Source organism: Lontra canadensis, unplaced genomic scaffold, assembly GCF_010015895.1.
Source record: "Lontra canadensis isolate GAN:19392208 unplaced genomic scaffold, GSC_riverotter_1.0 scaffold6, whole genome shotgun sequence".
NCBI classification, from domain to species: Eukaryota; Metazoa; Chordata; class Mammalia; order Carnivora; family Mustelidae; genus Lontra; species Lontra canadensis.
In genome coordinates, this window is record NW_022631000.1 from 21692156 (window position 1) to 21757679 (window position 65524).

Here is a 65524-nt window from a genome sequence, read left to right on the forward strand (position 1 = left end):
TGGCCATGTTAAAATCTCCGATTCTCATCATTTTGGTGTCTTGGCCTTTTAATTCCTTATCATTCAACTATTTGGTGATTGTTGGAAGATGATTTTTTTTTTAAGATTTTATTTATTTATTTGACAGACAGAGATCACAAGTAGGCAGAGAGGCAGACAGAGGGAGAGGAAGCAGGCTCCCTGCTGAGCAGAGAGCCTGATGCGGGGCTCGATCCCAGGACTCTGGGATCATGACCTGAGCCGAAGGCAGAGGCTTTAACCCACTGAGCCACCCAGGCACCCCTGGAAGATGATTTTTATATGTCATTCTTTTTTTTTTTTTAGTTATGGTCAAAGGAAGAGTCTTTCTAAAACATTTACTCCACTGAGTTAAAAAATAAAAGTCATAATATTTTTCCTTTTAAAATGTCAATTAAAGGGGCGCCTGGATTGCTCAGTGGGTTAAAGCCTCTGCTTTCGGCTCAGGTAATGATCCCAGGGTCCTGGGATCAAGCCCTACATCGGGCTCTCTGTTCGGCAGGGAGCCTGCTTCCCCCCACCCCTCTGCCTGCCTCTCTGTCTACTTGTGAGCTCTCTCTGTCAAATAAATAAATAAATAAAATCTTTAAAAAAATAGTCAATTAAAAAAAAAGTCAATAAAGGAGGCGTCTGGGTGACTCAAGTCAGTTAAGTGTCTGCCTTTGGCTCAGGTCATTGATCCTGGGATCCTGGAATTGAGCCCTACATTGGGCTCCCTGCTCAGCAGGAAGCCTGCTTCTCCCTCTCTTGCTCCTCCTGCTTGTGCTCTCTTGTTCCCTCTATCAAATAAGTAAATAAAATCTTTTAAAAAAATTGTCAATAAAGGGACGCCTGGGTGGCTCAGTCAGTTAACTGTTCGACTCTTGATTTCGGCTCAGGTCATGATCTCAGGGTCCTGGGATCAAGCCTTCTATTGGGCTCCTTGCTCAGCAGGGAGTGCACTTGTCTCCCTCTTCTTCTGCCCCTCCCCCTGCTCATGCACTCTCTCTCTCTCTCTATATATATATATCTTAAATAAATAAATCTTTAAAAAAATGTCAGTAAGTAGCATGTTACAGGTACTATAATGTGACTTTCTTAAATGTTAAATGTAGTGTTACTTTAAATCTTTAAAATTATTACAAAATTAAATACAACATTAAAGAAATTATGACAACTAAAAATATCTCCAGATCTTACCAAAATGTCCTCTGGGGAGCAAAATTACTCCTCGTTGAGGGTCACTTTTTTTTTTTTTAAGATTTTATGTATCTATGTATCTGAGACAGAATGTGTTCAATGTGGGGGGAAGGGACAGAGGGAGAGTGAGAGAGAGAATCCCAAGTAGGTTCCATACCCAGCACGGAGCCCAATGAGGAACTCGATCCCAAGACCCTGAGATCATGACCTGAGTCAAAACCAAGAGTGAGATGCTTCACCAACTGAGCCACCTGGGTTGGCTGAGAGCCACTTTTCTATTGACTTACTGAGTCCAATGACTTAGGTTTCTTTGTTTCTGTTTCCTCATGTGAAGGATTCCAATAGAATCAATAATTTCATAAGGAATTGCATTAGAAACAATTTGCATACAGAAAAGAGAAATACACTGATAGATGAAATACATCAAATCTTAGAAAGTCCATGACGAGAGAAATCCAGGGGAAAAGTGATTTGTCCCCTTTTGAACCAACTCTTCACTTTGAAAGTCGATAACTAAAGAGAAATGATTAAGCATTTAAATTGCCCTTCAGGTAGCATCTATATTGCAGACACCAAATGGCTCTAGTTAAGAAGAGACAGCTCTACTCTATGCAAGAATCATTTTTAGCCACTAATGAAATTATTGGTTCAAGCAAAGCTTATCAGTTGATGCTAAAACCTCTATGAATGGAGTAGTGGTTCTTCATATGATACCAAAGTAATGGCACTTGAGTTACTTGCTGGCCATAAGAGATAAAAGTATAACTATATAATGGAGGGAGAGGCTGTTCCCGTTTAATCTAGTGATCATCTATCTCATCACCCTTGCTAATGGTGAGATCAACAGCTATTATGTGTCTTCTACTGTGATGCGGTGTGAAGCATACAACATCACATATATTGCATTCTAGCCAAAATGTGTAACTTGGATCTAACCAAAGGTTTATATCTAACTTATTTACATGAATTATAGGGGATAGAGGAATAAGCTGAACAACATTATAGGGAAGCAAACAAGCTAAAAAGGTGGTACATTCTTTAGGACAACTGGCCTGGGCTCTTCAACAAATGGATGTAATAAAAAAAGCAACTGTTCTAGGTTAAAAGGTAGATTAAAAGCATAACAATTAAATAGAACGTATGGTTCTGGATTGGTTTGTGGTTTGTACAAGCCAACTAGAAAGGACATTTTGGGGCCGAATGAGGAAGTTTAAATATGTAGTAAGTATCAGATGATATTAAGAAATCATCACTAATTGCTTTAAATATGAAAATTCAATTTTTATCTCTATAGGAAGATGCTGTTACTCTTTAGACATGCATCGTGAAGTATTTAAGGCTGTTTCAAGAGTTTAGAATAAACAAAGATTCATTTCTAACTATAACTGCCACTACATCAGTGCCCCAGGTCAGCTGCCACTCTGTGTCATCTTCAGCCTGGTGTGCAGGCTGAAAGAGCAGGCCTGTCTTAGCACATTGTTTCAGAAGTAAAAAGATGATGAATCAGATCATGACTCAAAATGTCGGTTTCACTTCCACTCATATTTATCAGCTAGCGCAAGTCAAGTGGCTGAGTCTAGCATCAATGGTGTGGGGTTTAACTCTCCCACAGGGTGGGGCAGTAGAATTATTAAGAAACCGATGACAGTGAGAACAAAGTATCTAAAACTCTAAATCATAACAAAATTGTTTCTCAGGGAGCAAATTATGATGTTAAATCCAGATGTTAGAAAGCAGGAGATACTGAAAATAAATGAACTTAACTTTCAGTTGTAGAAACTAGAAAAGAAATAACATGTAAACCAAAGAAGGGAGAAGGAAGGAATTAATAAAGATAAGAAAGATAACATGAAATAGAAAACCATAAACAATAGACTTAAATTCTATGCTTTGACAAGATCAAAACAAAGAAAGCCTTTGGCAAGTATTATCTAGTAAAGAAAGAAAGAAAAAAGACACAAGAGCATTAGAAATGAAAACAGGATGCAGAGATTTTTAAAAAAAAAATTTTCAGATCAAAAAATTTTTACATGCTATCTACAACTTTATTCCCATGACTTTAAAAATCCAGACTATGAAGAGTAACTTTCTAGAAAAATGCAAATTCCAAAAACAACTCAAGAAATGAATTTACCAATAATAGCATAAAAAATAGGTAGCCAAAGATCTATCTTCAAAAAAAGAAGTCCACACAGCTCAGCAGGTTGAGTACTACCAAGACTTTAAAAGGCAGATAAACTTCATAGAATATGCAATGTCTCATGGCTTAGTAAAGGTAGAAAACTTACCAAGAGCAGATTAATCACTTTTTGACTAAAGATACTGTATGACAAAGTTCTGGTCAATGAGATGGCAGAAGAGGGAGAGAGGGGTGCTTTTGGGAAAGGTTTTCTTCACCAACAATAAGAAAGGGATATCTGTGAGGAGATCCTGCTCCTTGCTCCCTGCTTGGGGACATGTCCCTATGGACCTGCTGGGACCCTGAAGAAACACAAGGCTGACCCACTGAGAATGAGATGGGACATCTTGGATTCTCTATGATGCTGCTGAGTGTTGAACCAAGTCTGGCACCTCCTACATGGGAAAAATATATTCTTCTCGTATAAACCACTTTTTAAAAAATTGGTTTTTGTTATAGGCAGCTGAAAATGCCCTTACTAAAAAATATGGGCTCTATCAAACTGTAACAGCATAAATACCATAAATGCTATCAATGGTTTCAGAGCCCAGAAAAAGTGTGAGAGCTTTACAGTTCATTTTGCATGTATTGGTCATATATGATGCTTATACAACAACTAAATATTTTCATATACCATTTCTAAAGGGAATTCTTTTCTTTTTAAATCCTATGCTGCCATTGGGTTATTGGGCCTTTTCAGTGATAAAATAGAGACAAAAACTCCTGTCTTTAAGAAAAGATTCCCCAAACAAATTCTTACTTATGAAGTTGAAGCACATTTTTTTCTGCCAACATAACTTAGAGACAAAAATAGAATATATCAATTTCTATGTCAGTTTTTCCCTCCTGTTTTAAACAACAAGATGATTATGGCAATCGTTATGGCTATGATTCTTAATTCTTAAACTTTTCATGTCTTGTAAAATCTAAAATGGGATTCTTGACCAAATGGTTATTATGGTAGGTTCACATTTTATTGACATGTTCATCCATATTTTTATTGATCTTTCAGCTTCTTTCTGCTTATATTATGAGGTGTTAGGTGATTGCTTAGTTTATGGGGCCCATCTTGTTCCTGTCAGCTGATAACAATTCAGTGTAAAGCAAGTTAATGAGTTGTTTTCAGTGAGACTCAGCGCATTCAATAAGTTTAATAGCTCAAGTGCAAAATTTTCTGTTTGTTAAAAATAAAAGATATATGCCTTACATGAAAATACTAACGCTCTCATATCTGTGTTAGGTAAGTGATTGCATGCCAAGGAAAGTGAGATGACTCAAGCAGAGTTTAGGACTCGGGGTCCTCCAGTCCCTGGAGGAAATAGAGGGTAATGATCTCACTGAGCAACTGGGAGGGAAATGCAATCACTAAGGACTCAGGAACAGCACAAGGGTCAGCCACGAAGAAGAAAGTAGGCAGATAACTTGGTTACTAGAAACCCGGAAACCAAGGTCAAAGCAGTGGCAGGAAAGAGCAAGACCAACCATATCCTGAGCCAGTGAGTTTACCACCACGGCTCTGGAGACCTCCTCCCCATAAGCATTGTTCCTAGAGCTGGAGGCAGTGCTGGGTCTGCGGGTGGGAGGTGGAAGTAGTCAGGAGCCAAGCAAAGCTCTAAGCCAAGTTCCTCACACCAGACAAATGAACAACTTCTTCAGAATATCAAGTGCAGTCAGAAACGGCTGACAAACTACTGCTAGGAGAAGACCCACTTAAGTTTACAAGGAGCCGAATCTGGAAGAAATTATGAAGACAAGTCTTATGTTTAATGTGCGTAAAACCCCTCTTCTGACTCCCAAGTTAATTGCAGTAATCAAAGCGCATTCATCCGAGAAGGCTGGCTCATCTGAGAAGTCCAAAGTGCTTGAAAGATATCACCTAATTAAGCCCTTCTTAGGAAGACTGGCAGATGAACACCTTGTCCTTACTTCCAGAAGAACTATTTGAGGATCAGCTCTATTTGTAAATCTGGACAACACAAAAGGAAGTTAATCTCTGCTGGTACTAGCCTGTTTGAGAGACTCCGTCCCGAAAGGCCACAGGTAACAGGTAGCAGTGTCAGCTGAAAAGCCACACTCTTGGGAATGTCCTGCGAAGGAAGAGCCTAGAAACAAGATGGGGACTAAAGCTTGGATTTCACTTTCCTCCTGGCCAATGTGCGTCGTCTTAGAGATAAGAGCCCACCTTTCTATTGCACTGTCATTGTCTCCCTCAACAACACCTAAAGGACTTTCACTAAAATATTTACTGTGGGCATGAGGTCAAACCTTGGTAAAAATTAAGGTACATCTTTTTTCCTACCATTTTGCCAAGCTGGGTCAAAGGGCTGCTGCTTGCCTTTCTCTACTTTTCCATTTGTCTTCTTTTCCCTTTCCTCTCCTACCTTCCAAGTTTATGTTCATTGTGCCTACTGTCAAGCAAGGGCACTGGAACAAGTCCCATAGTTTATACTAGTAGGATTAGAGCATCCATGTTAAATGCCAAAGCATTTATTCTCCCCAGAAAAAGAAACAGAAAGGATCCTCAAGGTCCACAGATCTAGTGAGTTTAGTTAAAAAAAAAAAAAAAAAAAAAAAAAAAGGAGCAGCTGTGCTTAACATATTATAAATGCCAAAATCCCCATCCTCATGATATCCTAGATATGTAGCAACTTCATTTGGTTATTTCAGAATGTTTTGTAAACAGGGCAGGCAAAATCAAGGAATGGTTAAAAACATTTCGGTTCTATTTGTCTCTCATTTTCTGCATGTGTTTTCCCAAAGGCTTCTTTCTCAAAGGGAGCCTGGAGAGGGGCCTTAATCATCTGTTATCTCTCTTGCTGCTTCCTGCTCAGTCAGTGGGAACATTGAAATACATGAACACTCCCTATCTTTCCTATTTTGTATAACCCATGTGCTCAAGAGAGTAATTTTTCTGATCTAACTCCACCCAAGACTTGGGTGGCATTTGGGAACCCAAGCCCTACCACTATATGCTGTAACTACCTCTCTCCTCAACTTAGATAAAAGGTGATCTCTTCTAAGAAGTAGAATGTGCTTGGGGCATCTGGGTGGCTCAGTGGGTTAAACCTTTGCCTTCAGCTCAGTTCATGGTCTCAGGGTCCTGGGATTGAGCCCCACATTGGGCTCTCTGCTCAGCAGACATAATATATAAATTAAAAAAAAAAAAAAAGAGGGATGAAGAACTAGAATGTGCTTTTCTTTGGCCATTCAGAAAAGCAAGACTCTGTTTCAAATGTCACTGTCAAAACATACTAGCATTGTAGATCTTGTATACTGAAGAGGACCACCTGTACATCTTCGTGATCACATTAGACTGAGGATTCTTAATCCAGGCCTGTGAGTGGGCTTTAATGAGTCTGTTAACCTCCAAATTGTGAATGGTACAACTGGAAGACATGGGATGCTGTTTCTTTTTCTTCCCCAGAAAGCTGAAAATGTAAGGAATGAGTCCTAAAAATATGGATGTTGTGGGAAACCAGTTTTCCTAATCTCTCTCATAATTCTGCCCCCACTCTGGGGTCCATATCTTGGACTTTGCTCTTGTTCTTAAGGGGGAACCTGGAAATGGAGTGAAAAAGAATGGAGTCAAGACCTCACATATAGTGAGCCCTGAAAAAATGTTAGTTGAATTAATCAGTGAATATAAGAATGACTTAGGTTGAGATGTAGTTTTTGAAGGCATTTAAATAGAAGGTTGTAAGATTTATCTCCCCTTCCCTCTCCCTAACACTATTTGAAATTTCTGAATCATGTGTTTGAGAGGAATTGACCCCACACCCAGGTCAAAAGTGGACTCTCCTGGGCTTGACCCCATCAGCATATCCCATCTCTCTGGCCTTCAGAGTTGGTTTAGGACAAACACAGTCATAAGTCAGGGCAGTAGGGGGCTGATGAGACTACAATGGGGAGTTTTATTCAAGCTACTGAGGATGCTGACTCTCTTTTCTGCTGGATCTGAACCTGGAAATATGTAGGCCCAGAAGCTTCTGGAAACTAACCCTATGGTAATGGAACCAATAAGTGGAAAGCAAGAATCCAAGGTTTATTTACTTCTTTTGGGCCCGGGGCAAACCTTTCCTAAGGTCAGTAAACCTCTGGACTTCAAGCTATATTCACTTGCAAATTCTCCTTATAGTTTAAGTCAGTCTGAGTTTGTTTTCTCTGTCTTGATATGGAAAGATCATTAACTAACATAAACTTTTGTACTTCTCAGGAAGTTGAAACACAATATGCATTTATGGGGATTTCCGAACTCCCAAACCATCGTTTAACCAAAAGACCATTTTCCTCATAATATTGCCAGTAGGGCAGTTATATACTTGTACACAAGTGCACTAGAGATAATGAATTTGTGTAAAAGTAATTAAGTTATGGTAATAGAGTGAGACGGTTGCAACATAGTAATTAGAATCAAAGAATTTGAATTCCCACGGCCCTGGAGACATTATCAAGTCTCTTAGGAAATAATGTTGAGATATTGCCTAACATGACATTTAAATTTTCCCTCATGTTCCTCTTAGTCAGATTGTGACAGATAGTTCCTTCTTAAAAGAACACAGTCACTCCTCTGACACAATTATTTTCCACTAAAAACAAAACATCAAACTGAAAGGAAAAGAGATTGTTGAAATAATAAGTCAGTTATTTATTAATACTATCAGATAACACAATCCTGGAACTAGAAAATTGGATTCAAGTTCTGAATTGCTCCAACTTTGCCCTAGGAGTTGTCTGGCAACCACACCAGAAACCCACAGCTTATTTGAATAGAGGGAAATGAGTCTTGATCATGATTTGGAAGATACCTTTGTTCAAATAAAGATGGAATATGGATAGATAGAACCTACTATTTTTTTCAGCCCACATTTCCTTATTCATAGAAGGATGCCCTAGACTTCAGGATATGGAAAGAATTTTGTTTACCATCATTATTCCTGACCTCTGAGGGGCAACATTTTTTTATTTATAGAATTTCTGGAGAATCATGATTTCCAGGTTTACTAAAGCCCATGTTAAACGAGTTTCTTGTTTCGTAAACACTGATATTTTTGGTGATGAGTGTCTGAGCTGAGGATCAACACATTGTAACAGAAAGAAGATCTCACCAGGAGCTGAATGCTCTCTGGTCCCTTTATCTACCTCATGAACTTCCTGTGTCAAATATTTCTGTCTCTGAGACTCAGTTTTCTCCTCTATTAACAGTGGAGCTTAGACCAGCTGATCTCAAGGATCTCTCCCCCGAGAGATGTAGGAGTCTATGAGCAATCTGATGATCCCACTAGAATGTCAAGAACTGTCTTCTGAAACTACACATCTTCTATAGCGTTTAGTCCTCCATGGTAACAATCAGAAATAAACTGTCACATGTAGAATGACAATGCTCATAAAAGATTTTTGATTAAGGAATCGAATACCTCAAATTTGGCAGGAACATTTGAGTTTTATAAACAACAACAACAACAAAGCGGGGGCGCCTGGGTGGCTCAGTTGGTTGAGCGACTAACTCCAGCTCAGGTCATGATCCTGGAGTCCCGGGATGGTTTCGTGGTTTGGCAAAGTATCGGCTTCCACCACCATAGGGGCCAGAGCTGCTTCCTCCAAAATTTTCCCCTTTCATGGGTCCAAAATTGAAGATTGATTGTTGTAATTGTCAAAATCCTTACAGCTTCTACCACCTGCAAAGTTGCTTTCATCATTACTAAATCCATTATAGCCATCCCCACTGCCCCCATAGCCACCGTCACCTTGACCGCCACCAAAGTTACCTCCGTGACCAACCAAACCACCTCCACCCAAACCACCTCCACAACCACCCCCAGAGTTTCCAGAACCACTCTGACATCTTTGGCTGGGATGAAGTACTAACCATCTCTTATTTAGATAGGGCTTTCCTTACTTCACAGTCGTGGCCATTCACAGGATGGGATTTTTTTTTTCAAGATTATTTATTTATTTATTTGACAGAGAGAGATCACAAGTAGGCAGAGAGGCAGGCAGAGAGAGAGAGAGGGAAGCAGGCTCCCTACCAAGCCAAGAGCCTGATGTGGGGTTCGATCCCAGGACCCTGAGACCATGACCTGAGCCAAAGGCAGAGGCTTAACCCACTGAACCACCCAGGCATCTGGCAGGATGGGATTTTTGAAGGACAATCTTGTCCACAGAGCCATGGTCATCAGATGTTGCAAAAGCAAAGCCTCTCTTCTTGCCACTGCCTCAGTCAGTCATGATCTCAACCACTTCAGTTTTCCCATATTGTTCAAAATAATCTCTTAGATGAGGTTCTTCACTGTCTTCTTTAATGCCACCAACAAACATTTTTTTCACAGTTAAGTGGGCACCAGGTCTTTGAGAATCTTCTCTTGAGACAGCCCTCTTTGGTTCCACAACAATTCCATCTACCTTGTGAGGCCTTGCATTCCTGGCTGCCTCCACCTCCTCTACAGTGGCATAGGTGACAAACCCAAAGCCTCTAGAAGGCTTGGTGTTTGGATCTCTCATTACCACATGGTCCGTAAGTGTTCCTCCTTGCTCAAAATTGCTCCTCAGACACTCATTGGTTGTTTCAGAACTCAACCCCCCAATGAAGAGCTTCTGCAGCTGTTCAGGCTCTTTGGGAGTCTCTGACTTAGATATGACAGCGGTGGGAGGGGGGACTTTAATGATGCTTGTTCAGTGGTGTCCAGGGGCAGAAAGCACCTCTTGACAGCTCTTACCTTATTTATTATGTAAGAGAACGAGCACATCTAAATTTCCCTTCAACTCTCTCTCCTCCATGGACCTCTTGATTTCACTACTTCACCACTCCAGCACTACTTTTATTATTTTTTTTTTAGATTTTATTTATTTATTTATTTATTTGAGTGAGAGACAGTGAGAGAGAGAGCATGAGAGGGGAGAGGGTCAGAGGGAGAAGCTGACTCCCCATGGAGCAGGGACCCTGATGCGGGCCTTGACCCCAGGACTCTGGGATCCATGACCTGAGCCGAAGGCAGTTGCTCAACCAACCGAGCCACTTTTATATTGTTAGAATTTATAACATTCACATTTTGTTCTGTGAATGGGCATTCAGTTGACACTAAACATTGAAAGCCAATAAAGTGTAATTATACTATTTTGCTTATGTAAATAGTATTCACTATAGAGGAAAATGCATCAGAATAGAAAAGGCAAATCTGAATCACTGGCCTATAGCACTGGGAGAGATGCTTCAAACATCAGGATTATATAATTACATTTTCAAATACTCCATTAGAAGCACCAAATAATAACACATTTTAGTTTGCTTTATATTTGGGATGCAGTTTTCCTTGCTTTTCATTTTTCCTCTTAGCAAAGGAAGCACATGCCTTCACTATATGACTAAATTTGCCCCGGATCTTGATCCCAGTCTCTGTGGCATGGAGTCCACTCTCTGCCTGAGGACATTCTTCTCCAGTTCAGTATCAGTTGGTCTGCTGTACAGCTATCATTCTAGGCCTTCCTTTCATTGGGTTAGGGTTCAGTGTTTCTTGGATTTCAGGCTTTTCTGATTCTTGGATTCCTTTTTCTTTTTATTGTTTCATCCTTAATCGATTTTTTCAGAAAGAATTTTTGAGAGGTGAGCTTTCTGAGTTCTTACATGTCTGAACATGCCTTCATTTTACCCTTATAGCTGAGTGATAGCCTAGCCAGTTACGATACTCAGCTCCTCAGAACTCTGAAAGCAGTGCTCTACTGTTTTCTGGCACTGAGTGCTGTTGATGAGAAGACTAATGCCAATTAAATTTTTGTTCTGTTGTAGTTGACCTGTTGCTCATTCTCTGGAAGCTTTTAGAATCTTCTCTTAGTACTTAATGTACAATAAAATCACAAGTTTATGGTGACATAGGGGTTTATTTTCTTTCATTTTGTGTGGCACTTGGTAAGCCCTTTTACTCTGAAGACTCCTATCCTATCTCTAAGAAATGTTCTATTATTCCTCTCATATTTTTTCTCCTGAGTTTTCTTGTCTCCTTCTAGAACTATTAGTTGACTGTTATCCTCCCTGGATTGACCTGATACAGCTTTTTGACTTTTAAAAATATTTCTTCCCCTTTGTCTTTTTGCTTTACACTTTGGGAGATTCTCCTGACTTTTTCTTTCAGCCTGTTTACTTTTTTTTTTTTTTAACATTTTATTTATTTACTTGTGAGAGTTGTGGGGGTGGGGAGAGGCAGAGGGAAGGAGACAAGCAGACTCCTTGTAGGACCCTGGGATCACAACCCGACCTGAAGGCACGTACTTAACCACTGAGTCACCCAGCCGCCCCTGAGATTTTTTAATTAGTGCAATTAATTATATTTTAAATTTCAAAAAAATTCTTTTTTTGGTCTCTGATTGCTCTATATATCTATATGTAAATATGCAGATATATGTAAACTTGTTTTATGGATACATGGGCTTCTCAAATTTTCCTGAGTTTACTAGAATAGTTTCTCTGAGGTCAGCTTCTTTTTAAATAGTTCTTTTGAAAATTATTAAAACTATACCTTCTCTTGGTTATTTTCCAACAAGGTGAACCAGAAAAATTGCCTAACCTTTGCCCCATTAAAAAAAAACAAGTTCTATTATGAAAAATTTCAAAATATTATGAACTCCATGGACTCACCCAGCTTCAATAAATATCAACTTTCTGCCATTCTTGTTTCACCTATACCTTCACTTCTCCTGTAAATTTTTTTTAAGATTTTATTTATTTATTTGACAAAGAAAGACATAGCAAGAGAGGAAACACAAGCAGGGCAGTGGGAGAGGGAGAAGCAGGCTTCCTGCTAAGCAGGGAGCCTGATGCTGGGCTCCATCCCAGGACCCTGGGATCATGACCTAAGCCGAAGGCAGATGCTTAAGGTCTGAGCCACCCAGGTGCCCCTCCTTTTAATTTTTATAACCAAATTATTAAGTAGTTCACATTGAGTTGGTCATTTGAATTTATTTTTCATTTAGTAAATTATCCCATTAGATCATATCATACACTTTTTCAAAGTCACCTAATCTAATGAATGACAGTATTAAAAATTACAACAAAAAATCCTGACCATTTAACAGAGCACTTTCTATGGCTTATACTATGTCACACTTTACAAAAACACTGGTTCATTTAAGATGATTAATAATGCAGGTGTCTACCTTTTAATCTGCAAAGGGTGTAGAGATGTTGTTTGTTAAAGGATTAGTAAAAGCATTCAATATGAAAACTAATGTGTGGACAAGGACATTTTCTATAAAGAGAAATATGTGTTCATGACTATGTTTCTTGGATACAATAATGCCAACACAGTTGTAGCTGCTGTAATAAGAAAGGACTATTTCTAAGGAAATCTTAGTATCCTCCTAGGGACAAATAATGGCCTTTCAGTGATTTAGTATCAAAGTCACGTCAGTTATAACACCAAATTATAAATAAGATGCTGCTATAAGAACTGAAATATTTTTTCTGTACACATGATTCTAAGATTCACGAATAAACAATTTTAGCAAATTAGGAGCCAAAAGATCTTGTTTATGCCCATAGAAGGCAGAAAATGGATTCTGCTGACTGGAGAGAATTCTCAACCAAGTGCCCCACAACCATTTCCTCTCATTTTGATCTCATTCCACCTCATTCAGCTTTGTGAAGTTTCCCCAGAGCTCTGCTATCATTCACTGGGGAACCAGTACTGAGTAGTTGGAGGAAAGATGGAGATTTGAATCAATGTACTGTTGTTTGATAGCTTTTTGACCATGGGGAAGTTACTTAATTTCTCTAAACCTCAATTTCCTCATTTACAAAATTAGGGAAACAGTATCTCCCTCGTAGGGTACTTGTGAAGATTAACAAATACATCACACTAAGCAAGTAGTATAGGGCCTAGGACTTAACTATGTATAAATGATCAGTATTATTCCTGTGGGATTCACAGGTATCCTCTACAGGTAGGGTGGCAAGATTTAGCAAATAAAAATACAGGATATCCAGGTAAATTTGAATTTCAGGTCGATAATAATTTTTAGTCTAAATATATCCCAAATATTGCAAGGAATATACTTATATTAAAACATTTTCCAGGGACTCCTGGGTGGCTCAGTGGGTTAAGCCTCTGCCTTTGGCTCAGGTCATGATCCCAGGGTGCTGGGATCGAGCCCTGCAGCGGGCTCTCTGCTCAGTGGGAAGCCTGCTTCTCCCTCTCTCTCTGCTGGCCTCTGCCTACTTGTGATCTCTGTCAAATAAATAAATAAAATATTTTTAAAAAATTATCATTGTCTATCTGAAATTAAAATTTTAGCAGGAATCCTGGCAAAATAACTTTTCTTTTAAAAGAAAAATGAGGTGGGACGCCTGGGTGGCTCAGTTGGTTAGGCAGCTGCCTTCGGCTCAGGTCATGATCCCAGCATCCTGGGATCGAGTCTCGCATCCGGCTCCTTGCTTGGCAGGGAGCCTGCTTCTCCTTCTGCCTCTGTCTGCCTGTGCTTGCTTTTGCTCCTCTCTGACAAATAAATAAATAAAATCTTAAAAAGAAAAATGAGGTATAGTAAAAGTTGTGATGAAATTTGATATTATAGGGGCACCTGGGTGGCTCAGTTGGTTGAACGACTACCTTCAGCTCAGGTCATGATCCTGGAGTTGTGGAATCGAGCCCCGCATCCGGCTCCCTGGTCAGCAAGGGGTCTGCTTCTCCCTCTGCCCTTACCCCTCTCATGCTCGCTCTCTTTCTCTCTCTCTCTTTCATTCTCTCTCAAATAAATAACATCTTTTAAAAAGTTGATATTGTATCTGCTCAAACATGGAGGTCTCCTATTCCCCGGTACACTCAGTATTTTCTCTTCTGGGTAATACTCAAGTATCATCTATCAGAGAAATAAATAGTGTTTGTATTTTGGAGTGGAATATCAACTTTTCCCCAAACTGAAATCTATTGGATCAGTTACTATTCTAAACTAGGCATGGGTTTTCAAACTACTTACTGAATTATATTTGTATTTAAATATTTATTTGGAAAACCACAAAGCAGTACATATGAAAATCATATTGAGGACCACCAAAAATATGCAAACTACAAATCTGACAGCACTCAATCTTTGAAACACTATTTGCAAAATGTTCTTGTTAACCATGTTTTCTTTGTGTGTACCAGGTAGTTATTTTCCAAAATGTGCTTGTTATGAGCATGCACAGAGACACACAAGATAAATAAAGCAGATGGGTTTTATATTTTATTTCAATCAGACTGTACTTCTTCACCTCTTACCTAAATGAAAAAGCCTGTTATCAACCCTGCTAATTTGTAGTTAAATTTTTAATGAGATAAAAATAGCTTTGCTAAAGGCAAGGTGGCTGGGAATTATGTTACAGTAATATAGTCTTCTTCTTTTCCATTGGTGAGAGACGTACTCCGTGATTCCTTGCTTCAATAAGCAAAGTGAGGAAACAAGAGATGCCAGAATCTCTTTACCCATTACTCCTTTAAAGCATTTGCAGGCTGTGTTTAAACTTCCAGATGGATTATAATGCAATTATTCCAAAATATAATATGCGTGCTACATTTCCTCGTTCATAATTTTTTATTTGCCAATAAAATAGGATTGGTGCTCCATTTATTTTTCCTTAAAAAACGCCCCTTCTGCCCTAACTCTTCTATTTCTTTCCATTCTGTCACCCCGGTCGCCGTGCCCTGTACTCTTCAGCTCCATCTCGTGTAGAAGAACGTCGGCTGCACCCTCAGCTCCCACCACCGGGAGCATCCACCGCAGTGGGAAAGATGAAAAGCCGGGAACTTTCTGTAGGAATCAACGCTAAACGAATAATTGATTTCCTGTAGACCCTGTCTCGGCAAAAGCAGGTCTTACAGCTGACAGGAAACGCGGGAAAGCCTACATACTAATTTCCTTGATACATTCAACTGAATCTGGAGAAAATTCGACTGTTCAATTACTACTTAGCTATACTTGGGATGGAATTTCCATTGGCCCGCGATTCCCGGTGAACCCCTTCAGAAGAGCCAGGCAAGGACGTTCTCTGAGCAGTAGGATGCCCTACACGAGCTGCCTCACGGGACCCTGCGGCTGACTGAGTCACGTCACAGAGCCCAAAAGAGAACGCCGGAAATGGTGTGCGAGGCCGTTCTGGGAGAGGGTGGGGAAGTCCCCCCCTCGGTGCAGACTACCCCGGCTGACAGGAGCCGTTTCGGTGTTCTCCGGTCCCGCGTCACCTCAGGCAAGAAGTTGATGCCCGGTTGTCCCCAGCATCTCCCCAGACTCCTCCTGCGAAACCTGCGGGTCAGGAGCGCACACCTTTGGCTCGTTATTATAAATTTGCTTATGAAGCCCTCCTGACTTTTAAAGTTGCTTAGTGTGGTTTCTGCTCCTCTGACCAGGGGTAAGGGAGGCCCCAGCGTCCCACGACGGGGCGGGGAGGCGCTCTGCTGCGGGGGGGAGGGGAGGAAAGCGGGGGGCGGGGCCGCGCGGGGCGGGGCCGCGGCCCGGGGCGGGGCGTCCTTGCCGAAACGAGTTGCGCCGGGCGGCCGGCGGGAGGCAGTGGCGGCGGCGGCGGCGGCGGCGCGGGCCGAGCGGCTCGCGGATTGGTTGCGGCGGGCGGAGACGTCAGGCTCCCGCGGCCCGAGCGGCCGCCGGGCTCGCGCGGCGCAGTAAGCTCGAGTGCGCACCGCAGCGAGGTGGTGTCTTCGGCCGTCCTGCTGTCCGCTGCCGCCGGGCTGTGCCGCTTGAGCCGGGACGCGCCTCCGCGCTCCTTGCCGCCTCCATCCCCGCGGCCGCCGCTCCCCTCGCCGTCTGCACACACACCATGACGAAGAAAGAGAAGAAGTCCTTCAACCAGAGCCTAGCCGAGTGGAAGCTCTTCATCTACAACCCGACCACCGGAGAGTTTCTGGGGCGCACCGCCAAGAGCTGGGGTGAGCGGGCGGCGGTTGGGCGCCGGGGCCGGCCGCGGTCCGGGGGACGCTGGGCGGGGTCGGGTGGGAAAGGAAAGGCGGGAGATGGCTCCCCGCGCGGGGCCCTTAGAGCGGCCGCAGAGTCCGCCGCCCACAGCGCTTTTCGGCCGGGGCTGCCAGACTCTCGTAAGGGCGGCGACGGAGGAGGGGCCCCGCGGCCCCATTCATTTCTAGTGTGGCGGGCGGGCCGCCGCTGGTTCCCGAGGCGGCAGGGCCCGCAGGCAGCCCCCGCCGGGCGCCGAGCGCACGTGCTGCTCCGGCCTCCCGCCCCCGAGCGGCGCTGGAGGCCAGGGACCCCTGCCCGAAGCCGAGCCCCGAGCGTGCGGGGGCCGAGCGCCCGGGCCTCCCTTTGTACCGAGCGCGCCGTCCGGGAGAGGCCCTGGCAGAGGCTGCCGGTGGCGCCCAGCGGTTCGGGGAAGCCAGACCCTGCCCCACGCCCGGGGAGAGGAAATTTCCATTCTCGCCGCTATCTTGTGACTCGTCCACGCTGCCACCCCGGTCGGAAGAGTGCGAGTGAGTGTTAAGTGGGTGGGTGGCACGAATGTGCCACGGTGAGTTCATTACCCAAGTACTTGGTACACGCAAATGCTCGATTTTGGACAGTGAAAAGACCGTAAAAAGGTTGATTCCTGCCTGATTCCTTTTTAATTACAGACGTTTTCTTCCTAGCAAATAGGCTTCTTTTGGGGAACGTAAATCCCAGGTGGCACAGTTTTTTGTGCCTTCAAAGCGTGTGATGGTTGTCTATGTTTTTTTGTGTATGAGTTCTTTGTTTTAAAACAATATTTAAACCATCCACCAATGTAGTACTGCTTCAGGGTGTCTCTCTCTTTTTTTTCTTCTGAATAAGGACTAGTGCTTTTTTCTTTTTTTATTTTTTTCCTGCCTTCTGAAAAACGTTTTAGTGGGTCTTGACCTCTTTTTTTCTGGGTGAGAATAAATTTCTAGAGTGGGAGAACTATTCGGGCACGACATCTTTAAGAGAAGCATGAAGAAAGTAAATTAGCTATGACTCAGAAAATAAACCGTTGCTACTGACTGAAGTCGGCTCCTCCGGACTGGAAAGTCGGCTTAAAGTCCTATCACAAGCTGAAAGGGGCCTTGGAGGTTTTTTAGCCCAATTCCCAGTTTAGAGATGACAAAAATGAGATCTAAAGAGGTTGTGATTTTGCTTTGTGTGAAATTACATATTCCACAGAGCCAAGAAAAGAACCCAGTTGTCCTTTAGTCCTAGTCCAGCGGTTTTATTATTTTACAGATGCCTTGCCTAACTAACACTTCATGATTTTTATTTAGATAGCTGTCTTTTGGGACCCCACTAATGTGAAGAGGAAATATATCTTGCATCCGGAGTTAAAAGTGGGGGGGGGGGAATGGTGAAGTTATTATTGCTTCTAGAATGTGCTACCTTTTTGCTAAAGGAATTTTTGAGTGGTGGAGAGCCATTAATGTTTGTAGACTATCTTCCTCAGTGCCTTCTCATTTCCAGTAATAAGTACCTTCATTTTTTGTTAGAATGACATTTCTTACTGCAGAGTGCTTCTTGTCTAACCTTTGTATTTATATGATGTTGAGGTTGAGATTTTATTGGGTATATGCCCTTACATAAATAATGTGCACAGTGGTCAAAGGTAGTCAGTCATTATATAAGGGCAGCCACAGTACTACAAGTTGCGATTTATTTTAGAAGGATTAAGGCAAGACCTTTTTTCAAAATTGAAAATAAATGTTAACTCTTAACAAATAGTACATTTCTGAGTTTATTGGAATAGTAGTAAACCAGTGCAAAATGTCATAAATTATCTGCAATCTTATCTCAACATAAGGGCATTTCTCCAATGATATACGTGGGTGTGGTTTGAAGAGGCTGAAGTCCATACTACATTCTCCAAGGCTGTGTGTCCTCATGCGTGGGGAGTCTGCTTGGAAATAGGGGTATCTTGCTCTAATTTTCAGAAAGGCACTGTACAGGCTAGCTGCCTGATCTCATCACTACAAAGATGTCCGCTATTAATATTTTGGTATACATCTGGGCAAGCTTCAAAGGGTGTTATGTTATTTTTTTTTAAAGAAAAGAAATCATTCAATAAGTGTTGCTTTATAATTTTTTTTTTAAACTTATTTTAGAGAGAGAGCTGGGGGGAGGGGCAGAGGGAGAGAATCTTTCAAGCAGACACCCCTCCCCCCACCCAATAAAGAAGGAGCCTGTACCTGGGGCTCGACCCAAGACCCTTGGGATTTTGACCTGAGCCAAAACCAAGAGACGGTGGCCCAATTGACTGAGCCACCCAGGGACCCCTTATTATTTTGAGTATATTGTGGGCATCTTACCATTTTTAAAAAAATTATTTTTTTATTTGACAGAGATCACAAGTGGGCAGGGAGGCAGGCAGGGAGGCAGGCAGCGGGAGAGGTTGAGAAGTAGGCTCCCTGCTGAGCAGAGAGCCCAATGCGGGGCTCGATCCCAGGACCTGAGTTGAAGGCAGAGGCTTTAACCCACTGAGCCACCCAGGCGCCCACATATATCATTGGAGAAATGCCCTTATGTTGAGATAAGATTGCAGATAATTTATGACATTTTGCACTGGTTTACTACTATTCCAATAAACTCAGAAATGTAGTACTATTTGTTAAGAGTTAACATTTATTTTCAATTTTGAAAAAAGGTCTTGTTTTAATCTTACCATTTTAATAAAGATCTATATCATCATTTTAATGGCTAATGTTTTATTATATGGTTCCATGTACTACGTGATTTTTAAAAACAAACATGTTTATTAATATTTGTAGTTTATGTATTCGTGGGAGATATCCAGGGAAAGATGAGTATCTCCTGATTTTTTTGTTTACCAGTAATTTATTGTATATACTGGTCTCTCCTCCCAGTCTCTTCAGTCTTGAGCATACATTATTACAAATTTATTTCTTGAGATAGGTTTCTACTAGTGGAATTTCAAGGTTGTATATGGTATGTGTAACCTTTACATTTGGAAATGTGTTTTTTGTTTGTTTTTAGAAACTGATTTGCAATTTTTTTCCTAGTTGCTTTTAAATTTAAATGTGGGGGTGGGGGGATTACCTTTTTTTTTTTTGTTTTTTGACCTTGGTAAAATTGCTGTATCTGCTGGTGTGTAGAAAAAAGCCTTCTCTACCCTAAGGATTTTATAAAGGATATAAAAGACTTTATAAGGATATATTAAAAGCATATATTTTTTATGGGGGAGAGGGGCAGAGGGAGCGAGAAAATCTAAGCAAGCTTCATGCCCAGTGCAGAGCCTGATACAGGGCTCGATCCCACCACCCTGAGATCATGACCAGAGCCAAAATCAACAGTTGGACGTTTAACTGACAGTCACCCAGAGGCCCTTAAAACCACACATTTAAGAAGTAGTTTTGGCATTTACACTTGGGATAAATTAAAATACTGCAGGTTACACCACATTGCCTTATTTGCAATGGCTATGTAAAATATTTGAATTTTTAAGATTTTATTTTTTTAAGCAATCTCTATACCCAGCTGGACACTCAAACCCACGACCCTGGAATCATGAGTTACATGCATGCTGTACTTACCAAGCTGGCTGGGCATCCCTGTGTAAAAGATTTTGAGTAGCTTCTTGAATGTTGGGCAGTTTCAAAATCATTACATACATATCACCTCATTTGATCTTCACAACAACCTTCTAAAATAAAGCACACTGTGGGTGATCAAAGTGTACCTAGAGTTGGTTTCTTAGGCTGAACAGTAAGGATACATCAGGAGTAAGTAATTGTCATGTATGAAAACACAGGACAAAGAAAATTTAGCATCTTGTGATTTATGTTGCAAATATTAAACCTAAATGCATTATATATAATTATACCTAAATGCATTATATATAATTAGAGTGAAAGATAGCTTAGAGATCCTCTACTGTTACTTATACTGTAATGGACCATGTGTTGCAGTTAACATTTTTAAGAATAATAGAGTAGTAAAAATACCATTTTATCCTACCTAATAAGTTTATTCTAAGGAAACATATTCTGTGAAGCTTTTCTGTATTTTGTATATACAGATAACCCTGGTGTAAAATGTGTTTCTTATTGTGGCTCACAGTCAAAAACTTGAAAGCCACTAATCTAGCCCTGTGCCCTCATTTCATAGGTGAGAAAATTGAACTCATAGGTCTGATTTGTCAAAGTTTACTCCGGAGTAGATCCTTGGCCTTTAGACTACCTCCAAGGCCAGACCATTTTTGGTTTTTTTGTTTGTTTGTTTTTGTTTTTAAGATTTTATTTATTTATTTATTTGACAGAGAGATTCCAAGTAGGCAGAGAGAGGGGGAAGCAGACTCCCTGTTGAGCAGAGAGCCCTATGTGGGCCTCAGTCCCAGGACCCTGAGATCATGACCTGAGCTGAAGGCAGAAGCTTAACCACTGAGCCACCCAGGCACCCCTGTTTTGTTTTTTTTAACTGCTACAACTTAATGTCATTTAATGACGTCTGTTGTGGGCTTCTTCGGAGTTCATTATCTTAAGGCTATCTGTCAGTAGATGCTTTATGTTCATACTAACTTAAAACTTGAGTTGCTGATCTCTAAGCATAGTCAGGATTCTGGACCAAATTAATTAACGCCTACATTTTGTTCATATGCCTTTTCTTTTATAGATCCATGAAGTGCCATTTTCTCAGTCACCTGCTCCCATTCTGGGTCATGCCTCAGTAAATGCTCTGCCTTGGAGATCACACTCCATCCCATCTTGGGTGTTTGACTGTAGGGGAGAAGGCAAGTGTGTTTATTTTCCCAGTATCACATAGTTTTGTAAGATGTTGTTCTTTGTCCTGTGGAGTGTGACATATTAAAAAGAAACTTTACAAAAATGTGCGCTGTTGGGAAAGTAACAGGACTTGCCTTACCCTGTGTGCAGGCTAAAAATGAAGGTCAGTGGTGGGTGTGGCAGCGGCAGCAGCAGAGGCATACTGAGCCATCACCCAGCAGGAGACAGCACTTCCTGGACTGGTAGTAGAAGGGAGGGGACGGGGTAAGTTTGTGTGTTATATTCTAGATGTTGTAATTACGGTAGTTTGTGTTTTACTGTTGTTAAGTAGCAACCTTTCTCTGCCCCCAAATTAATTAGATTTTTTTTAATTGACTTTCCAGTTCATATCTATAGAATTAAATTAGTTGTAGTAAAAGAAGTTTAAAAACCCGCCTGTCTTTAGTAGTAATATTTCCATGTAGTTGTCATGTTTGATTAAAGACTAGTCATTTAACACTGATTGTATAATGGAAGGGAGAAAAACTAACCCTAAAAAATAAGTCATCGGTAATCTTTAACCACTTAAATAACCCATATTAACATTTTAATAGTTTATTTCCTTTTTGTAAATAGATTTTTTAAATGTATAAATAAAAATTTAAAATACAGAGTTAGATACCTAGTTTTACCACTTAACATTTAGGGGGAATAGTTTTTATTCCTTTGCCACCTCAGAGGTTGATGATGTGTTGGGAGTAACCTTGGTGCCCTCTCCATCACATCTGTGGGTACCGTCCACGTACCCTGCTAGAATTATTATCTCTATGTTGAGATTCCCAAATCTACATCTGTAGTTGGTCTGGCTTTTTTATGTTAATACAACCAATCACCTGACAGAGAGCTTCAATTAAATGTTTTCATAGGACTGTGAAGTGCTTCAACACCTCTTCATGTAAATCTCTATTACCCTCAGGGGCTCCTTAGCATGGCACACACACACTTCATAATCTCACTGACTTGTTTCTCTCTTGCCATCTCTTTCTACCATTCTCTGGCCCTTCTGGTCCTCTTTCTTAGCTTTTGAGTGTTCTCTTTCCTTCTCCTTGGCCTGGGTACTCAGGCTTTGGTAGCCTGATCTCTGGTAAACGTCTTTGAGCCCCTCTTTGCTTTAAGACTGTGTCAAGTGCTCCTGTGTATCCCATAATAGTTTTTTTTCTGTTACAGCATTTATGATTTTTTTTGTAGTAGTGTTTTTGTCCATTTACTAGAATATAAGTTTCTTATTCACTCAATTTTGATTCCCTAACACTGAACCTGTTGCTTGGCACTTAGTAGGAAGGTAATAAGAATAGGTTGAATGAATGAGCGCTGTTATGAAATATTCCCATGTAGTTAGTCTTTTTGCAGTCTTTTTTTTTTTTTTTTTTTAATTTTATTTATTTATTTGACAGCATAAGCAGTGGGGAGCGGCAGGCAGAGGGAGAGGGAGAGAGAAGCAGGCTCCCTGCTAAGCAAGGAGCCCAGTGTGGAACTCGCTCTCAGGACCCTGGTATCATGACCTGGGCTGAAGGTAGACACTTAACTGAATGAACCACCCAGGCACCCCATTTTTGCAACTTTTAAAAAAATGTTCTTTGGTGGTATTGATATAGTATATAGTTCCCCAGTGTTTGGGCATCCTACCCCCCTTTTTTAATACCACAGTGAGTTTTCATAGAAGTTCAGGGTTGAGATGAAGCTTCCACTTAACTTTGTCTTTGGAGATTCAGCTGAGTTTGTGGCATGCCTGAGTGGTGCATCTGATTAAGGTAACAGGAATGTGGTTATTATCGAGGTCTGCTTTCTGCCTTATTGCTCTCTTCAGCTTCTTATACTGCTGTTATGAGACCTGCATGAAGGTTGTTTTTTGTTTGTTTGTTTGTTTTTAAGTTCTCTCAGATTTAGTGGGCATTTATGTAACCATGTTCTCTGCCCTGCAAGGTGCTTTACTAATTATTTCTGAAAAAAATTATTTAACTTAGCAGCCTCTCACATATCTGTTTTAACTTAGTAACTGAGTTGTTTATAGACTGCCTCTTATTTGTGACTTCTGCTTAGTATTATGTTAATGCCTTAGTAAGGTATGACTTTGGGACTGACCCATGTCCAAGGCATAAGGTACTTTTCTTTGGCAGGTTCTGACCTGTAATTAGTGGCCTTTTATGTACCCTTAACACCATCACTCCCCACCCAGTACCTCTCTAATCATTTCTGATTCCTTCCTGTCTGTTTTTCCTTGTCTCATTTCCTAAATGTATATTTCCCAGCTGCTGTCTTTCCTTGTTTTCTCCTCATCTTCTTCCCTGGCAATCTCATAAAACAATTGCAAAGATCACTCACACATTTTACTTGGTTAACATGTCTCTGATTTAGTTGCTTCCTGTATATCTCAGAAACCTGAGAGGGAGAGCCTTAGATATTTTGACTATCTCTTTTACTATACTACCTTCTATATCATCTGGCAAATAGCTTTTTTCCCCTTCCTCTACTGAAGTTCTTGTGAGTTGCTCCTATATTTACAGTTTTTGAAAATAGGAATCACTGTGTTTTTCTTCATTTGGGCTCTAAACCTGGCCAGATCATGCCAGTTCTACATCTGTAATGTCTCTTAAATCTGATCTACACCCTCATTGTCACTACTAAGATTAATCAGGAATTAACTTCCTCTGCCCTACTCCTGCCCCCCCCCACCATATCTTATGAAAACCCACATTCAGAGGGAAATCAGGGTGTTCACTTTTCATAGCTTCATAATACTAACCACCTGTTTGAAATTTCATGGTTCTTAACACTCCCTCTCAACCCTGGCCCCACTGTGTCAGGATCTGGTAGTGCCTTTCCTCATAAATTCTCTGATTAAAAACTTAAAGCACCAGATGAGCTTTTGTGACTTTTCCATGGTTGTTCCAATTTCAGATAGACAGTTGCTTTCCAATTTTTATCTGCTATTAAAAAAAAAGTTGTAGTGTTGTTGACTTTGGGGAAGGTGAGCTCTTAAATCCTGAGGTATCCCCCAGAAAGATCCAAGGAGTCCATTGGAGTCATTGTGACTTAAACCAGTGTAACTTCATTGCTATCAGGTTATTTTTAAAGCTACAGCTTTGATTGTGCTACTTCCCGTTCCCCAAAATTGTGTTTGGATCCCCACTGCTTTCAGAAGGTTTAAATAATTTCCAAACATCCCGGCATTCCAGGCTTATTACATATTGGCTTAGAACTAAGTTTCCAACCTTATAACCTGTCGTTGCCCACCTTATTCCAGCATACCACTTGTCATAGGGCATCTAGAATTCTCTGTTCATTCCCTCCCCCGTACCCTTCTTCTCTGCATCATAAATTCTTCCCTACTTCAGAGACCTTTGAGTGTCCGCTATCGCAAGCATTTTTCTGATATATGCCTAGGTGAAAATAACACCACATTTGTCTTGTATAACACCTAAAACTTTGTATCCTGGATTATGGCCGCTTATATGCATTGCTCCTACTAACTAGGTGTTCTCACAAATCAGAATTTACATTTGCATATCCCCCTAACATCTAACACATAGTAAGAGCACTTTTTTTTGTTCTGATTTTGGATGCACAAATTGTTATTTACTTGTGATTCACCTATTTCTTGGGCTAAAGGTGAGAGTATTATACATTAGTTAGTATAGCTGCACACAGAAAGTCTTAATTTGTATGTAAAGGTATAATTCCCCTTACCTTACCATGATTCTGCCCCACTAAACGAATTCATTTTAAAGTTTCCAGATGGGGCACCGTAGTAAAAGTGAGCCTGTGGGCATATATGTATGTGTTTTTACTTCATGAATCGTAGAAGTATACCAATATCCTGAGATGACCAGACAAGGATTCAGAATATAGACCTCATTTCTAGTTCCATACATCAACTAAGCTTAGATAACTCATTTAAAATCTCTTGGTTTTAGTTTCTTCTGTAGGAGAAAAGCGGCAGAAGATAAGTTTCTAAATGTAACTTTGAAATGAAAAAAAAAGTATATAAATACTTTAATAGAGGAGCAGGCAGCAAGCTTTTTCTTTTAAGGGACCAAATAATACTTAAGGCTTTTCCAGCCATTTGGTGTCTGTTGCAGCTACTCAGCTCAGCTATTGTGGCTTGAAAATGGCAATAGACCATTTGTAAATGAATGGACCTAGCTAGGTTTCAAGACTTTATTTACAACAACAGGCAGTACTGTGGTTTGCTGACCTCTTTAGAAGTTGGTGTCAGTGTAGGCTGACTCAAGAAATCTGAACTGGTCTTAGATGAGATGTCGACTCTTGGCTTGTTCTTTTCAAATAATGAAAGTAACACTGTTGTTTGAATTTTTATAGTACAGATGTGAATATTCAGTAAGTCCATTGTCCTCTTCAGCTTCTTTCCTGGGTAATATTGTTAACACTAATGATTTTTAAAATGTTTATCCACTTGGGATAAAGGTGTGGCCGTTTTTTATAAAAGTAAATGTATATCTACTCCATGACCCAGCAGTTCTCCTCCTAGGTGTTTACCCAAGAGAAATGAAAACGTATATTCATAAAAATACACAAGAATGTTTCATAGTAGCTTCAACTGGAAACAGCCCAGGTGTCCATCAGCAGGAGAATAGGTAAACAAACTTGTGTGTCCAAACAGCAGAATACTACTCAACAGTAAAAAATAATGAACTATGGATACGCAGAACAGGGATGAATTTCACAATTAGGCAAAGCAGGAAAGAAGCTTTACCTAAGAGAATACATACAATATGACTTCATTTATATAAATTCTAAAGCAAGCAACACTTAATCAGTGATGGGAAAAGGCCCAGAATGTTGTTTCCTTTAAGGCAGTGGTCATGGGGATTGGGAAGGGGCACCAGAGAACTTGGTAGCGTCATGTAATATTATGTCTCTTGCTGGGGGCTTAGATCATATAGGATACATTTATCAAAGCCTTTTTTTTTTAAAAAGTTTTAAAATTTTAGTTAACATACTGTGTAATATTTCAGGTGTACAGTACAGTGATTCAGCACTTCCATACAACACCAGTGCTCATCACAAGTGCCCTCCTTAATCCCCATCACCTGTTTTACTGATTCCCCCACCCACCTCCTGCAGGTAACCATCAGTTTGTTCCTTGTAGTTTAGTATGTCTTTCTCTTTATTCCCTTTGCTTCTTTTGTTTTGTTTCTTTAATTCCACATATGAGTAAGATGATATGGTATGTAGTCTTTGACTTACTTCACTTAGCGTAATACTCTCTTCCTCTACCCATGTCGTTGCAAATAGCAAGTTTTCATTCTTTTTTATGGCTGAGTAACATGCACGTGTGTGTGTCTGTCTGTCTGTCTGTGTGTGTGTATCCTGTACATACCACATCTTCTTTATCCACTCAGCGATTGATGGACACTTGGACTGTTTCCATGATTTGGCTATTGTGGATAAACATAAGAGTTCATGTATCCCTTCGAATTAGTATTTTTGTATTCTTCGAGTAAATACCTAGTAGTGTGATTGCTGGATTATAGGGTAGTTCTTTTTTTTTTTTTAAGATTTTTTAAAATAATTTTTTAAATTTTTTAATAAACATATCATGTGTTATTAGCCCCAGGGGTACAGGTCTGTGAATCACCAGGTTTACACACTTCACAGCACTCACCATAGCACATACCCTCCCCAATGTCCATAACCCCACCACCCTCTCCCTAGCCCCCTGCCCCTGGCAACCCTCAGTTTGTTTTGTGAGATTAACAAGTCTCTTTTGGTTTGTCTCCCTCCCAATCCCATCTTGTTTCATTTATTCTTTTCCTACTCCCCAAGCCCCCCACGTTGCATCTCCACTTCCTCATATCAGGAAGATAATATGATAGTTGCCTTTCTCTGATTGACTTATTTCGCTAAGCATAATACCCTCTAGTTCTATCCACGTTGTTGCAAATGGCAAGGTTTCATTTCTTTTGATGGCTGCATAGTATTCCATTGTGTATATATGTACCACATCTTCTTTATCCATTCATCTGTTGATGGACATCTAGGTTCTTTCCATACTTTGGCTATTGTGGACATTGCTGCTATAAACATTCAGGTGCACGTGGCCCTTCAGACCACTATGTTTGTATCTTTAGGGTAAATACTCAGTAGTGCAATTGCTGGGTCGTAGGGTATCTCTATTTTCAACTTTTTGAGGAACCTCCATGCTGTTTTCCAGAGTGGTTGCACCAGTTTGCATTCCCACCAACAGTGTAGGAGGGCTCCCCTTTCCCCGAATCCTCACCAGCACCTGTCATTTCCTGACTTGTTAATTTTAGCCATTCTGACTGGTGTGAGGTGGTATCTCAGTGTGGTTTTGATTTGTATTTCCCTGATGCCGAGTAATGTTGAGCACTTTTTCATGTGTCTGTTGGCCATCTGGATGTCTTCTTTGCAGAAATGTCTGTTCATGTCCTCTGCCTATTTCTTGATTGGATCATTTGTTCTTTGGGTGTTGAGTTTGATAAACTCTTTATAGATTTTGGATACTAGCCATTTATCTGATATGTCGTTTGCAAATATCTTCTCCCATTCTGTCAGTTGTCTTTTGGTTTTGTTAACTGTTTCCTTTGCTGTGCAAAAGCTTTTGATCTTGATGAAATCCCAATGGTTCATTTTTGCCTTTGCTTCCCTTGCCTTTGGCGATGTTCCTAGGAAGAAGTTGCTGTGGCTGAGGTCAAAGAGGTTGCTGCCTATGTTCTCCTCAAGGATTTTGATGGATTCCTTTCTCACATTGAGGTCCTTCATCCATTTTGAGTCTATTTTCGTGTGTGGTGTAAGGAAATGGTCCAATTTCATTTTTCTGCATGTGGCTGTCCAATTTTCCCAACACCATTTCTTGAAGAGGCTGTCTTTTCTCCATTGGACATTCTTTCCTGCTTTGTTGAAGATTAGTTGACCATAGAGTTGAGGCTCTATTTCTGGGTTCTCTATTCTGTTCCATTGATCTATGTGTCTGTTTTTGTGCCAGTACCATACTGTCTTGATGATGACAGCTTTGTAATAGAGCTTGAAGCCTGGAATTGTGATGCCACCAACTTTGGCTTTCTTTTTCAATATTCCTCTGGCTATTCGAGGTCTTTTCTGGTTCCATATAAATTTTAGGATTATTTGTTCCATTTCTTTGAAAAAAAATGCATGGTATTTTGTAAGATTTTATTTTTAAGTAATCTCTCTGCCCAGCAACGTGAAGCTTGAGCTCACAACCCTGAGATCAGGAATCACATGCTGTGTATAGACTGAACCAGCCAGGTACCCTGGTAGTTCTATTTTTTTTTTTTTTTTTTTGAGACCCTCCATACTGTTTTCCAGAGTAGCTGCACCAGTTTGCATTCCCCCCAACAGTATAAGAGGTTTTCCCTTTTCCACATCCTTACCAACACCTCTTGTTTTTTATGTTGTTGATTTTAGTCATTCTGACAGGTGTGGGTGATATTTCATTGTTGTTTTGATTTGCATTTTCCTAATAAGTGATGTTGCACATCGTTTCATGTGTCTGTTGGCCATCTGTATGTCATCAAGGCAAAAATGTCTATTCATGTCTTCTGCCCATTTTTTAATTGGATTATTCATTTTTTGGGGTGTGATTGTCAAAACCCATCTAATAGCACATTAGAAATTTGTGTATTTCATTAAATGTGATGTTTCTCCAATTTTAGTTAATATGCATGATGACGTATTTGGGGCTGAAGTATACCTACTGACATCTGGAATTTGAAATGCATTTAAAAAATAAATGGTGGGGTGCCTGAGTGGTTTAGTGGGTTAAGACTCTGCCTTCAGCTCAGGTCACGATCTCAGGGTCCTGGGATGGAGCCCTGCATCGGGCTCTCTGCTCATCAGGGAGCATGCTCCCCCCTTTCCCTCTGCCTACCTCTCTGCCTACTTGTGATCTTTCTGTCAAATAAATAAAATATTTAAAAAAAAAGTAAATGGTGAATAAATAGGAGATACAGTAGAATGTTAACTGTAGAATCTAGGTGTGTTTGTGGATGTTCATTGACATTCGATCTTTCTGTGTGTATATAAACATTGCCAATTGAATATTAGAGGAAAAGAATACATTTTTTTTAAAGATCTTATTTATTTGAGAGAGAGTGCGTTAGTTGGGGAGGAGCAGAGGAATGGGGTCAAGCAGACTCCACGCTGGGCACAGAGCTGGTCTCTGAGGCTCAATCATGACCTGAGCAAAAATCAAGAGTCAGATGCTCAGGGCGCCTAGGTGGCTCAGTGGTATAAGCCTCTGCCTTCGGCACAGGTCATGGTCTCAGGGTCTTGGGATCGAGCCCCGCATTGGGCTCTCTGCTCAGCAGGAAGCATACTTCCCCCTCTCCCTCTTCCTGCCTCTCTGCCTACTTGTGATCTCTCTCTCTCTCTCTCTCTCTGTGTCAAAAAAATAAAATCTTTTAAAAATAAAGAGTCAGATGTTCAACCAACTGAGCCACCCAAGTACCCTGAGAGTATGCGGATACATTCATGTTTCTCTCAATTGCCTTCCACCAGTTGTGGAGTCTTTCCTATAAAAATAATTGTTTATCAGTTTTCTTTCAGTCCTATTTCAGTGCATCTATATGTATGTATATACTTACACATGAGTATATATAAGTTTGGGGGTATATATGGAATATGTAGGAATAAGTAATTTTCTACTTTTACATGAGTAATAGGAAAAATGTATGTTCTAAGTGTGTCCTATGTTTCCATGTCAGTGTGTATTTATCTTGTTCCTTTGAATCATTACATAATCACAGTGTAGAGCTATATATCCAAGAGATACATATATATTTTTCGTGAATACTTAGATTATTTCTAATTTTTTCTCTTAAAGATTGCTGCTTGTGTATGTGCCGCTATTTATCTAGGGTAGCTACTGAGAAATGGAATTACCACTTTGTATGTTTATTTTTATATTAATAGACTGTCCTCCTTTATATAATAGACTGTGCCAATTTATACTTCCACCAGCAGTGGCTAAAAGTACCATTTTCCCTTTGACTTTCTGAGCATTGGATATTACCACCCTTTAAAATTTTTTGCCAGGGGTGCCTGGGTGGCTCAGTGGGTTAAGCCTCTGCCTTTGGCTCAGGTCATGTTCTCAGGGTTCTGGATCGAGCCCCGCATTGGGCTCTCTGCTCAGCAGGGAGCCTGCCCCCCCCCACTCTCTCTCTCTGTCAAATAAATAAATAAAATTTTTTGCCGATTTGATGGGATGTTGATACTTGGTTGGTTTCATTTGCATTATCTCTGGTAATTGCAACTGAGCATATTTTTGTTTGCTCGGTTTGTTTTTTTTTTTTTTTTTCATAGTCACTTAGTCCCTTTGCTCTCCTTTGTTTCTTTTATTTAAAAATATTTGTTGGGACGCCTGGGTGGCTCAGTGGGTTAAGCCGCTGCCTTCGGCTCAGGTCATGATCTCAGGGTCCTGGGATTGAGCCCCGCATTGGGCTCTCTGCTCAGCAGGGAGCCTGCTTCCTCCTCTCTCTCTGCCTGCCTCTCTGCCTGCTTGTGATCTCTGTCTGTCAAATAAATAAATAAAATCTTTAAAAAAATAAAAATAAAAAAATAAAAATATTTGTTTTAAATTAACATTATCACAAATCCAACAATCTTTTAATAGGCTGTTCCTAACCAACCCAAAATATATTGAATAATCCAGTAATTCCTCACTGATTTGAATTGCCAACTTTCTTACATGTAAAACTTCATCTTGGATCTTTTCTTGGATTTTGTCGATCTGTATCTCTGTTCCTGTGTCAATCTTACAAATTTCACACATGGAAGCTCTGTGAGCATTTGTAAAATAAAATACATGTGTGAAATTGGGTGGATACTGTCTGTCCAGTTTTGGTATTATATGTGCTGGCCTTATAAAAACCATTTAGGTAACTTACAGAGCATCCTAAAAGGATAGTTAATAGAAAAATTCTATTCCTTGAAAATTGGGAGAACCAGCTAAAGCCATTTGGACATGGTGTATGTTTTAGGGGTAGAGCTCTGTTTACTTTTTTAATAAAAACTTCTGATTTGGAAATGTATTATTTTCCTTAAAATATCATATATTTCATCTGTTCTCCAGTTTGCTAATTGAAACTGGTTTTATTGATCAAATTAAATATTTTTGCATTTGTTTCTATTACTTTCATCTTAAATCTCTCCCGTTTTCCTTGAATTTATTTTAGTCTCTAATTAAAAACCTGGCTCCTTTTCGTTAATCTTACTTTTTAGTGAATGAATCTAAGGATTTTCCTTTGCTTCTGCCCTGACTACATTATTGTTTTGAATTTTGAGTATTTCAGGTTTCATCATCTTTTTAATCCAAGAATTATTTAGAAATCTACTTTCTAAATTTTTGTTTTAATTTTTTTTTTTAAGATTTTTATTTATTTATTTATTTGACAGAGAGAGATCACAAGTAGACAGAGAGGCAGGCAGAGAGAGAGAGAGAGAGAGAGGGAAGCAGGCTCTCCCCGCTGAGCAGAGAGCCTGATGCTGAGCTCGATCCCAGGACCCTGAGATCATGACCTGAGCCGAAGGCAGCAGCTTAACCCACTGAGCCACCCAGGTGCCCCTGTTTTAATTTCTAATATATTTACTTTGGTTTTAGAGAATGTAGCCTTGATTTTTTTTTTTTTAAGTTTTTAACTTTAGTTTTTGTGTTATTGTATCTTAAGTCATGGTATCTTTAGGGACAGTGTTCCAAGTTTGTAAAGAAGATATTTCCTGGTGACTACGGAAGTTCTACATATACTAGGTAACTATTAGTTGTTTTAAAAATACTTACTCTTCGGGGTGCCTGGGTAGCTCAGTCAGTTAAGCGTTCGCTCAGGTCATGATCTCAAGGTCCTAGGATTCAGGCTTCCCCCCACCATGTGCAAGTGCTCTCTCTCCCTCAAATAAATAAGTCTTTAAAAAAATATTCTTCTTCCTGTTATTTACTTCATCTCTGGATTTCTGGGAGAGGTATGTTAAAATCTCTATGTGATTGTGGTAATTTTGTAATTTTGCTTTTGCTTTATGTATGTTAAGCCATTTAGCATCACAAGGTTCATGGCTATTAGTATCTTGATGTATTTTTATTAATAGGAAACGTATTCTTTTTTTTTCAACGTGTTCTCTTAATGCTTTTTGACTTTGATTTCTAGTTTGCTTAGAGTAATAACATCACATCTAGCTTTCTTTTTGTTAGCCAAGACCCACTTTGTTTTCCACCATTAATGTTATAATTTTAGGTTTTTTTCTGTGAATAGCATTTAGTGGATTTCTTTTTTACCCACTTTGAGAATGTCTTCTGACTACTGTGAAATTATTCTTGCCATATTATTTTTGGGGTTTTGTTATTAAATTTAAGCAAATTAAAATTTTTAACTTTATATAAAGTATAAACTAATATAGCAACAAAAGGAATCATTGGCTGCCTGATGAATGATGTGTGGATTGCAGAGGGGCACAAGGACTTTGGGAAGTGATAGAAATGTTCTGTATCTGTAGTGTAGTGGTGGTTTCACAGATTATGCAACTGTCAAAGACTCCCTGGGATTGTGCAGTTGAAATTAATAAAAGTTATTATGTGTAAATTATTCCTCAGACTGATAAGGAAAAGAAATTAAAATCAACACCTGCCTGTTGCCAGTAAGTCTTACTGGTTTCTTTGCTTACCATTGCTTTATATATTTTTCCTCTCTTTTTAAAGAAAACTTTAAAAATTGGAAATATATAATTATATTAACTTGTTTTGGTCTATGATTGTACTTTTTTTAAAAAATCAGGTATTATATAAGTTCTTTAAAAAACAAAAGAATTAAGACAGTGTAGCTAAAACTCAAATCCTCCTTGACCACATCCTCAGTCCCAGTCCAGATCCCTTCTGTCGTCTTCAGAGGTGACCACCATTTGTGAATTTGGTTTCTAAGTTTCTGCCCCATTAACACTCTGTTTTATATATATTTATAGAAATGTAATTATTTTGGGGTGTTTTAAATTTAAGCTTGTGGTATTTATCATTCTGGGGTAACTTTTTTCTACTTGGGGTTTTTGAAATCTCTTTCATTCCTTTTTTAACTACTGTTTATAGTTTTCCATTATATATTATGTTTTACTTCTTTGCTTTGTTTGAGGACACTTACATTGTTAGCAGTTTTTTTGCTATTGCTCTTCAGTTTTTTTTTATAATTGCATAACCAATTCTTTCAGTTAGGATTTCAGGTTAGTAAATTTTCTGAGTCCTGTATGTCTGGAGATGTCCTTTTGTTTATTTAATTGGTTGATCTTTTTGTTTACAATAATTTTTCCTCAATTTGAAATAGATTTCATTTTTCACCAGTGAGATATCTGTCAGTTACAGTTGTCTGCCGTAGGTAGAACCTGTTTTATCTCTTTAGGAGCATTAAGAAATTTTCTCTTTATGTTTGGTGTTCTGAAACTTTACTTATGTCCAGGTCTTGGATGTTTTCCAGTATTTTTCAGTCTTTTCCAATCTAGAATGAAAATTTGTTACTGCTTTGAACATTCTTTCCCTTCTTCCCTTTTCTGATGGAATTTCTTTTAGATTTGTTGATGATACTCTGGTTCTCTCCCCCATGTCTCAATAATTTCCATATATTCCCTCCGTCTTTTTGCCCACTGTTTTAAAAAATCTTGGTTTGAGATTTTAGCTCACTGAATTTTTCTTTAGCTGGCCAATTCATTAGGTTAGCCTTTCTCCTAAGTTTTTTTTTAAACAGCTTTACTGAAGTATAATCGACAAACAGTAAGCTGCACATATTTGAAGTGCACAGCTTGAGTTTTGACATACTCACATATATGCATATACATATATAATACTGTGAAACTCTCACTAATCAAAATAATGAACATAACCATTACTCCCCAAATTTCCTCTTGCCCCTTTGTAATCCATCCTCTCTCCCTACCTCCCCAGTCTGCAGGCAAAAATAGATCTGCTTTTCGACACTTTGCTTTGTATTTTCTGAAATTTTAAATACATGGAGTATAGTGTGTACTTTTTTGGGGTGGGTGAGGAGGGGCTGACTCCTTTCATTTAGTGTAATTATTTTTGAGAAATAGCCTGAATATTATTCCATTGTATAGATATACCAGCATTTACTTATTAATTCATCTTTTAATGTGCATATTGATTGTACTTTTTAGTAATTACAAATAAAGCACCTATGAATATTCATATACATTACTCTCTGGGAATATGTGCTTTTATTTTTCTTGGTTAAATATCTAGGAATGGATTAGCTGGACCCTGTCGTAGGTGTACGTTGTAAACTTTCCAAAAAATTTTCAAATTGGTTTCTAAAATAGGGCTTTTCTCTTTTTTGTTGTTGTTTATTCCCACCAGGAGTGTTTGAAAGTACAGTTGCTCCACTCCTGGGCCGTCACTTGGTATTGTCAGTCCCTAGGTTTTCCAGCATTTTAGTGAGCCTGTAGTGGCAGCTAATGGTGGTTTTGATTTGCCCTTCCCTGATAACTAGCGATGTTGAGCATCTTTTCATGAGCTTATTTTTTTGCAGTCCTTATATCTTTGATGAAGTTCTCTTTCAAAACTTTTGTGCATTTTTTAAAAATTTGTTGTAAGAGCTCTTTACATATTCTAGAGGCAAGCAGGTCCTTTGTTGGTTACGTGTTCTGTAAAAATTTTCTCCCGGTCTTTGCTTTGGTTTATTTCCTTAGGAGTGTGGATTTTTTAGAATTTAATTCTTCCCCAGTTCATTTTGTCTAATGAGTTTTTTATTTTTTAATAATTAGAATATGAAATCTGATTTTTAGAAATTGTCCTTCCACCTTCTACTCTGTATTTTAAATATATTTATGCATTTTTCCTTTCTTGCTCAATTTGTACCCACTTCTTCCAGGTATTAATACTGTCTTTGTTGAGCTTGATGCTTTATCAGATTAGTTTTTTTCTCAAATATTTGGTGATTATGGGTATCTGTGCTCCTCCGCTTTGTATTTAGACTTTCTGGTTACAGGAATCTGGGATGTAGGTAAGCATATGCCAGCCAAGAGGTGGTCTAGGTATGGGGACTCTGTACTCCTTTAGGTTTTCACCAGCCTACCCAGGGCATTGCCAAGTTTTTCAGCTCAAGCATCCACTCCCTGCTCCCACTTCAAAGTAGATGTTGTTGCTACTGTTAGTAGTTGCTTCACACCAGGCACAAGTGTATGTTGGGGTTGGGGGTTGGGTAGGAGCAAAGTACACTCCGTGTGGCTGATCCTGCTATGTAGTCCTCTAGTCATCTGGGCTTTGACTCAGAGCGCCCTCCTCCTCTCCGTCCTTGGTGGGCCAACTCACTTATTTCTGGGAAGACTTCTCTGATGAAATCCCTTTGCTTCCTCTCCCTGCTAGAGACAGTTCATTCTTCTTTGTCACTTTTTTTTTTTTTAACCCTAGCACTTGATGTCTGTAATTCTTTGTTTATGCATCTGTCACTTGAGATAACTGAACTCTTAGAGAGAAGGAACAGATCTTACCCTTTGTAAATTTCTATCACCTAGATGCCTGGATGATATTTTTCAGACAGTGGGGGTTTAGATTATAAAAGGTAACAACTTGGGGCACCTGGCTGGCTCAGGCAGAGCATTCAGCTCTTGATCTCAGGGCTGAAAGTTCGAGCCCCACATTGAATGTAGCAATTATTTAAAATTAAAGTCTTTAAAAAATAGAAAGTAACAATTTGAGGCTCCCAGGGAGAGCAGGCCAGGTAAAGGTGCCATATGGAGAGGTACTGGTCTGAATGTCACTCTTACTAGTAGGCTAATCTTGGGCACATTATTTAGTCTTGTTTAATTATTTTAATAAATGTATAAAATATGAATGCATGTGTATCTGAACATATTTTTATTATGAAAAGTGCTCATTAGTTTAAGCAAACTGCTTTTTATTAAAGATTTTATTTATTTATTTGAGAGAGAGAGAGCACAAGCAGGGAGGAGAGGGAAAAGGAGCAGACACACTGCTGAACAGGGAGCCCAATGTGGGGCTCGATCCCAGGACCCTGGGATCACGACCTGAGCCGAAGCCAGATGCTTAACTAACTGAGCCACTTAGGTGTCCCAAAAACTCACCCTTTCAATGAGGAACAATTTTTTTTTTTTTTTTTTTTTTTAATTTTTTTTTAAGCCAGGCCATGGGTGCTGGAACAAATGATTTTGTAAACTGGTGGTATTGGAACAACTGATACCTACCTACAAAACAATGAAGTTGGACCCCTTCCTCATACCATTGTATAAAAATGAACTCGAAGTGCGTGGGTGGCTCAGTCCATTAAGTCTCTGACTCTTGAGATTTCATCTCAGGTCATGATCTCATGGTAGTGGGATCAAGCCCCAGGGCAGTCTCCATGCTCACAATAGAGTTGGCTTGAGAGTCTCTCTCTCCTGCCCCTCCCCCCACTCACGCGTGCTTCTTTCAAAATAAGTAAAATCTTTTTAAAAAAATGAACTTGGGGGACGCCTGGGTGGCTCAGTTGGTTGAGCAGCTGCCTTCGGCTCACGTCGTGATCCCAGCGTCGTGGGATCGAGTCCCGAATCGGGCTCCTTGCTTGGCAGGGAGCCTGCTTCTCCCTCTGCATCTGCCTGCCATTCTGTCTGCCTGTGCTTGCTCTCTCTCCCTCTCTCTCTCTGACAAATAAATAAAATCTTAAAAAATAAATAAATAAATAAAAAATGAACTTGGGGCAATTAAGCGTCTGATTGGGCTCAGGTCGTGATCTCAGTGTTGTAAGTTCAAACACTGTGTAATTAATTAATACTTTAAAAATAAATTTAAAGATTTTTTTTTACGAAATGAACTCAAAATAGATCAAAGACCAAACATTAGAGCTAAAACTATAAACTTCTTAGAAGAAAACAGATGCATGTCTTCATGACTTTGGATTAGGCCTTGGTGTCTTACATAAGACACCAACAATAATACAACCAAGGGAAAAAATAGACTAGTCAAGGTTAAGAACTTTTCTGCCTTAAAAGACCCTATCATGAAAGCAAAAAGATCCCACAGAATTGGAATAAACAATTATATATCTGAATAGAAGCTTTTATCTGTAATATGTTTTAAAAAGCCTCTTAGAACTTAAATAAAAAGACAACCCAGTTTAAAAAATGGATCCAGGATCTTAATGGACAGTTCTCCAGAGAAGATACAGATGGCGGATAAGCTTATGAAAAGATGATCAACATCATTAGCCATCAGGGAAATGCAAATTAAAGCCACATTGAGATACCACTTCACACTGACAAGGATGGCTGTATAAAAAGACAAAAAGTGTCGATGAGAATGTGGAGAAATTGGAATCTTCAATAAAAAGTTAATTTTAAAAATACATATATATTAAAAAATAAAATAAAAAATACAAATATATAAAGGATTTTAAATTTGTCCATAGGATTGCTGTTTTTGTTTTTTCTTAACTAGAGCTGTCTCTAAAATTTTTTAAACTGTGAACAGAATGCTAATTTATTTACCAATGGAATGCAGTTTCTGATCTTCAGAATTCTGAGGAGAGGCACAGTCTTTTAGTATCTAGGTACCATTAAGTAACTGGGAAGTTCACAGAAGTCTGGGAATAAGATCACAGGGTGTTAAGGTGTGTTGAGTGGGAATGTATGTTCAGGCCTTGATGAAGCCTAGTAACTCCCCATGTGTCCAGATTATGTTTCTGGTATTATATAATAAAGAATCTGTATGGTCTTTGTCCTGGGTGCCTGGCACAGAGTTTCTAAATACCATTGGAAATTTCCTGATGGAGTATCTATATTATGCTAATGGAGTGACCTATGTATGGTGGGCCCTTCAGTAGCTTCCCTGGGGGCTGGTCCTTAGACCAGTCATATGATTAGAGGACTGGGACTTTGAGCTAACCTGACCTTTAGGGAGGGAAGAGGAGGGCGCTGGAGACAGGGTTTAATCACACAGCCAATGATTTTAATCATACCCATGTAATGAAACTCCAGTAAAAACTTTAGACACTGGAACTTAACGGAGGTTTTAGGTTGGGAAACACGCCCATATGCTGAGAAGGTGATGTTCCCTCATTGCATGAGGATAGGGCTTAAAAAACTGCATTCCCTCCCAGACTCCACGCTGTGTCTCGTTTATAACAAAACTGTAATCTTAAGTATAGCCCTTTCTGAGTTAAGTTATTCTATCAGATTCTCAAACCTAAAGGAGCAATGGGTGGTCCCAGATTGGTAGCCAGTTGGTTTAGAAGTTCAGGCAGTGTCTGGAGTGCGGGCCATGCCCTGAGCTAGTGGACCCTGCGCTGCACTGGGCGGTTGGTGCCAGGACTGGATTGTTGGACACTCAGTTGGGGTTAAAACAAAGTGGGTGCTTAGGACCCTTTTCTCCTTCCCTGAATGACAGAGAATAAACCTTGGCCAGATTTTTTGCTGCTTAGTTCTTTTATAGACTCCACATTAACAAACCTCATTTGTGAAAACATTTTTTGAGAGCAAAGTGCAACTGATTAGGTTAAGATTTAAAGCTTAAATTTAGTGTTAAAACCTAGTTGCAGTATCATTACAAAAATGTTCCTACTTTTGTTGTTGGTCTTTTTTACACCCTGAAGCTTGTTTTTATGTTGTCAAATTTCTTGACTTTTAGTTGCCTTTCTATAATGTGAATAAGTAGATATTACTCTTATCCCCCCCCTTTTTTTTTTTCAGATGGGCTTGGATACTTTCCCAAGGTCACAGTGGGAAAGTGGTCAGGCCAGGATTTGAGTCTAAGTCTGACTCCAGCAAAGCCCATGCATATACCCACCCTGCTCCATGGCCTCCTGCTGGATCTGTCCTACTATCCCTTCCCTCAGCCAAAATACAGTGAGAGAGAAGAAAGGAATTTAAAGTTGGGGCTTCTCAAGGAACAGAAGTGAAGAGAGAGTAGCAGTAACATAGAGAGTCAGTAACAGAGTCCGTTCATGTGCCTGTGTTAGAGAAAGCTAGAAGTTTTTAGTTATACGATAGTTCTATAATGTGTCCTTAGATCTCAGAATGTAAGTATAGAAGTAGCATTGTGCTTCTGTATATACTATTAGAACAATGATAATACAAAAACACCAGGAGTGTCTGGGTGGCTCAGTTGGTTAAGCATCTGCCTTCGGCTCAGGTCATGATCCCCAGGTCCTAGGATTGAGCCCCACATCAGGCTCCTTGCTCAGCAGAGAGCATGCTTCTCCCTCTCCCTGCCACTCCCCCTGCTTGTGCTCGCTCGCTCGCTCTCTCTCTCTGTGTCAAATAAATAAAATCTTTAAAAAAAAAAAAAAAGACACCAATTACAACATTAAGCTTTTTGATACTTATTTTGAATAAATATCTTTAGTTATAATTCTTCTGACCTCATACTATTTAAAATGCTCATGTTTCTTCAGAGTTTAGTGCATGTTAGTTTCTTTAGTTGGTTAATGACTTAAGGGAAAAAAAAATTTATTTTATTTATTTATTTATTTTTAAGATTTTGTTAGCAAGAGAGAGCACAAGCAGGAGGAGCTGCTGGCAGAGGGAGAAGTAGTCTCTCTGCTGAACAAGGAGCCTGATGCAGGACTCAATCCCAAGATCCTGGGATCATGACCTGAGCTGAAGGCAGACACTTAACAACTGAGCCTCCCAGGTGTCCCTGACTTAAGGAAATTCTTGAAGGATTTTAACCTGGGGAACATCAGTAATATAAAAAGCACTATTTTGGCTTCATTTGATGTTTCCTGCTTGCATTAACTAGAACTGATTCAGACATGACACACCGAACAGCTTCCATCTGCACCATCCACTACTAACCTGGGGTGTGCCCCCAATTTGATCTGCATCAGTGTGTTAGGCCTGTCTGTAAACTGAATCTGAGGAACTGTATATAAGAGCAGTAATTTACAACTGCTGTTTTTCTAGTATTTTTTTTCTTAGTAGGAGAAAGGAGGTAAAAGTTGATAAATTGTTGCTACCCTTATGAGTGATCCTTCATATAAGATATTAATAAGTAAGATTAATTTTAAATATTAGGTTTGGGTCTTAGCAAAAGGAACATTTTCAAGTAGAGAAAACTCAGTGCTAAAATCACTTCTGTTCTTATTTTTACACGCCTTACATTCAAAATTGACTTGATGGCCACTAGTATATGGCATCAGATTTGGGGCACAGTTATAATTTGTGTATCTTTTTTTTTTAAAGATTTTATTTATTTATTTTAGTAGGGGCAGAGGGTGAGGAAGAGACAGAGAATTCCAAACGGACTCCACACTGGGTTCAGAGCCTGTCATGGGGCTCAATCTCCTGACCCTGAGTTCATGACCTGAGCTGAAACCAAGAGTCAGATGCTCAGTTGGTAGGCATCCCAATTTGTGTATCTCTTTTGGGAACATACTTCATAGGAAGTTTTAACAGTTTTTTGTTGTGTAATGGTTCTTTAGAAAGCATATTTAGATATAGCTTGTTCATGTCTGTTTTATGTTTATTCATTTTGTAACTTTTTGTAAATTTCATTTATGTTCTTTTTCCCGGAAACTGAAAACCAGATTTTGAAAATAGTATATTACTATTTTGGGATGACTTAAAAACACAACTAAATTAAACTGTCAGCACTTTTGTTTTGAACTTACCTACTGCATCAGTCAACAAACTGCTGTGGCCTCAATCTGCCTATTTCTCTAGAGTTTTTATAGAGTGTGGAACACAGCCGACACTTGTTACATTTATGTATTTGTCGACCCTAGCCTGTTGAATGGAGGATTTTATCTATTAGGTCCTATAAACATCTAGATCTGTAAGAATCATTTCTCCTGTGTGTCATTAAAATAGCCTTTGGGCTTTGCTTGTGTTTCATTTCCCTCTATAGTAAATTGAGCACTTCTTTGAGATTGGTCTTCCTTTTCTTTTTCTGCAACAGGATCGCTGTATGTGGTAGGGAAGTGATGCTATCTGAAGGTGACATGCTGTCCTTTCTTCCTTCTGTCCTCTCGTTCCCTATTTTGGCTTCCTGGTAACTGGGGGAAGGGAGGATGGGTGGATGCTAGTCTAAATTAAAATGAAATTGCTTTAATTATTTCCCCTTTATTTGGGAGGAGGGGTGGGCAGTTTCCTACCCAAATTGAAGAAATAAAAGTTACCCAGCTTTTGGCACAATCTGTTTGGGGGTCATGGGGTCTTTTGAAAATCAGAAAAACATTGTAGAGTGATTCTCCAGGGGGTAGAAAATGGATATACTTAGAAACAAATTATACTAGAAATCTCAAAAACTTTGAAGTTAATCCTTGCCTGGGGGTGGTGAGAGTCCACAGATTATAGATAGGAACCTATGCACCAGGCCCCTCTGCTGGTACTAGGGTCAGGCAAACAAGTATGTTACTAAGACTGGGAGATAAAGCTGATGTTAATTCAACCCCAGGGAATTAAATGTTTTCACTATTGCTGTATCTGGGGATTTGTTATCTTTTGATCAATTTTTGAAACATTTAAATATAAATGTGTGACTTTAACAATATATTCTGATAAATAATCTTGATGGTGACTACTTCTGTTACAACTTTGAATGTAGATTTTTGAGAAAAATGATTTTAGATATTCCCCAAATAAGTCACTGGCTTAGGATAGATTTGTTTTAGTGTTTCCAGTTTGGGAATAAAAAAGACTAAGCCCTTGATGTTGAAACTTGGGTCTGCCAACTCTTGCTTTATGCTTAGCTGTAGAGTCAGTAGTCCCATTGGTCAGGGCACTTGTTTCTGGTCCTTGTCCTTCCTTTGCTTTTGCATGAGCCTTCTACTTGACTAGTGTTTCCTAAACATTATTCATTGAATACCATCTTCCTGTTTTGCCTTCTGTGCACATTTCCTGGCTGTTCTTTAAGTCCAGTCACTGTATAAAACTTAAATTTATGTAAATATTGTGAAATACGGGCTTGAGGTACTAATTCCTTTCTGTTTGCCGCTTAAAGGAACATGTGCATATGAGGGTTTTACTCCACCTGAAATCATCTTTTGTCTCACTGGAGGACATCAAGTTCATTTTGGGAAACATTCCCTTATGTGCTGAAGTTTTAAAGCTCTGACCTTGAACCAGAGTATGACCATGGAAGCTATCCGTAGTTGGAAGTGTTGGTGGAGATAATGGGTTCTAGGAAGGGTGGGTGCTGCCTGCTGAAATACCCTTTGCTTGGGCAACTTTGTAGTGTTCTGTATATGGAGATTTTTGGCTGTGTGCATGGCAAAGCTTGGAATCCTAGCCTTGTAAACAGTTGGTTTGTTTCTTTAATCTGCCCCACACACTTCCCATAACATATGTGTGTATCTCCAGTTAGTCCTAAATTTTATTTTCTTTTCCAGGTTTGATCTTGCTCTTCTACCTAGTCTTTTATGGATTTCTGGCTGCCCTCTTCTCATTCACAATGTGGGCTATGCTTCAGACTCTGAACGATGAAGTTCCAAAATATCGTGACCAGATTCCTAGTCCAGGTAATTATATCGCAGTTACTGTGGCTTTTAAATAAATTTCATCATACTTTGGGGTGCGCAGATGGCTCAGTTGGTTAAGGGTCTTCCTCTTGGTTTTGGCTCAGTTCAGGTCATGATCCCGAGGTCTTGAGATCAAGCCCTGTGATGGGCTCCCCATTGAGTGGGGAGTCTGCTTCTCTCCTTCCTTTGTTCCTCCCCCTGCTCATAGCCTCAAGCATTGCATACATGCTGTCTCTCAAATTAATCTTTTAAAAAAACAAATCTGGTTATACTTTATCTTCACTGTAAATTTTTTACATAGGTAAAAGTTAAACTTTGGAGCTAAGTAATATGAAAATTTTGATTTTTGTTTAATATTTACATACTGATATAAAGACCTTTAATATTTACATACTGATATGAAGACCTTTAATATTTACATAATGACATAAAGGCTGGAGCTGATAAATCTTGAGTCCTTTGCCAGGAGTAAGGAGGAATGAATATGGAGAATTATAGTGAAGGCATTTTTGACTATGTTTTGAATATGGTTATGAATGGCTTTTGTGAATATTGTGTAGCATTTTCACTTTGCCTTGAGTAATTTACTTACAAAGTATATAGTTTAACTCTAGCTTGGGCTAGAGTGTTGGTCTTGTAAAATACAAGCTTCCTATTGTATCTTTAATTGCTCAATATGGAAATTGTAAGAAAAATGAGATATCAATAGGGAATAAAATGAATATACCCTTACTGTGTTTAATTCTTGTCCATTGATTGTTGGAAGGAAAAAAATTCTCCAGGATACTCCACCACAGAGAAAAAATAACTGAAGCACTTGTTTTTTTGGTTTTGATTTTTTTTTGAAACACTTGTTTTAAATCGTATTTTCTTCCTCCTGATTTCATTCAACAGTCTTTGAATGCCAGCTTTGCTCTTGTTGAACATGGCCCTTGTCCTCAAGGTGCTGGCAGTTTTTATAGAAGAAACTAACAATGTGCAGAACTCCAGTATATCTAATTTCCCAAAATGTGAACAACTTCTCCAGATAATAAGAAGGGCAGGCTCCTCATGGAAGAGGGGGGATTTGGATAGCAAGCAGGCCAGGGAAGGTAGGAGTGATGTGGGAGGTTTCTTCCTGGAGCACTGGTTCTCATCCAACAATGATTGGCTCCCCTGGGGTCTTGTGGAGACAGTTTTGGTTGGTACAACTGGAGAGGTGCTACTGGTGAGCAGAGGTGAGGGACGTTGTTAAACATCCTACAATGCAGGACAGTCCCCCTACCCTCGCAACAAAGACTTAACGCAGCTCAAAATGTCAGTAGGGCCGGTGCTGAGGAACCCTGAATTTAGATCCTTACTCATGGCATAGATTCATGAACCTTATCAACAACCAAAGTGCACCAGCTTCCCAACCATCTTTTCTTGGAACATTTTGTTCTAAGGACTTTTCCTTATTTTGCTCCTAATATTTGTGCAAATATCAGGAATCACTCTTCTCTTTTTTAGTTTATTTGACCAAGTATCAGAGACTAGCTCCATGCTCGTTTTCCCCTCATCTCTCATTGTCGCTCAGTTTCCTTTCTACCTAAGCTAATTTTTTTTTTTTTTTAAAGATTGATTTATTGAGAAAGGGAGTGTGGGCACATGCGTGAGTGGGGAGAGGGGCACAGAGAGAGGGAGAGAAATCTCAAGCAGACTAGACTCCCTGTTGAGTCAGGAGCCCAACACAGAGCTTGATCTCATGGCCCTAAACTCATGACCTGAGCTGAAATCAAGTCAGAGGCTTAACTAACTAAGCCACCCAAACACCTCTAAATTATTCTATTAGAATTTTAATATTTATTAGAATAAGTAATTCTAAAATAATTTTTTTTCTTGCTACTAAGTAATGTGACTTTATTACCATTGAACATGATCCAATCTATTTCAGAAATATTAATGTTTATAATTACATGAATAATAAAAGCATGTTACATATTCAGTTTCTCTTTATTTATTTGAGAGAGAGAGAATGAGAGAGTGAGCATGAGAAGGGAGAGGTCAGAGGGAAAAGCAGACTCCCCGCCGAGCAGGGAGCCCGGCACGGGACTCGATCCCAGGACTCTAGGATCATGACCTGAGCCGAAGGCAGTTGCTGAACCAACTGAGCCACCCAGGCGCCCCCATATTCCGTTTCAAACTGAGTTTCTTAAAATTATTTACAACTGTATTGTAGTACTTCAAAGTCTTATAAGTAATTTAATAAACATAGATATACACACATACATATGTATATATAACATTGGATGAATATATATTAGCTTGTTAAACAAAATTTGCTCTTTACAAAGTGATTATGGTTAATATTTTTTTCTTTCTACTTGTATTTTCTACAGTTCATACAGTATTTAATATACTGGTTTTTTTTGCATTGACCATATTGGTTTTAATTTTAAATGACATCACTTCAATAATATTGTTTGTACCTAGTAAAACAAATGCTGGTTTGAAATTGGTACATATATGTAACCCATACATACATATAGCATAAACACATATGGCTCCTCACACCCTGACAGACATGCACATTGTGTGCCCATACTCTGATGCTCCAGTGGTTTAAATTGGAAGGATATAGAGGAGTTGTTATAGTCTTTACATTCTGTTGATGTTCTTCATTTTGGATAAGGGAAGACTCTTTGGAGGAATTAAGCATACCGTGTCAAAAATACACCTGTACTATATACACCTGCCATGGTTTTTACTGAAGAATTTCAAATAGGCTGTTAAATAGCAAAAGTTACTAGGGGTCCAAGAGCATTGTTAGGCAAGGTCTGAGAAGTAACTGGTATCAGGAATTCAGTTTCAGTGGCACCTGGCTGACTTAGTCGATAGTGCTTGCAACTTTTGATCTCAGAGTTGTGAGTTCAAGCCCCATGTTAGGTGTAGTGATTACGTTAAAAACAAAAAAAATCTTTAAAAAAAATTCAGTTTTATATTTCCACATCTTAATAAGGAGTTTTTGCAAATTGAATCATTAAAACATTCCCTTAGAAATTAGTCATATAAAGGAATGTAGTCTTTTGTATAAAGCATAGCTATCTTCATGTTTTTCTTTTAAAATTTCTTTAGTTAGAAATCTGGATATTTTATGTTGGGTTTTTCTTAAAGTTAGGTGTTTTCAATATAGTTAATGTGCAAGCTGCCTTCATTCTGTTACTTTTTTACTTGCAGGATATTGTATCTTGTTTCTGCTGTAAAACCTTAAAAAATAAAAACAATTTCATACATACACAGATGGTCATTTAATATACTGGACAGTAAGACATTTTAGTCCTTCATTAAATACTTTTTTTTTTTTAAGATTTTTTTTTTTTTAATTTATTTATTTGACAGAGATCACAAGTGAGCAGAGAGGCAGGCAGAGAGAGAGGAAGGAAAGGAGGCTCCCTGCTGAACAGAGAGCCCCATGTGGGGCTCGATCCCAGGACCCTGGGATCATGACCTGAGCTGAAGGCAGAGGCTTTAACCCACTGAGCCACCCAGGTGCCCTAAATACTTTTACAAAAAGTCTCAGTTATTATAGATTTTGTAGAGATTTTGCAGTGGATGGAAAATCAGGCATAGGAGATTATCCAAATCTAAGTGATCTCTCGTGTGTTGCTGTAGGTAAATGGGAAGCTTAATTAGGAGGTCTTTTATGGTGAATGTAGACTGAGATTTGTTCTCCCATGTAGGTACCTTGTTTCATCATATTGGGTAGCATTGCATCTAGTTTAACTCGAGATTCGTGCAAACCAACACAGGCAAGTTTAGAGCTTAAAGTAAACTGGATCTGGGCGCCTGGTGGCTCAGTGGGTTAAAAGCCTCTGCCTTCGGCTCGGGTCATGATCCCAGGGTCCTGGGATCGAGCCCCGCGTCGTGGTATTAACAGGCTTGGCAGGGAGCCTGCTTCCTCCTCTCTCTCTGCCTACTTGTGATCTCTGTCTGTCAAATAAATAAATAAAATCTTTAAAAAAAATAAAATAAATAAATAAAGTAAACTGGATCTGATCTAAAATGTAACACTGTATATTAACCATACTGGAATTAAAATGAAAAAAGAAAGAATTAGATGTCTGTGAGCAGCAGTTGTAATGGAAACTAAAACAGCCCTTGTTATTTGTATATTTTCAGATTCAGTGCAAGGCATAGCATCTCTAATAACTGATATGGGAAATGTTTAGAGACTAGTGAAAATTTTAGGACTGTTTTTAAGCCTGGGTGCAAGGCTGAATTAATAATCTAGATCTAATGCTTTGCTTTTTTTGTTTGTTTGTTTAAGATTTATTTATATTGGGGCGCCTGGGTGGCTCAGAGGGTTAAAGCCTCTGCCTTCGGCTCAGGTCATGATCCCAGGGTCCTGGGATCGAGCCCCACATCGGGCTCTTTCCTTGGTGGGGAGCCTGCTTCCTCCTCTCTCTCTCTGCCTGCCTCTCTGCCTACTTGTGATCTCTCTCCGTCCAATAAATAAATAAAATCTTTAAAAAAAAAAGATTTATTTATATTTTATTTATTTATTTGAGAGAGAGAGAGAGTGTGTGTGTGTGTGCACAGGCGGGAAAAGGGGCAGAGGGGAAGCAGACTCCCTGCTGAGGCGGAGAGCGTGACATGGGGCTCTGTATCCCAGCTAGGCAGATCATGACGTGAGCCAAGAGTCGGATGCTTAACCAGCTGAGCCTCTAGATCTAATGCTTTTTAAACAAAGAAAGCTTATATTAAAGTTGGAAGCCTAATTATCTTTCTTATAGATAAATATGCTTACATTTTCTTTCCATAAATTCATTCAGCATGTTCTGTATACATGGGTTTTGACTCCTGATAGGAAACTGGTGGTGGTTATATTCCAGACGCATCATGTGAAAATATTTTAATTATAGAGCAGTGTTTATTACTGAAGGAAGAATATTTAACTGTAGAGTTAAAATTGTATAGGCCTCTTTCATTGAGTAAGTTTTATGTCTCTTTCCATACAGTTGTTAATTTGAATGACAGAAGCTGGGAGACTTTGATTTGCTAAAATTTTTCTTCTATTAATAGCAAATTGGCACAACCTAAAAATATTTGATAGGAAAATAAATATGGGGAGTACAAACTAAAATCTGCACATTTTAAAGTGAGGAACAGAGCAATTATAATTAACTGTGGGTAATCAGATTTAGGGAGGTTTTTAATTGATAATGTTAAATGATTTTGAAGACTTGCCATTCTCTTTCATCTAAATGTCTGTGCCTTCATAATCAGAAGTGAGAAGTTCTTGATAATTTCAGTATGTCTGTGAAAACAGTTTTCCATATAATTTAATGAGATCTGGCCTTTTAAGTATAAGAGCAAGGAGAAAAAAGGAAATTTCCTGCAGTTAATATCCCCCTTTTTCTTTTATCTCTTTATAGGACTTATGGTTTTTCCAAAACCACTAACTGCATTGGAATATTCATTCACTGTGTCTGATCCAGAATCCTATCAAGGGTACATTGAAGACCTTAGGAAGTTTCTAAAACGTAAGTATGTTTTCTTAGAGTAAGGTAAAAGATTTTAGTTATTAGAGAAACTATATGATAGTGATTACTTTTAGAAACATCTTTCTTAGAGTCTGTTTTACCTTTTTTTCCCCCGCTCTTGTTAAACAGTCCACTGAGAGGACTTACAAGTAGATTTTAAATGAGTTGTGAGAATATTCTAACTTATGGAAAGACATAGGGGTCTAAGCCTAATGGGGGTTGATTTGACTTTTCTATCCTATAATATGTGCATGAATAAGTCTGTTGAGACAAAAACATACTTATATCTGCATTAAAAAGTACTTAAAGGAAAACTATACAAAATAGTACTCTTAAGTGTTTGGATCTTTTGGATTCAATGTACTTGTGGAGGGGAAAAGGAATGGTATTTTTCATTTAAGAAAACAACCAAAATACCTATCCACTGTGGGTTTTGGAGTTAACAGTCTGTAATGCTTTCTAGTAGACATCCCAGCCCAGTTTTTCCTTGTTTAACTTAACTCCGTGGTATTAACAGGCACATGAATAATTATCCCACGTGCTGGCCTGTTGGTTCCTGATCACCTCACCTCTTCCTCAGGGCACAGGGATCTGCATTCATTCCTTAGAACACATAGGACCCCACTGCCAAAATGACTGATTGTGGCTTTCCTGACACAGCCTTCGAGTTCGCCTGTTTAACTTTCCCTCACTATTCTTCTACCTCATTGGGACTTCCACCTCACTGACTATTTTATTTTATCCCAGCCCCTTCTCCCTAACTTCCCTTTATACCAAGCTTATTAATTCCATGGTTTTTCATTTCATTTTTAGTTTTGCCAGTACTCTAAAATCCCTTACCTGTCAGTCTGTCATAAAATGCACATGGATGAACCCGTGTAATTCTAGATGAAACTGTATAATTCCTGGGTAAAGCCTGTTCTTTGAGCCTGCCTCCAAGCAGGCTGATGAAGACTTTTTTCAGGACTAAGCAGCACTATGCATACTTTACCACCTCGCTCAAGTGGACCAACTCTACTACCTGGCAGTCCCACTGAATTTCTCTGGATAATTCTCTGAAGGGATTATTTCCAACTTCTACTTAACCTCTAACCCATTACCTTTTCCCCTATAACTCACTTCATATAACCTGCCTCCGCCTTAAAGAAATAATGGAAGTACTCAGATGGGAATTCCACCAGTTTTCCCATTACCAGTAAAACAGACCTACGGTTACAGCCATTTTGTCTGTGATATTTCTCCTGCTTTGATGCCCTTCCTCACATTTAAGGCCACCTGCCCGGTCCTGGTTTTTGGATCTTCCTCTTTCCGTGCCTTGGACGCATTTTTTACTATTCCTTCTCCTATATATTTAGCCTCACTTTATTGGATCCTTCCCATCAGCACACAGAAGTCCTCAACTTCCTCTTATCTGAAGTCAAAAACCTCTTGATCCTACACCATCCACTTGGCTGTCTTTCTAAATCTCTTTCCCTTGATAGTTTGTTAAGGATATCTTTATCTAAATATAATCCGTGGTTTAAAAATCAAACAGTAAAGAAAGGTCTATAATGAAAACCGTTTCCCGTCCTACTTCTTTTTAGCTGCAGTTGTATTAATTTACTCAACACATATTTTTTGGCAGGGCTTGTTTGTGTCAAGCACTTTTCTAAGTTCTTTCAGTGAACACAAGAAAAATGTGTTCATGAAGTTTGTAGTTGAGTGGCATGGGAACGTGATGAGTGCCGTGGAAGAACGTGAGGCAGAGATGGGAAGGGTTACAGTTTCAAACAGGGTGGTCTAGGAAGGCCGCATGGAAAAGAACCTTTGAGGGGAAGGATCTGAAGGTGAGGAAAATAGCCTGAGGCCTACAATGTCAGGGTTTATCAAGGAAGCTAGAGGGGCCTGGATAGAGTAAGCCAGGATAATAGCTGAAGGAGCTCAAGGTCAGGGAAGTAAAGGAGGACTAGGTTGTATAGGTCTTCAGAGGCCGTTTTTAAAAGTTCTTTGGTTTTTACACTGACCTAGTTGGAGGCTTTTAGGCAGGAAATATAATCTGACTCGAATTTTTAAAGGATCACTCAGGCTGCTTTTTTGAGACTATGGGGGGAAACCAGGAAGCTAGCTAGGAGGCCATTACACTATTGTAGGGGAGTAGAATGGTGGCATGGCAAGAGAGGAAGCAGTGGAGGTTGTGAGTTCTGGAGGTTGTGGATTCTGGATACATGTTCAGTGGGAAAGAACTTCATGGTTTTGAACTTTCTTAACAATTTTTTTTTTCTATGTCTCTGAATATTATACTTTCATTCTGGTTCTTGATTTATCACTTTTATACATCGTCTTTACTTCCTGCCACGGCAGATGAGGATTTACCTCACGTGCCTCAGACCTTCCCGCCCACCCACCCGTTTCAATAATTTAATTACTATTTTTAGTTTTGTTATTGGTCACCTTTTTATACTTAGATTTTACGTCTTATTCTATCATCTGTAGACACTCTTCTGACTTCCCTTATTTGTACACTGTCATTTCAGGTATCCTTTAGAGTCCCCCCTTTTTTGGGAAAACTCCTTAGAGCCTTTCCTCTCCTGCTATAGTCTGTACTGGTAATTGTTTAGGCCTTTATCCAGCTGTCATTTTGGGACTCCTTTTTATCACTTTAGTTGGATCCACTGTTTCTTGGCTCCTGCCTTCTTTTTCCATAATTCACTGCCTAGTTTAACGGAATATATTTATTTCAAGTAACTTCACAAGAAAAGAGCCATGAAATGTAAATTTTGAGTCCTTTCATTTCTGAAAATGACCTAATTCTGCATTTATAGGTGATAGTTTAGTTGTATATAGAATTAGTTCCTTTGTGTTTGCCTTTTTCTCCTCTGCAGGGCTGGTTTTTTATTGTTTCTAAATGTATTCCTTTGGGTTCTAAAATTTGGTTTGGTTTCAGTCTCTAAAATACCACTTTAGGGGTGCCTGCGTAGCTCAGTTATTAAGTGTGTACCTTCAGCTCAGGTCATGATCCCAGGGTCCTGGGATAGAGCCCCACGTTGGGCTTCCCTGCCCAGCGGGAAGCATGATTCTTCCTCTCCCAATCCCCCTGCTTGTGTTCTTAAGAAACACTGCTGAGCCTTCTCTCTGTCAAATAAATAAAATCTTTAAAAAAATAAAATATCACTTTACTGAGAACTTGATGGGGATTTTTCAGGATGAAGGCTTAGTAGGTTCTCTAGTTCAAGGAAATTATTTTCTGTTAGTACTTTGATAATTTCCTCAGCTCAATTTTCTGGTTCTTTCTAGAATTATTCTGTCAGTTGGGTCTTGGATCTCTTGTTTTTCTCTCATTTTCTGTTTTACTATATTATATTTTCTGGGGGATTTACTTTTAACTCTTTAACCTCAACACCTCCCTCCCCCCTTTTAACTTTCAGTTGTCATTGCTGAATTCTAGGAAAGCCTTTCTCATGTTAAAAAGATTAAAAGATACATGGCCTTTTTCCCCCAGTGTGGATACTGTTTAAAATTTAAAGTTTTATTTTGTTCAAATGAACTTTTTTCCTTTCAGGTCTTCCCTTTCCCTTTCCTTTTCTCAGGTGTGTAGGGCTCTTTGGTTACGCTGTCTGGTATCAGTGATCTTTGTCCCATCATGTCTTGGTCTTGCAGGGAGGGGGTTCTTCATAATCAGACCATCCATCATTACGACTCCTTGCATTAGAGGGATTTTGTATTGAAGTGGAACGTGGCAGAATACAAAAATGGTCACGATAAACTGACCTATACCAAAAGGTGTATATAATCAAAGCCATTGGGGGAAATTGGTGAAAGCCTCAGAAAATTTCTTGCAAAATGATCTTTATGATTGTGCCACCAAAGTCAAAAAGGAAGTGATGAATGTTGTGTGGTACCTATTGTATTGTAGAAGTTTAGCCCTGTCTTCCAAATTTTGAATCCTTCTTTTGAGTGAGTACATAATTATAATTATATCCTAATTTTTGATAAAACATGAAACCAAGTATTTTTTTGAATTTTTTTTTTCCAAAGTAAAAGAGCTACATTTTCTTGTAAACACATTTACTTTGAAATTTTTGTTCCTGTTTTTGTTGAATTCACTTTAGGTGGCCTTTTTCTGGTACCAGCTGTACCCACACAGCAGTAGTTCTCATAGAGGTACTGCTGCAGCATATCCTAACTATGCGTTTCTTTCAGTAAACACATTCGTTGAGGTTAGGGACCACACCAGGCTTGCTCACTGTTGTGCCACTCTTGCCTAACACTGTGCCATTGTGGAGCAAACAGCCAAAATCCCACTGTGTATCTCTCCCTCTCCTCTCTTTCCATCTCCTGGTTGGGACCATTTAACTCTAGCACTTGAGTTTATCTAAGATGTTACCTGTTTCTGCTAAAGACACCCTAAGTTAACGTTAACTCACAGGCACCTCTTGACGCCCAGCTTTGTTGCAGTCCCTGCAGAATAGACTGCCTCTGCACTGTGCACCCTTGAGCAATGATTGTTAGACTGAATGCCTGTTTTCCCCATTATACTGTAGAATCCATCAGGGCAGCCTCAGTGCCTTTTCATGTTCTCACCACTGTGTCTTTTTTTTTTTTTTTTTTTTTTTTTTTAATGGGAGTATAGTTGACGTACAATGTTACATTAGTTTCAGGTATATTTCGGGCCAGGAGCGTAGGAGGCATTCAGGTAAAGCTTTAGCCGTGTCTGGCGCCACCTAGTGGTGACAAAAGAGTTTGCGTCCTTGTTGAATGCAGTAAACATGAGAACTATTAAGTTAAAGGAACAAACTTAACATTCTTTCCCCAGAATGATGTGGTAATCAGCATTGCTGTTTTTGTCATTGAAGAGTGTAGTCCAAAGGATGATGTGTTTCTGGCTGTGCTGAAGATCTGTTTCTGGCTGATCTGTGTGTACATATATGTTTCCTTTTCAGCATACAATTTAGAAGAACAGAAGAACCTCACAGCCTGTCCCGATGGAGCACTTAATGAACAGAAGGGTCCAGTTTATGGTGCATGTCAGTTTCCTCTTGCCTTACTTCAGGAGTGCAGTGGTGTGGATGATCCAGAGTTTGGCTACTCCAAAGGAAATCCTTGTGTTCTTGTGAAAATGAACAGAGTACGTACGTATTTCGCAGCTGTTGCTTTTTTCTAGCACCCTCGGTACAGAAGCTCATGAGCTGTGCTGGTGAGTGTGGCGGGGGACTGCATCCCAGTGTAGTTCGTTCCCAAGTCATCACATGGGTAAGGATCCTTACTGCTGTTCATATTACTTAGGTTGCCATAAAACTTCTCTTTTGGGAGGAATGTTTACTTTACAGGCATTTGCATGTAAAATGCATATAAATTCAAAACATAAAAAGTTCCTCCCACAAAACAGATGGATGTGTGTTGCCATGCAGAGTTAGTTATATCTGTTGCATACATGAAAGTAGCCTTGTTATATAGAACTGAATAGTGCTGGGTCTTAAAATGTGATTAAACAGACAGATGTGAGATAGTAAGGTTCCATGGAAGCCTTATGGAAACATATGTTGAGGGTTTTAACTAATACAGTTTCATGAAAACCACTTTTATGCTTCTGCAGTTCTTAACTGTTAGTATTAAAGCTTTCTGTTTGGTTCTTGTTTTAAGGGTAGCGAAGTGCAATGCTATGTTTTACTCAATTTTTTGGTAACGGATTTATTTTTCTAAATTGCCCCAGTACAGTAATAAGACACCTGATGGTAAGATTATATTGGAAAGTCCGTTCCAATCCTCTAAAATAAAATTAAAAGGCAGATGTAACAGTTTTAATACACAGAGTTGGTATTCCTCTCAACCCTTCCACCCGTGGGTCCCCAGCAACAAAACAGGAGGTTCTTTCATATATGTTTGTGATGTTTCAATTAATTTTTCTTTACCATAGATAATTGGATTAAAGCCTCAAGGAGAACCAAGGATAGAATGTACTTCAAAGGTTAGTATTCAAAAAATAACCCAACTTCTGTTAAAGCTTTAGTATATCTTAATATTTTAAAAGTCAGTGGTTTTTAGTCATTTTATCCTGTCCCATTTTCAAAGTCCTCTTTAGTGCCAGTCTTAGAAGAATAAAATCCCACCAAACTTTGGGTGTCTAGCCCTTCTTAATTTGCAAATGATAATTCAAAAAGAAGTGTTTTCCATGTGCATTGATTTCATTGTGTTTACATTTATATCATATTTCATTGATTGTAAGATTCACTTTTTTCTAGCTTAACAAAACTGAAGTGAGTTGGCCTTATAATGGATGGTGTCTTAATAGTGTATCTATAGATTTTTTTCTTTATTAATAGTACATAAATTGGTGTACATCAGTGGCATCTGGGAGTTCATGAAACATGGTACATTTTCCTTAAGGCAGAGGCAGTATTTTTGCTCCTGTCCCTACTTTATTTTTTTCCAGAGTGCTATGCAGTTTTCATCTCATAACTTCTTCTGTTTTCTCTCCATGCTGCAAGTGCAACTAAGACAAATATGTAAATGATGGGTAAGAGTTCTGAGGAGAAAATATTAAGTTCTAAATTTAATTTATTGTTGTGCAAAATTTTGCATTCCAACCCTAAATCTGTGTCAAAAGTATACCTTACTTGAAATGTTACATTGAAATCACTTCTAAAGTTGTTGGTGGAGGGGTGCCTGGGTGGCTCAGCGGGTTAAGCCGCTGCCTTCAGCTCAGGTCATGATCCCATCGGGCTCCTTGCTCAGCGGGGAGCCTGCTTCTCTCTCTCTTTCTCTCTCTGCCTCTCCCTGCCACTCTGCCTGCTTGTGCTCTCTCTCTCTGTCTCTCTGACAAATAAATAAAATCTTTAAAGTTGTTGGTGGAGAAAACTGTACTTCTTTTAGCCTTGAAAGGACTTCTTATTTAGGCAGAAACTTTTTTTTCAGTTACTCTCAAATTAGTTCATGCATCAGAATGACTTGGAGGGCTTGTTGGGTACCATTCCTGAAGTCTCTGACTCAGTAGTTCTGAGGGAGGCCCAAATTTTGCATTATTTTTAACTAAAGTTTCCAGGTGTTGATGATGCTGATGGTCTTTTACTCACACTTTGAGAGCTCCTACTTTAGAGTATCTTTAATAATTTCTTTTGAATATTTAGAGTAGAATAAAAGGCCAGGAAATCTCTGGTTTCTTAGCTGCGTTAAAGTATACATGTGTGAACCAAAGGCAGTTCACTTTACCTTATACCAATCAGCTCAGCCAATATGTTACTTAAAACCAGATGCTGCATCTAAGCTGAGCTTTTCTTGATAAACAGATCCTTCTGAAAATCTAAGCACATACTCTCTTAAGACAAGAAAACATTATGGCTACAAGATACATTCAGAAAAAGTAACTCTTTATTAACCTCCTCCCTCCTTGCTTGCTAGTATTGCCAATAGAAAGTTCTGGAGACTTAGGTACTAGTAGACTTCAGCCAGGTAGAGGTGGTAATTTCATGACAGTGTACCTGCGTGCAGGAGCTTTTGCCTTTGCATGTGAGCAGACTGTATGGATGACTAGTGGCTCTGTGGAGCCAACACTACTGAGAGAGGAAAACGTATTTTGGCCAGAAGGACAAAAGCTGTAAACTCCTAAGATTTCAATTTTGTAAACGTTTGGCCAGTATAAATAACTCCATATAACTGTTCCCTTAGGGGTTTAAATGGATCTTTATCTCTTCTGTATCTTTTGCTTCTAGAATAGTTGGCAGAAATGGTAATGCAAAATCCTGGTTAATGACTCAAATTTCACTTTGTTGTCCCATTTTGCTTTGAAGATGTGTGTGAAGTATATAAAATAACCAAAGTAGATGGGGATTTTTAGTTGTGGAATAGGTTTGTTTTTAGAAAGTTTGTTAAAGGGCGCCTGGGTGGCTCAGTGGTTTAAGCCACTGCCTTCAGCTCAGGTCATGATCTCAGGGTCCTGGGATCGAGCCCCGCATCGGGCTCTCTGCTCAGCAGGGAGCCTGCTTCCTCCTCTTTCTGCCTGCTTCTCTGCCTACTTGTGATCTCTGTCAAATAAATAAATAAAATCTTAAAAAAAAAAAATCTTAAAAAAAAAAGAAAACTGTTTTTAAAGATGGTTCCTGCCAAAGATGGAATAGTCAATTTATGTCTTTTTCAATATTTTATTTTTCTATAAAAGGCAATCCTGTTCATTTAGGAATATATAGAAAAATACAGAAGGAAAAAAAAATTAGTAAATGCTACCCAGAGGTCAAATACTGCTTAGAAAACATTTGGTTTGTGTTCAGGTCTTTTAAGGGTGGTGTGTAGAAGAAAATACACTCATTTCAAAACTTTATTTTGTTCTCAGTGGAACTTAGTAACTGTTAATATTAGTAGACTCTTAGACTTAGTTGCTCCTAGTTTCCAAGATGATGTCATTCATATACTTAGAAACTATGATACCTATGCTTCACCCCGAAGTATCGTTTTTCAGATATACAGCTCAGTATTTCGTAAAGTATAAGTAAAAGCTTGCCAACATGCTTTTGGTACAAACCAAGAGAACAGTTAAGAGTTGGTCACACCTGGGTGATCTTAACTGAGCCTCAGTTCCTCTCTTGGTAATTGATCCTGCCCACAGAAGGGTATTGAGCTTAAAAAAGTTAAGTGGGGTGTCTGGCTGGAAATACCAGCTCAGTAAAATGTAATCCACCAGAAAACCTCCTTTACATGTTGGGGACCATCTCTGTTTCTGTGAATTAAGCTCATGTATTAAAAGAAAATTGCTTAAACAAAAGCAATACAGAAAGGCACACATCACAGTGATTGTAAAAGAGTACAAACGTAGGGTGGTGTTTGAAAATGTTTCTGCAATTTCCCTTAGCTTTGTTAGCTCTTATTCTTTCCACCTACCTTCGACCTGGATCATGAGAGTTTTCCTGTTTTGTGGGGATATCGTCACTCTGTGCATTGTGCTTGCGTCCTGCTGTGTCACTTGTCTGTCACACGTGCAGAGTAGGACTTCTCCTTAGAGGAGATTCTTAGTTTTGCAGTGTGCTTTAAAAAATAAAGATTAGGGGCGCCTGGGTGGCTCAGTAGGTTAAGCCGCTGCCTTCAGCTCGGGTCATGATCCCAGGGTCCTGGGATCGAGCCCCGCATCTGGCTCTCTGCACGGCGGGGAGCCTGCTTCCCTTCCTCTCTCTGCCTGCCTCTCTGCCTACTTGTGATCTCTGCCTGTCAAATAAATAAATAAAATCTTTAAAAAAAAATAAAATAAAAAAAAATAAAGATTAGTGCATTTAAGTCTAGAATTCAAGCATTTACTAATGTTTTAATTCATGCTTAGTAAACATCCACTGATCTTAGTCATTGATTGTCATCTCCTCAGTGTGTGTTAGTTATTAAAAGTAGTCCTATTCAGAATGCATTACCTGAGAATTCTCACAGTTTATCAAGAACAAGTTGGATTATGGACGATTAATTTGTATATTTGTCACATTTATCAGGTTTTTTAAATACATGGAATATAATTCCAGTAAATTTGATTACTTTGATTTGCATGTGCTCATAAATTTAAGGGTATTTAAATTGGTTAAGAAGAGTTTTGCTTAGAGTAACTTAAATTTTTCCTAATAGTTTTTGGCAGTTGCATCATAATTTCCCCTTCTGGTTACCGTTACGGTTACTAATCACAGGAAACTTTTGCTGCCTCCCAGGCCTGAATCCTACATTCTACAGTGTGGCAGCCATCGTTTATAGTCTGGAAGCACAGTATTTTAAATCATTTCAGGAATACATTGGTCCCGTACAGACTGCTGCCTTTCTGCTGTCAGTGGCTGGAGAACTGTCATTTGGTAGTTGGAAGGCAGATAAGATTTTTAGATGGTGCATGAACAGATCTGGCTGTAAGTTAGAAGGGACTCCCCTGGAAAAGCTTGTAGGCTATATCAGGAATTTTAAGAAGAGTCAGGATAGTTTGTGTCAAAGGATTTAAACCAAGATTAACACATCTGTTCTCAAAAATATAATTAATGAAGTTGGAACATCATTGTAGAATACCATACTGTTCATAATTGATATTGCCTTAATATATATTTTTAAGTTGTTTTTATGACCTAAAAAGAGGTTTCTCTTGTTTTCTACTTTAGAGTGAAAACACAGCAGCTCTATCAACTTATCCACCCAAAGGAACTATAGATTTAAAATATTTTCCATATTATGGGAAAAAACTTCATGTAAGTACTTCAAGGTTTGTAAGGTCATGACTTATGGTTGGGGAATTGGCATATCTGTATTAAAATGTCACTTATCTAGGGTAGGCAGACACATGCCCTGTGTAACTCATGCATCCTCTAGTCTGGTCTTTTAAATATAAATGGTAATGCCAAGTAGAGATCCCACATCTATAGTTCAAAACTTAAAGGATGATTATTTTCAAAATAGCATTTTCTCTTTCTTTAGAATGTGCATAGAGTGTGCACAGAAGTGAAAAAATAAAGTGGCTAGCACAGTACAAAGGATTTCTGTAGACCTTTTCCCTAGATTTCCCAAATGTTAGTATTTTACCTCCTTTGTCTTATCAGTCTCCATTTGTGTATAATTTCTTTTCCTGAACCATTTGGGATTAAGTTATAAACATGGTGACTCTTCACACTAAATGCTTATTTTCCTAAAATAAGGACATTCTTTATAACCATAATAGTTATCAAAGGAAATTAACATTGATACAATACCATCGTCCAGTCTACAGACCTTGTTGAAATTTTACCAGTTGTTCCAGTAACATTCTTTCTTGTAAAAGAAAAGGTGGTTTTCCTGGTTCAGGCTATCACATTGTTACATCTTTAGTCACTTATAACCTGGAACAGTTCCTCAGTCTGTTTTGTGCCCTTGTACTCTTCAAAAATGAGTTTTGGACTTTTCTTAGCCTATTTCGTGTCTGTTCCTCAATTTGAATTTGAGGTTTTTCATGATTAAATGTAGATTGTACTTTTTTAGCAAGAAGGCCTCAGAAAAAATACTGTGTTTTCAGAACATCCTATTAGGAGAGACATAGCATGACTGGGTCGCATTATTAGTGGTGATGGCAACCTTGAACACTTACTGGGTTCAGATGGTATCAGCCAGGTTTCTCTGCTGTCAAGTTACTTTTTTTCTTTTGTAATCAGCAAGTATCATGTGGAGAGAATAATTGGAGAGTCTGCATAATTCTGTTTCTCCCCTAGCTTTAAGCCTTTGTTAATTCTTGCCTGAATCAGCTAATAGGATTGTTTCCAGATGTTTTTCTAATGCCATCTTTCCTCCATTTACTAGTTGGCATTCAGCTCTGAGAAAGAGCTTTGCCTTTTCCACCATTTATTTATTTACATCCATATATTCTCATGGACTCTTATTATCTGTTCTGTTTATTTTGAAGCTAAAGTTGTACCAGATTTGGCCAATGAGAGACCTTCAGGCTAGCTCCCATGTCCTTTGGACATAGGACCAGGATTCTTTGAGCACCCTCTTACTTGCTGGCACTACAGGATATTCCATATTCATCTTGTACATTCTCTGCCCCAGTCCTGGAATTAGCCCCCTAGTTACTTTTAGTGAAGAAATGTGTCTAGAAACCACAGCCATAATAATACATTTAGTAATCTGTTTGCATCAAATTACACAGCAACCATAAGTAAGGATCTAGGAGAGCTAAGTAATCAGTAAGGTAGTCCTTGGGTGCAAGGGGAAACTCGAACCAAGATTACAGAGTATTTAAAAAATGATAATGAGACCCAATCTAGATTATGCAGTGCTCACAGGAACATTCATAACCATCTAGTCACTTCTGTCCATAAAAATTTAAGTGAAAAATGAGTGTCCAGTTCAAAAGAAAAAAAAATGTAATAGATTAAAACTTGTTTTTAAAATTTTACAGAATAAACCAACTCCTGATAAAGTGTAAGTGAAGTTACTATAGAATTGGAATTCACGTATTTTCTTTTATTTGCCAGGTGAGTTATCTGCAGCCATTAGTTGCTGTCCAGGTCTCCTTTAATGCTACCAGCAGTACCGTAAATGAAGTAACAGTCGAGTGCAAGATTGATGGATCACCCAACCTAAAAAACCAGGATGATCGTGACAAGTTTTTAGGACGAGTTGTGTTCAAAGTCACAGCACGTGCATAGTAGGAGTTAGGCTGTCTCCACAGAGTAAATGTTTTGTTGTCTGTCTTCATTTTGTATCAGCTGGACCTGCCATTCTAGAATTACGAGACCACCTTGGAGAAAGATGGGGTGGTACATGACACTGGGGTAACATCATAATGTGCTTCCAGATCATAGTGTTCAGTGTCCTCACGTAACTGCCTGTTGCCTCTGCTGCCTTTTGAACCAGTGTACAGTCACCAGAAAGGGACCGTGAACACCAATTCCGAACATGTAGTATGGGGGTCTTACCGTATTTTTATGTGGTTTAATTGCCAAGTGTCTAAAGCTTAATGTGCTGTGCTATGTAAATATTTTATAGATTTAACACTGGTTAACTGTCATATTTTGATGCCAGCAAAGTTTTAGGGATAAAATGGTACCTGAACATCAAGTGACACTATAGCTGCAAGAAATGTGTGGGGAGAAGGTCTGTATGTGAGGAGGAAAAAAGAAAATAAAAGTGGATTTGAAAGGTTGACTTGATGTTTTGTAAAATTATTTTTTACATGCTGAATTAGTCTGTGGATCTTTTTGATTAAGAGCACAAACTTTATGTTGTAAAACATGTAAAAAATATATATACCAATGGATTATTTTTAGTGCTGGAACTAAATCTCTTATAAAGTATTTTAGACCATAGATGAAACAGCTTTTTAAGTTAGCCACTATGAATATGCACCTAATTTTTTATGAAATTCTTATGATTTAAATTGTACAATAGTTTGTGAAATATCTCGTTACTGCTTTTATTTAGCAGACTGTGGACTCTAATAAAATATAAATTGTGAAATATAAAAACTTGGAACTTATTTAAAGCTTCAAACCAGATTTATGTCAGCATTCTTTGACTAGTGTGAAATATTTTCTCCTATCATTGTGTTGGTATGATTGTCATAATGTGAGCTACTTTTTCCTCTGTTGATAAAGGTATGCTTCCTATATGATCTGTGGTTTAAGCCAGTTTTTTACTTTTATCCGTAGAAAGGCCAAAGCAGACATTCTTGGTTTTCCTAGTGTTGGTGGAAGCCAGGATGAGTGAGATGCAGCCCAGCGGGCCCAGACCAGCTGTCTGGAGAGAGCATGAATGCTCCAAGTGGCCTTGACTGGCCAGATGGGCCTCGCTGACCCATTGGCAGCCTCTACACCCCACTGGGGTCTCTGCCACTAAGATCTTAGTGATGAAAGATCTTTGTTTTAGAAATCTTTGCAACTAAAGAAAATGTTTCTTGAAGCTGTTAATTAAAACAAACATTCTGGGGCTTTGATTTTCCTTTCTGCTCTGTCTTAAGAGTGGGACACTTGCACAAATGCTGTGATACTAGAGCAATGTCATGGGCTGCGGCTAGAGCGTCACTTCAGCTGGCCCCATGTGAGCAGGTTTTCTATTGTCAGTTTTGGTACTTATGGAATTGTTATTTGTATTTTTTGTGTCTTTGAACTGTAACACAGATGAAAGTTCTGCTCTAAAGAGCTTCGATAAAAACAAACTACTCAGAACATGAAACATGAATGGAGATATCCCAAATGGGGCAGTGGGTTTTGAGAAGAATAAAAATGATACATACACATGGGTATGGCTCAGCCCACTAACGGCTGTGTGACCTTAGCTGACCTACCCAATTCCTGGCTCTTTTCTACTCAAATGGCTGGGGGCGGGGGGGGGCATTAAGTTGCAGGCCTATTGCATGCCAGGTAATGATGTGCCAGACTGAGGATACAGAGACAAAGACATGGTCTCTTGAAGACGAGAGGGGAAAGGAACAGGCCCTGGGGCAAACAGTGGTGTGGTAATCACGGTGATGGCAGTGACATGCAAGAATCCAAGGAGGGTGGAGTACGACTGCCCTAGGAAGGTCTCTCTCGAGAGACAAGTGTTACATGGAGGGGAGGATTGGAAGGAGCTGGGCCAGCGTGATGCAAATGAAGAGTCTGGGACCAAAAGGGACTCTGGACACAATCTCTGAGTCTGCATTTCTGCTTCATTTCACATATTCCTCAGAACTTCACCACGCATCCTAACATGCAGATTCTGATTCTAGAGGAATCTGTTGGATATAGTCTCTTAAGTCATGGCTATGCTGCTTATTCACAGGCCACAGTTTGAATAACAAGGGACCCAAGGACAAAAATCTGCATCCTCGGTGACTGGGTCTAGCACTAGTTTGACTAGTAGATGAAGAAGATTGAACTGTCAGTTGACTTTAGCTGATACTTAAATATTCAGCAGGTTAGGGAGAGAGGGTCCAAGATGGCAAGATAGACCCTTAACTCCCTTCCACGGACATAACCAAATCTACATACTACAGAGCAGTTTCTCCTGAACACGGCTAACTGGACAGCTGTACAACCAGATAGACCACATGAAGAATGGTAAGAGGGACAAGACCATACCAAAGGGAAACTCCAATCCTGACACTGTTGGGCTGGGTGGAATACTACTGAAAGACTGAACAGATCTGGCTGCCTGAGAGCACAGAAAACTGCCATTTAAAAGGGCAACAAGGGGGTGCCTGGTGGCTCAGTGGGTTAAAGCTTCTGCCTTCGGCTCAGGTCATGATCCCAGGCTCCTGGGATCATGCCCCACATCGGGCTCTCTGTTCAGCAGGGGGGCCTGCTTCCTCCTCTTCTCTCTGCCTGCCTCTCTGCCTCCTTGTGATCTCTGTCTGACTTGTGATCTCTGTGAAATAAATAAAATCTTTAAAAAAAAAAAGGGGGCAACAAGAATGTAAAAATTACAGCACTGTAACTCTACCAAATGGAAGGGAGCTGTTGGAACCCTGGGTTGGAGGGACTGGTGATCACTACCATTCATATTCACACTCTGCCTTGATATCACAGATGGGAGGTGGTCCAGGCACTGTAACCAGTCTACTGTCAGTGAGCCCCTGAACTCTTAAACCCACCAGCACAAGGCAGTCAGTGTGGTGCACAGGACACCCCGGTGTGTACTCACTGTCTGGCCAGCGTGCTCCTCTGGAGAGGCCCAGGACTGCAGTGGCCTGTGCCAACATCAGCTTTAGCTATACTGCCAGGGTATTGTCTGGAGACTCACAGGACCAACCACCCCAATCCCAGTTAGCTTCAGCATCCCACCACGGGCAAGCCCCTCATGGAGTGCCCCAGGAACCAGCCCATGCCACTCTTAAGTCTAGGCAGATAAATTGCCAGGCACACACAGTCTATATAAGGGGACAACCACATGCAAGGCCATTTCTTCAAATTTAGGAGAAGTAGCTACTCTAACTAATTCAGAGAAATGCAAAGTCAAGGAAAATGAGAGGAATATGCTTCACTCGAAAGAGGAAGATGAAATCACAGGGGAAGAAAATTAAAGAGAACCGATCTACCGGATTGAAGTTCAAAGTAATTTTCATAAAGATGCTCACTGGACTGGAGAGAAGAGTGGATGTATTCACAACTTCAACAAAAAGAATATTTAAAAGAACCAATCACAGTTGAATAAAATAAAATGAAAAATACACTAAAAGGAACCAACAGATGAGAGGATGCAGAAGAGTGGATCAGTGAGGGAGGGGCAAGATGGCAGAAGAGGAGGAGACCTAAATTTCATCTGGTACCAGGAATTCAGCTAGATAGTTATCAAACCACTCAACAGGAGATCAAAGAGAATAACAGCAGCAATTCTATGAACAGAAAAGTGACCACTTTCTGGAAGGCAGGACGTGCAGAGAAGTGAATCCGAGGTGATATATGGGAAAATACACCATGGGGGGAGGGGGCGGCCCCAGGCAAGTAAGAGAGCAGAGGAGCATAAAATCAGAACTTTTAGAAGTCTGCTTCACTGAGGGATGTTGCTCTGGCAGCTAAGCGAGGGGTGGAACCCTCACAAGGACCGCGTGGTCTCGGGACCCTTGGGGTCACAGACTGGTGGTGTATGACTGTGGCAGAGTTCCCAGGTATTGGAGCAGGGAACCTGGCTGCAGAGAAGGAGCCGAGAAGGGGGCTCTCAGCTTGGGCTTACCTTAAACTGTGATCCAAAGCATATCAGGCCACTGCTATTCAAGCAGGGACCCCACAAGTGGCAGATCTGGGAAGACCCCCTCTTTCCTCCTCCAGAAGTGGCACAGGAGCACACAGCAGAAATCTGCTGGGTTTGGAGACTCCAAATGAGGCCATGTGCCACACAGAGAAACTCTCGGTCACAGGCCAGGTGAGAGCGAAGCATGGCCAGAGACCAGAAGGGAGGGATTGACTGCTTTTCTCTGAGGGCGCACTGAGGAGTGGGGCCCTGAGCTCTTGGCTCCCCGGGCTGGAGATTGGGAGGCCGCCATCTTCATTCCCGTCCTCCAAAGCTATGCAGAAAGTGTTTAGGGAACAAACGTTCTCGAGAGTGAACCCAAGCAGATTACTTGGCCTGGCCCCTGGCAAGGGCGGTGCAATTCCACCTTGAGCAAAGACATTTGAGAATCATGGCAACAGGCCCCTCCCACAGAAGATCAGCAAGAACATCCAGCCAAGACCAAGTTCATCGATCAATGAGAACCTCAGAACTCCAGAGCTAGGGGAATACAGCACATACTATTCATGGCTTGTTTCCCCCATGATTCTTTAATCTTTCAAAGTTAAATTTTTTTAATTTTCATTATTTTTTTCTATTTTTTAATTTTTCCTCTCTCCTGTTTTAACCATCTTACCAATACCTTTTTTTTTTTTTTAAGATTTTATTTATTTATTTGACAGAGATTACAAGTAGGCAAGAGAGGCAGGCAGGGAGAGAGAGAAGGAAGCAGAGAGCCTGATATGGGGCTCAATCCCAGGACCCTGGGATCATGACCTGAGCCGAAAGCAGAGGCTTTAACCCACTGAGCCACCCAGGCACCCCAATACCTTTTATAAATCTTTTTTAATTTTCATTTTTATAGTCATATTCTATGCATTCATTGTATTTAAACTTATTTTTTTGCATATATATGTTTTTCTTTCTTTAAAATTTTGGGATACAGTATCTTCTAACAGACCAAAATATACCCTAAATCTAGTGTATGGCTTTGTTCTAGTCTCCAGCCTGATCATATTCTTGTTTTTAAATTATTGTCTTTTTTCAACCAATTTCTTAACAATTCCTTGTTTAAAATCTTTTTAAATTTTCATCTTTACATTCATATTCCATCCTTTCACATTTACCCATATATATATATATTTTTTTTTTCTTTAAGATATTGGGAGGCCGTTTTTTCTAAGAGACCAAAATACACCCAAAATCTAGTGTGTGGCTCTTTTCTGTTCACCAACCTCATCATATAATTTTTCCCCCTTTTTTCTCACCTGGTTTCAGGTCTCTTCTGATTTGTTTAGTGTATATTTTTCTGGGGTCCTTCTTACCCTTTTA

General features: G+C 39.5%; 1 protein-coding gene and 1 pseudogene across 1 annotated transcript; one reads left to right on the forward strand and one right to left on the reverse strand.

The window, feature by feature from the left end:
* Window positions 1–8891: 8891 nt before the first annotated feature.
* LOC116864770 lies at window positions 8892–15112 on the reverse strand (annotated as a pseudogene).
* Window positions 15113–15992: 880 nt separating this feature from the next.
* ATP1B3 (ATPase Na+/K+ transporting subunit beta 3) lies at window positions 15993–60652 on the forward strand. The gene is made up of 7 exons (XM_032852389.1): window positions 15993–16278; window positions 42426–42554; window positions 47948–48055; window positions 52975–53159; window positions 53949–53999; window positions 58138–58224; window positions 59980–60652. Exons 1-7 carry the CDS (start codon window positions 16170–16172, stop codon window positions 60151–60153), a joined length of 843 nt encoding a protein of 280 aa, XP_032708280.1. The 5' UTR covers window positions 15993–16169; the 3' UTR covers window positions 60154–60652.
* Window positions 60653–65524: the final 4872 nt, after the last annotated feature.

Excerpts from the sequence above, each read along its gene's own strand:
- ATP1B3 (XM_032852389.1), top strand. The coding sequence starts at position 16,170 with ATGACGAAGAAAGAGAAGAAGTCCTTCAACCAGAGCCTAGCCGAGTGG. Across the intron at positions 48,056-52,974 it reads CCTTAGGAAGTTTCTAAAAC|CATACAATTTAGAAGAACAG; the intron begins GTAAGTATGTTT and ends TTTCCTTTTCAG. Across the intron at positions 54,000-58,137 it reads GGATAGAATGTACTTCAAAG|AGTGAAAACACAGCAGCTCT; the intron begins GTTAGTATTCAA and ends TTTCTACTTTAG.